Source organism: Psittacula echo (genome assembly GCF_963264785.1).
Source record: "Psittacula echo genome assembly, chromosome: 3".
NCBI lineage: Eukaryota > Metazoa > Chordata > Aves > Psittaciformes > Psittacidae > Psittacula > Psittacula echo.
In genome coordinates this window covers 12118282-12190370 of record NC_137736.1, presented here as the reverse complement: position 1 = coordinate 12190370, position 72089 = coordinate 12118282, and the positions used below count along the sequence as shown (strand labels likewise).

Below are 72089 nucleotides of genomic sequence, written 5' to 3'. Positions count from 1 at the left end.
AGGGACCCCTGACAGAGGAAAGGCTGTTGCAGGGCTGCCATTACCTCTGTCCCTCCTTCCTGCCTTGGAAAATGAACCTGTCTGGTCTGTGATGGCCTATGTTGCTGAGGGTCTCACCTCTCTCTTTCTTATGAGGCACAGACTTGTAGTAGCTGGGGTCAAGTCATTTATTGAAGCAGCCCATAATCTCAGGCAGGCTGGTTATTGCTGAGCATCTGCCACAGCCATGTCTGGAGACAGGGAGGGGTGTGTGGGTCTTCCTTGGGTAGCGTGACTGTCGCTCCTGCACAGGACAGCTCTCTGATCATAGAATCATAGAATAGTTAGGGTTGGAAAGGACCTTAAGATCATCTAGTTCCAATCCCCCTGAATGCTGGAAGGGAGCAAAACCCTGCCGAGAGCAGCATCTCAGTCTGAACTGGACAGGGGTTCTAAGAGCCAAACAAAATGCTAAAGCTATACTTGCTTCTCAAGTCCATGTTCCTTCCTTCTCTCATGCCTCTCCTCCACCTCAGCCTGAGGATCCTCAGCAAACAGGTCCCTTAGCAAAGGTTTGCTGCAACAGCAGCTCTTTCCGTGGTGTCTCTCCTTCCCTCACACCTCCTCTGCCCTAAAGGGCTTTTGGGGTCTTGGCATTATCAGTAACAGTACTGATGCTTTTTGTCCTACACCTGGGATCCTTGCTCAAACCCGTCTGTCTGGCGCCCATGGCCCTGGGGTGTTTGTGCTGGTTCTCTGACCTCTCGGTTTCTCCCACCGCTGCTCACAGCTAGCAGGAATCTTTAATCCTCTTATCTGTTCTAGGTAAGAGGCTGTGTGCACGCAGGCTTACATGCAGGCGAGATGAAAGGGGTGTTTATGGCTCTCTCCTGTCACTAATCAACCAACGGCCCCAGTGTCTACCCAGGGTTACCTCTGTCTTTGGGTGGCACAGCGCTACCACCCCACAGGGTTTTTTCACTGGGCAGTGGCTCTGACCTCTCCTCTCCAGACTGTGGTGTGACTGACTGGTGGACATCATCCGTGTCACTGGAGAGGATGTGGGGAGATACCATGCCTCCTGCATGGACCTGGAGCGTCCTAAATCGCTGCTGGCTGAGATGCCCATATAGCCCACAACACACACCAGTCACTTACTCCTGTGTGAGGCTTGTTGCATCTGCCAAATTTTGACTTTCTAGCCCTGAGATATGACCCAAGAATGCCCCAGGAGATTTAGCTTCCAGTTTAAAAAGAGAAGATCCCATTTCCACTTTCCTCAGAAGTGAGTCGTTCCAGGAGCAGTGGGAGGAGCAGGGTCTGCCCTCCCATAGGCTTGAGACCTCTGTCTTCCTTATAACACCGTAACCATGGCTGCTTCTCCTCCTCCTTGAGCAGGAGGCTTGTCTCAAGCAAGCACAGTAGCACACCGGAGACAGCAGGCAGCAGCAGAGCCTGGCCTGCTGCCTTTCTCCTCCCTCTGCTCCTAGTTTGCACAGGGTTTGGAATAGTGTCATCCTCTTTAGGTTTGCTGCTACTCCGTCTGTCAGGCTTGTGTCACTGGGCTCAAAAGCTTTGCTAAGGACCAGAGAGGTGGTAGGACTGCGTGAGCCATGTGTCCTTAGAAGAGCGATGAAGCTAAAAGCATCTGAACTGTTTTTACTTTAAAGAACTGAGAAAATTGAGCTGAGGCAAGACCGACGAAATTATAGCCCAAACAGCGAGCCAAGAAATTAGACTGCGTTCTGGTTCTCTTCATTATAGCTTTCAGAGGTACTTCAGCTGCTATATACAGACACACCATGAAATGATCTGAAGTGAAAATTGCTTGGGTGAATGTAGCATTTACGCATTTCCCTGGCTGCAAACTGAAGTCTCTCCCTGCTTTCCATCTGCCTTGAAGTCAAACCTCCTCACAGACCCCCCATTCCTTTCTCTCCTGCATCCCTTCCAATTCCTGCCCTGAGACTTACTCACCTACCTGCCTCAGTGAACTCTGCTTTACCTATGGTTTCTTGTGGGTTTTTCAATGTAAACCTCTATTCTGGGCCAGAAAATGGCGAGACCTGCTGCTGCCTCCCTGGTTTTCTACTCTGTATCCCTGAAGTGCACTAGGAGACAGGGAGCATTTTAAGGTGTCATTCAGAACTGCATCTTCCTATCTCAGTGCCATTCACATGCTGCTTGGGTTTTAAAACCCTGCGCTAAGTGCTTTTCATAAAGAAGCAAATAGCAGTTCCATCAGAGTCATCTGCAGGGTACTTGCAGCTTCACAAGCGTCATGGAGCTTCAGGCTGGTTTATTTATTTCTATTAGGCGAAGCCTCTGAGAGCCAGAGATCAGGAGTTTTGGTGTGCACTTGTGTTTGAGTCTGGGGCTGTTTTCTCCCAGGACACAGTTGTAGAGCAGAGCTGTGAGCGTGGTGGGATCAGAAGCCAGAAGCCCATAGCATTTAGTTTGGTAGATCTGACGAGCAGCAGGTATTCTGCTTAAGCCTGTAATACTTTCACTGTACTCCTGCAGCAGTGCTTACCAATCACTTGCCCACCACTGCCTGTTACATGGCCTTCTTCTTCACTTCTGTGCTGCACATAGCCCCTTCCCATGCCAGTGGCCTGGTTCATGCTGAATACTTTCAAGAATGTTAAGCTAGAGCTAGAACACAGGGGAAGAAAAACGTTCTTTTGCCTTTGTTGAAACCCTACCTCTTAAAATGGAAATCCCATGTGTTTTAGAGCTCAGACTTGAAATTTGACATGGAATCGCTGCAGGGCTGTAGAGGAGCCATCTCCTGCTCATGAAGCGGTCTGTCTGATGTGCCCCAGCCCAGAGCTGAGGTTGCGCATCCAGGTAACATCTGAATAGGTTTGGGGGCTGAGTGCTTTGACCTGCTCTGAGGGCATGTGGGCTCCTTAGCTCCCGTGCAGTAGTAGGACTGATTACTTTTATTACTACAGCATCTAGGAGGCCTGGCTGAGATAAAGACCCTCCTGAGCTGGGCACTGAGCATACCTGTAGTAAGAGGAGGCTGTTTCCCTCTCTGCAGGCAAGACCTACAGCACAGAACAGTTGTAACTGGAGCTGCAGAAGCTTGAGTCCCACCAGTGGAAGGGCTTTTGAGGGAGGTGTGGAGCAAAGACAGTTACTACAGGGCACATGGAGCGTCAGTGGCAGAGCAGTGCCATCAGTGCTGGCAGCCTGCCTTGTGGGACACAAGGGGACAAGGTGTTGGTGCCCGGCTGAAGAATGGATGCACAATGACTCTGGAAATGTATTTTACAAGTGGCTTTTCAGGTAGTAGGTGCTCTGTGGTGTTTGACCTATACCACTGTCTCCATCCCTTCTGAAACCTTCCACTGGACCAGGTTGCTCCAAGCCCTGTCCAACCTGGCCTTGAATACTGCCAGGGATGGGGCAGCCACAGCTCCTCTGGACAACATATTCCAGTATCTCACATGGCCAATGCTCTAAAGAAAGAAAGAGAGGTTTCCTGCACTGGTTTCCCTGTTTAACACAGGTGCATACTGTTTCCTGACTCATGTAAACACCATGTTTTGGGTTTTTTTTATTCTACCTAACCTCTTGGTAACAGTGATACAGTGTGGCAGTGAGTCACACCGGATAATGATGGTGTTTAAAACACAGTCTTTGTCAGTACCAAATGTTTTCTCTTTTAATTTCACCAACTATCTTCTTATGAGGGAAGATTAATGACATCTAATATCCTTGAACAGAGGCTTTCTAGGGAATGGGTTCTGTACGCATATCTCTTAAGAGATCCTCACTGGATTACAGAATGCGAGGCCTTTCTTTACTGCCATAATGCATATTCCTGCATTGTTTTGTCTGCTTACAAACTTTCACTGTGCTTAGGCTCTGCTGTTGGTTACTTTAGCTTTCTTGGTGCCTGCAGAACCAGCTCACTCTGTAACGTGAGGTGCCTGAAGAGCACCCCATGTGCACATCATCCCACCTTCCCCAGCCGTCTGTAGATTAGCCAGCCCTGCCTGATCATGAGCTTTTTGAAGGGAAGCTCCAAATTGCCCTTCACCTTTTTGCTTAGCTCAGCTTAGTCAGTTCACCTCAATCCTGCGCTTTGCATCGGAGGGACACTGTCCCCTCTGTCCTGTGTGAGAAGGCGGCAGTTGCTAACCCCATCTGCAGAGCCACTGCGGCACATTTTGGTCCATGTGCCAGGGAGCAGTGGGAGCAGGGGAGAGCTGTCCCTGTGCCAGCATCTTCCCTGCGGGGCCTCCAGGGAGCTCACAGCTGGGGGAAGGTGCTCTGCCCTCTTGGAGTAGCTCCAGAGACAGTCCCACGTCCAATTTCAATTCCTCCTCCAGAGCAGGGTGATGATGGTCTCACTCCAAAAGACAGAAATAAGGGATTAAAGATGCTGGTTCTCTGTGTTTTCACCTCCAGCCTAGGAGAAACACAAAATTGTATTAAGTCAAGTGCTGTTTGTTAAACTGATCAGTAAAAAGTTGTTCTCTAGCAGGTCTGACCAGCATAGGAGCGCAGCAGTGAAACTAGTCATACTTTTATCACCGACCTGTCTCTGTTCTTGGCCCTGATTATGCTGTTACTGGGTTATAAGATGGTACTACCCAAAGCAAAGACCTGCTGTTGTGAGGCTCATCTCCCATCTGTGACCAGAAAGATTCAAACATGAGCACCCAAGGGGGATTACTGATCTTCTCTCTTAGGTCTAGAAAGAAGTCCACAAAAGGGACTTTTTTACAAGTGCATGTAGTGATAGGACAAGGGAGAATGGCTTCAAACTTAAAAAGAGGAGATTTACCTTAGATATTAGGAAGAAATTCTTCGCTATGAGGGTGCTGAGGCGCTGGCACAGGGTGCCCAGGGAAGCTGTGGCTGCCCCATCCCTGGCAGTGTTTAAGGCCAGGTTGGACAGGGCTTGGAGCAACCTGCTCTAGTGCAAGGTGTCCCTGCCCGTGGCAAGGGTTGAAGCTGGATGAGCTTTAAGGTTCCTTCCATCCCAAACCATTTTATGGTTCTATGATGACTCTATGAAATAAATCACATTTTGCTATTAAATGACACTATGAAATAAATTGCATTTTTGGTTGTTACAAAGTCCGTAGTTGCTGGTTCACTACTGAAATTTTAGCCTGGAGGTCCTCCCATGAAAGCTTTTGGTTATACATTGATGCCCAGGAGAGCAAGCGAGGTCTCTGCACTGAATCCAGATTCATGCCCAGGCATCTCCAGTCTGGCCCCAGACCACGCCTGGGGCAGCCCCCAGTGCCACAGTGTGCTCTCCCCTTGAGTCACCAGCTCCCATAATGCTGTCACCTTGCAGGTGGTATGGTCCCAGTGGTTCTTCTTTCCCCCAGGGCTACCTCTGATCAGCTGAGTCAGCTGTCTCAAGGTTTCCTCTGCCAGTGCAAAAAGTGGGGTGTTTTGCTTTGGAAGGTAATCTTCACTTTAATAGCAATCAATCCGTAACTACAGGAAAGTTTGAGAGCCCATTCTTTCTCCGAGTTAACATGTGCATGTAATAGTTCTGGTATCTAAAGACAGAAAATGACTGTGTTGCTGCTATTAATGTTTCTGAGGCAAACTCAGCAGCAAAGCTCAACAAATTCCTCCTGCTGCTGACATGAGAGCAGCCCTGTGGGCTGTCCACTTGCCTAGTGCATATATTACCATCCCAGGTAATATGTGGACTAGCTATAGTGTGTTTGCATTGAGGAGCTTCACATTTACAGGATGACAGTGTTAGTCAAAGTAAGGAAACTTTCAAGTATGCAGAAATAAGCTTTCGCATTGATTAATTATAAATATCTCCAAAAAAATAAGACCAGACACCAAACGCAGTGAGAGAACTACTTGTTATTTCTAACCATTTCTCTTTCAGTGCGGAACATTAATCTTTTCAGTCCCTCATTAGAGATGTCTGTGCTATCAATGCAGGATACCTGGGGTGCAGCAGCCCAGACAGGGGTTGTCTCACCAGAGCTAAAACAAGGGTCCCTACACTGAACCAGAAGTAAAAGGCTGGCTGCATCCTCACAGATTTATTTCTTGGGTAGGGTTTTATTTCTTATTGGCTGAATGTTTCTTCTTCCTGAATGGGAATTGCACCTGAGCTGTTCCTTCACTAAAACATAAAGCTATGAAACTTTTAAGTGCCCGGAGGTTATTGCAGCACTGTGCAAGACTTGCCCTCACTCTGGGAGGGACTGGAGGGAACTAAACTGCTGTTACTCACCTTGCTGTCCAGCTGCTGTTGCCTTAATGGTTCAGTGCTCACCGGTGCTGGCCAACCCTAGTACAATATTTGGGTAATTAATTCCTTGCCTCAACCTTCCTTGGGGTACTAAATATTTCCATAAAAGTTCTTGCTGGCTGTATGCTTCCCTCTGGATTCTGAAAGCAGAGAGAAAGTTAAAGTATTTCTAGGACCTGCAACAGTAAGGACGTTTGCAATTAAGGAAATACATGCTTCAGTGCGTAGGACTGAAGGATGGTTCCAAGTCATTTCCTGACGTGGATTCGTAATGACAAGAAAGGAGAGACATTGTGTTGTAGACTTTACCATGAACTTCTAGAAACCCTAGGAGTTGTGTTTGATAAAGGTATCAAATATAAGAACAGAAGGCAGTAACCTATTCTTATCTATTGCAGGCAGGTACTACTCCATTTTAATGATTTTCTTCTCTTTTGGAAAACCAGTACCAGGTGAGGTGGGTTAGCAGGTTGTTCTTTCTAGTTAAGGCTTGTGGATTTATATCTTCTTTTCAGTTAAAAGCTTCAACACGGTGCTGTGTTTGAGCAGTTTGTAGGAAGAACATTTCAGTATCAGCGCTACACAGACTACTAGGGAACAGAAATGACAAAAATACCCTTTTACTTCTATCTTTCAGTAGAAACTTCTCTATGCATGTAGATGTTTATTTAGTTTAAACAGTGTATTTCTGATCCGTAGGATTTCACCGGTAGCAAACGAGCAAATATTGATGAACCTGTGTGTTTTAGGGGCTTGGTAACAAATTCAAAAGATAATAAGAATGTAGGGAAGAAATATAACAAAACTCTGCATGGGATCTTATGGAAAGGGAAGGGAATTTTTGTACCAAATCTCTGGAAGGTTGTAGCGAGGTGGGTTTCTTTTCCCAAGCAGCAAGCGACAGGACAAGAGGATGCCAGCACAGACATTGCTTTGGCATTTTTTCAAACATCTCCTGAGGCTGGTGCAGGATGGTCTGCTAATGTTTTTCTGTCTCGCATACATTTTAACATGCTATTGGTCTTGTTAAGATCCTTGGGTTTATGATCTGCTTTTCTCCTAAGCAGCTGTTTATACACTTTATTAATGGTGACTAATTAAGTCCCTTGAATAAAGTCCTTTGGAGGCTGTCCAAAGACACAAACCCAAATAAGCCTGGGCGCTGCGATGAAACACAGTCATTAAAATCTCTTTCCAAAAGCCTTGTAAGCAGATTGCAAATGGACCAAAGAAAGGTCTGATGAAGAGAGATGGGTGTGAAGGTATATAAATCCAGGTAGGCGTCATCCAAAACCTAGGGGATGAGGGCGAAGGAAACAGGATTAAAATGCCTTGAAGTTCCCTTTGCGCCTATCTTACACTCAGCAGCTTGTATTTATGGTCAGCTCAGGTCACTAATGCAGTTCTGAGCCAAGGGGCAGTGAGAAGACCTGCAGCCCTGAGCTGTTCCACTGCCATGCTTGCAAAGGCCACAAAGTATTCTGAAGCCATGAGCAGCTGTGAAGCCAATCTATCGACCTTGCTGTGCTGGACAGTAAATCCCCATGGAGGCAGCCTGCTTGGCTTCAGAAGGCGTCTGGGCAGGCAAGAGAAAAACAGTTAAGCGCAGGTGAAGTTTTGGTGCACTGTTAAGCAGGGGAATGGGGCAGTGAGCAGTGTGAGGGGCTCAGGCTGTGCGTGCTGAGGGCACCATGGTGACCTAAATCAACCCATGCTTCGCTCTGCCTGTCCTGCAGCTCGTGGGGCAGGATAGGGGGTGTGTGTGGAGGGGTGTTAGTCATAATATCATAGAATGGTTTAGGTTGGAAGGAACCTTCAAAAGTCATCTAGTCTACACCCCCACCCCCCCAATGGGCAGGGACATCTTCAACTAGATCAGGTTCAAGGCCAGGTTGGACAGAGCCTTGGGTGCCATGGTCTAGTGTGAGGTGTCCCTGCCCATGGCAGGGGGGTTGGAACTGGCTGATCTTAAGGTCCTTTCCAACCCAAACCATTCTATGGTTCTATGGCACATCCACCACCCCTTTAGGCAAACGCATCAGAGGGTACATAGGTTGAGAGGTGAAGTGAGGAAGAAACCTAACTTGACCCATTTGGAGAGCTGGCAGCTGGCAAACCCTTCCTCCAAGGCAGTGGACACTTGCTGAAAGTTTGGGCAAAGCTGTCGTTGAGCAGCAGCGGGTGCAGGCTTAGCAAGCCTCTCCTGGCAGGACTTAAGGACAGGTCTTGGGCACGTGCTGCCAGAAGTGATCAGGGGTCAGTTGCATGCCTGAATTAGCAGAGATGTGGTGACAGCTTTTCTGTGGGAGGCTTCAAGGGAGTTTCAAGACCTAGGAAAGCACAAGTTGTGCTGCAAACTCTGAAGGCTCCTTGCCAGCTTGCTCTGTATCTTAAGGCTGTGACTTAGGTGAAGGCAAAGCAACCACTGCCCAAATCCCTGGGGCAGGCTTGGTTCCCATGGGCACAGGTTTGCTGGTGGAGCAGCTGGGATGCAGCTCCGTACTCTGCTGGTGGCCAAGGTGTAGAGGTGCGACGCTGCAAAGCCCCAGCACTCTGTGCAATGGGATGTGCATGTCCTAAATTGTAGAAGATGAGGATGTCTTGGGCTGAGAAGCTTTCCTTCTCCTCACATCACTATAGACATGAGCTTGCAGATGCTTCTCCTCTCTTCCCTCCTCCCAGAACCTGTGTAGAGGTCTCCTTATGGCGTATTTCCACCGTGGGGGATGCAGGAGTTGTCCCGCACATTGCAGATGCTACGCTGGGAACTAGAAATGCATTTGCAGGCAGAAGCAGCTGACTGCAGCTCAGTGGTATGCTCATTTACGCTTCTTTCAGAGGATAGCTTTTAATGTAATCTCTTCAATTTTCTTCGTAACAGCAGTGCCTGCTGCAGTGGGAATTGCAAGAACTATTGCCTGTTAGCTTACACGGCTTGGTGGCAGCATGGCCAAGGGGGCTGCTCTGGTGCGTGGTCAGCATCTTCATGCTCTCTGGTCCAAGTATGGTCCTAGGAGAGCTCTGGGTTATGATGGGTTTCCAGGGGTGAAGGCAGGGAAGGAGAAACCTTGGGCTTTGTCTGAAATGCTGCTATTCATTTGCAGTGGGGGCGAGTTGCTTTTAGCACTCAGTGCTTCCCTTGGTGCTGCAGGCCTCCAGAATGATGCAAGAAGCAAACCAAGAGGGTTATGCTGTTGTCTGGGGAAGCTGAGCTCCTGTTGTTTGCGTATTTGTTTGTTTTCTTTCTTTCCTTCCTTTAATTGCTTTGTTTTTACTCTCTTCCAGACAGCTGGCTCTGTCTCATTCATCAGGCTAATTGATGACGGGCAATGTGGCTATATGGAAAATAGAACTTGTCTGAATAGCTGAATTCTTCTTCGCTTGCATATTTTAATGAGATGAGATGAGATAGATGCGGTTGCGGTCAGTAATACTGCCAGTTCCGTTATCAGGCACTTCTTCTGGCTTGGGCAGAAAAGCCAGGCGTGAAATCCCTGCAGCACACAGGGATTTAAAACTGGCTCTCAGCCATGATGTTGGTGTGAGGTTCATCAGTGATGTGCTATGGGGACAGTGTCTGCGTGAAATAAACGCTAAGAAGTCGTTGTTGCCTACAATCTGCTGATTGGCACAAGGGCTACCACCAACTGGCACGTGTGAAGCAAGTACTTTTCTGGGACTAATGTAGGCAACGAGACCATTGTCTGCTGGTTTGTAGGCACACAGAGATTTTTTGGCAGAATGAGTTTCCACAGACACTTCTAATTCCTTGGATTGATGATATTTATGCCTTTCCTCCATCCTAATATAATGACTTGGTCTGCAAGATGTATTGCGCAGCGCCTGCGCAAGTGTCACAGAGATGTCATTGATGATAAGGATTACTAAAGCACCTATGTCAAGGCCTTGAAGCACAGTTGGCTCCACTTCACCAGGGCCATGAGGAACATCTCTGATACTCAGAAAGATGTGCAATGATGGCAGTATTCATCTGGTCTGTATCCATAGAGTTGTGTAAGGGCATCCTCCTGTGTCTCATGAAGGAAATCACATTTTTTATTCCTTAGGGGAAATGGTATTTCAATCTCCTGCTGTGCTTCAGACCTGGGTTCTGTGCACAGACCCACCAGTGAATGAGGCAGCCAAGGAAAACTGCAGGAAAGCAGGCTCTATGCAAATGAGGCAGTGTTCCAAAAGCAGCTGCATCCTGCTTTCTAAAGGCATTGGGGTTCAGCTCTGAGGATCTTCGTGGATGCTTTGCCTCCTTTGAAACAGAGCCGTGTTAAACACACAGAACTGCCCCCATGGACCTGGCCTTAAAGCATTTAATAAATCTGTTCGGGCCTCCAAACTCACAGAACTACTGTTCCAAACTGCATCCCATGGGTATCCATTGGGAACATTAGGACTGCAGCCCTTTGGGAAAAAAACCAAGCTATTTTTAATGAAATCTGATTATAATTTAATTTTTTATCAGCACTTAGCAAAAGCCACAGTTTTGCTAAAAATTGCTTGAACTTTGCACATTTTCATTGGAAATGGGGATTATTCATCTTGGTTTTGGCACAAGGAAGCATTTTCAGTTGTATGAGAAAGTGGCCTGAAAAAACTTTGAGGTTCCTGATTGATTTTTTTAGTTTTTCCTAAAATTCTGTTCCATTTCCCATGCTGTAAAATATGCAAACGTGAATCTTGGAGCATGCATTTCTGTAAACCCTGATCTGCGAGTTGTGCTGTAACCTGAGCATTGGGCCACAGATCTTGTATTTCTTTATTAATGCTGTAAATAACTGTGCATTAAGAGGATATTTTTCTTCCTGTGGGGGCAATTTAGGCATTGACCCTTGCAGTGAAGGGTCTTTAGAACAAAACCACACGCAACTTAAGGCGCACCATGTGTGTGTGCCAGCCAGCAATGAAGCTGCAGCTCCCTGCAAATGGGCTAGGAAAGGCTGTTGGCTGTTTATGGTGACTCTGGAGGGGCTTGCTTGCTGCTGTGGCCCCTGCCTTATTGTATGGTTTGATGTACATCCCTTTCGTGGTCATTTATCTGTTTTGTTGTGTGTCTCGGCATACAGACCTGGATGGAGATGCTTGAGCAGTCAAGCAATGTCTGGTCCCAGTTAGAGGAGGTGATGGAGGTGTTCAGAATGAAGGCTACCAGGTGGCTGTGCTGGTGGTGAGCTGCAAATACTTCCACTGCTCAGTTCCATGGCTGTAAGGAGCCTGAGGGCTGGGGGAAAGGCCTCCAAGGAGAGCTCTTGGACCATGTTTAGCTCAGGGGCCTGACGCTGCACTTCCTTTGCTAGTCTTGCAGTTTGGACATGAGGCACATGCACCACTGGTAGGTTTAGGCTTCTACTTCATCCCAGCAGGTAAGAGAGAGCCTTGGCCATGGCCAAGCCTATCTGTGATTATTATAAGGCAGGGCTCACTAATACTTGTCACCTTCTTCTGACTAGAGTTGGACCCATGAATGGGGAGGTGAAGGGACTGTGCAGCCACATGGCTCTTGCCATACTGGGGGGCCACTGGTGTGCATCCAGCACCCTGTGTTGGGCCAAGGAACCTGCCCAGACCCTGGATGAACACAGAGGCGTCCTAGCTGCTGTTTCTGGGGTGGCACCTCGCCAGCCCTGCTCTTGGCAGCAGTGTTTTGGCTGAGCATTTCAAACCAACACAAATGTCTCCTAGCCAACAGCTTCTGATCTTGGAAAACCTGAAGGAGGGTCTTGAATCCACCTTAACTCTGTGCTTTTGTGTTCAACTGCATCTTGTGATCTGTTCTGAGGCCTGGGGACCCAGTCCCCAAGAGGACTGAGCTGTGGCCATGACTCAAGGTCCCCTGGCGTTCCAGGGTGAGGAAACTTGTCTGAGCTGGGTGGCATTAGGAATGGACTTCTGTACCTGTACACCCGTGTGTGTATCTGTGAGACGTCCCCATGTACTTCTAAGTGCTTTCTGAGGACATGCAGCGGCTCCCCAGAAGCCTATTTCTAGGCATTCTTGCAGTTTTCCCACTCTCAGCTACTGCAGGTGCAATTCTGAGGAGAGGTTCATGTCAGGATCCTCATTTTAGGCTTATCTATCTTGTGTGTCTAGACGTGCCAGCATATCTTACAGCTGCTCCCCCACTCCACTGAGAAGCCACAGCCTCTCCTCTCCCTTCAGACCAAAGGTGAGGGTACAGCTCGACAGCCTTCATCTCTTCTCTGATTGAGGACAGGTTTGCTGCAGGAGTTTCTCCCTCATCAACTGAGTGTGTGACACCTCTCAGAAGCACTCCAACCTACAGGGCTGGTATAGGGACACATCCCAAATCACCTCTATTCCCTGGATCCTCCTCACTCCTCCACTAAGCTCCACCCTCGTGCCCTTGGTTGGGTCATAGCAATGAATCACCCAAACTTGCTGACACCCTGGTACCAGTCTTGCCTGGGGGAAACGTGGTGGTTTCAGTGGTTTCTGTGTGTGTGTGTTTGTGTGCCTTCTCTGGTGTGGAGCAGTTCGGTTTAGTTTGGTTTGCCTTGCAAAAATATAACCACAAACATGCTGCCAAATATACCACGGAGGTGCTTTTGAGGGATGCCAGGGGACCAGGCACCATGGCAGAGGAAGAGGCAGTGTCAGCCCCGAGTACCAGTGTGCAGAAGGGGACTGATAATGAACCCGAGCATTTAATGTCTTGAACTACAAAAGCCACACCAGTAGCGTGAGCATTGCAATAGAAATGGGCTGATTTGGTGGAGAGAGAGGAAGATGGGACTGTGAGGGTTGGGCTTTTGGACACGAGATCAGCCTTGTTCTTGCATCAGTTGTATCATCACAGGTCTGTAAAAGCGGGTCTGGAGGTTGGGAAGAAGGATGTGGTAGACGCAGGAAAGCTTGGGCCACCCATGACCCAGCAAACCTCAGTGTCCAGAGCTATCCCTGCATAGTTCTCCTCCTGACTCCAAGGGAAGTATGAGGGGTTAGACAGGAGATAGCTTGGCATGTCTGCTGATGGTGGCTGAGAAGTAGAGGTTTAGTTCCATGCTAAAATTCCCCTCGGAACTGTTCATGGAGCAGCTTACCCAACATGGTTTTTCCCAGTTGTCCTTCATCCCATTATGGAAAATGAAGCCAATTCTTTTGCATGCAGTTCATGCAGCAGAATGCAAAGGGAGAAAATGGTCCCGATTTTCACAAGGAGAAAGTTAAGATAGGGTATGGGTCTTACCCTGGGGCTCTTGCTCTGCTCCAAGCAGAAAGCTGCTTATCCTATGGTAAACCTTACTGTTTGTTTGTAATATGATGACCTGAAACAAAATTAGGGGCTTTTCTAGATCCAACATGGTTTTGGTTAAGTGGGAGCAGTGTTTGGGCAGTGAACAGGCGCTCAGTTTAGGTCTGCATTTCCAGTTCTGGTTTCTACAGTAATTCTAATTCTCAGCCTTAGCAGCCCCAGCTTGGCCATGTCTGTGCCCTGGTTTTTACATCACTTCTGCTGTTACTTGCAGCAAGCTTATCTCTGTTTTTATGCCACTGGCTTAAGTGCGACCTGGGAGTGAGTTTGGTGGGGTTTGACTAGTCTGGGTTTTTAATGAAATTCATCAAACTTAGGATATTGCAACTCAATGGTTAATTGGTACTGAAGGGGAAACCTTAGATTAGGTATGGAAAGTTAAGAGTGACACTACGAAAATGGCAGGGCTGCAAGGAGACAGCTGAAAGGTAGAACTGCTTAGATCTTCAGTAACTTTGAAAATACCATAAACTTTAAAACTTTTAAACTTTATAAACTTTTAGAATGGAGCAGATTTTGTTGCTTTTAAAAGTTAACTTAAATGTAGCTTTCATTCAGCCGCATCTCTGCCGCGCACACACAGTGCCTGTGGGATTTTGACCATTTCAACCTTGGATCTGCAGGAAAAATCATTAGTGAACAGCACGAACCTATATGAACCATCAGCTGGTGTTCTTTGCCACCATTCAACATAGTCATTAGTAGCTTTTAGAGCTGTCTTTTTAATGTGCTGCTTGTAATGATTGAGGAAAAACTTCTCATTGAAACTATAGGACTGAGGACTAGTCATCGTCAAGAAGGAGATTTCCAGGGGAAATAAGACCCTTCAGAGGGAGTGTGGATCCCACTGATCCCAAGGAGCTCTTCACTCTTTCAGAGCCAGAACCAACAGGCAGAGCATGTTTCTGATACTTGGAGGGACTGACAGGGGCTCATGAATGTCTTGCTTTCACAGACTTAGCACAGTGTTGCTTAAAACTTGGAGAATGAGAAGTCATTCCTTTTATCTCCAAGATTTCCAGGCATAGAATCATAGAATAGTTAGGGTTGGAAAGGACCTTAAGATCATCCAGTTACAACCCCCCTGCCATGGGCAAGGACACCTCACACTAAACCATGGCACCCAAGCCTCTGTCCAACCTGGCCTTGAACACCGCCAAGGATGGAGCATTCACAACCTCCCTGGGCAACCCATTGCAGTGCCTCACCACCCTCACAGTAAAGAATTTCTTCCTTATATCCAATCTAAACTTCTCCTGTTTAAGTTTGAACCCCTTACCCCTTGTCCTGTCACTACAGTCCCTAATGAAGAGTCCAGTCCCAGCATCCTTGTAGGGCCCCTTCAGATACTAGAAGGCTGCTATGAGGTCTCCACACAGCCTTCTCTTCTCCAGGCTGAACAGCCCCAACTTTCTCAGCCTGTCTTCATAAGGGAGGTGCTCCAGGCGCCTGATCATCCTTATGGCCTTGTCCTGAATTTGGCAGCAGCAGTCATTTTTCTCCTTAGTACCTGGTGCAGTGCTGTGTTTTTGATTCTGGTCTAGGAACAATGCTGATAACACCGATGTTTTTAGTTGTTGCTCAGTAATGTTCACCCTGATCAAAGACTTTTCAGTCTCATGCTCTGCAGTGGGGAGGGGCACGGGAAGCTGGGAGGAAGCAGGGACAGGACACCTGACCCAAACTAGCCAAAGGGGTATTCCATACCACAGCACATCATGCCCAGTATAGAAACTGGTTGACAATCCCAACAAGATAAAGGTTCTGCTCTGGCAGCAGGGCCTCACGCCACGCTGCACCAGCGCTAAGAGGGGGTCCTGGGGCCATCCCCCTCCCACATCCTCCAGAGACAAAGCAACGCACAAAGACACCCGCCACGTTCTTTTTGTCTTTTTTTTTTTCTCTTTTTTTTCTTTTTTAATTATTCCTTCATATTCAAACTTCACAAACAGTGTGAACTTGTACAATACCTCAGAAAGTGAAACTTACAAAAAAAGTGCTGGTAACATTAAAAAAAAGAAAAAAAAAAAAAAAAAAAGAAACCAAAAAACCCAAGAAAAACAAACATCATTCTTAGCAACATCAATTACTCTTCCACACAAAACAGAAACCTTGTAAAATTTATTTCCGTATTTTTTTTTCTTTAAGGCGTAATACTTCCGTATAAAGTATATGCAAGAGATAAAACTTCACAGTATTCCAAAATGTCACAATAATAATAATAATAATAATATAGTATAATGAAGCGCTACAGTTAATTTTCTTTTTTTTTGTTTGTTTTTTTTTTGTTTGGTTTTTTTTTTTTTAGGATTTTTTTTTTTTTTTTTTTTTTTTTCCTGTTTTAAATAACAAATACAAGTCACAGGTAAATATACGTGAGAAAAATACGAGGCTAATATTAAATGGCAGGTAAGGATACTCTCACTGTAAGAAAAAACTGGCAGGATGTGTGTATTTATTCTATATTTTAAAGCACTTGATAGAAAAGGCGTATGCAAGGTAATTTTTATTTTCTTTTTTTAATCAATTTTTCTATTTGCTTGTTGTTTTCTTTTCATAACTGACATACCATTTACAGAGTATAATGAGAGAAAAAAAAGGAACTCACTTAACCCCTCAAAACTTTTGACCTGCTCTTCACATCGTCACAAACTGTGTTTCTCAAGAGATGCCTGTACAGCGGGTGTGGGTGTGGGTGTGCGGATGGGAGGGCGCCTGACGACACTTAGGACCACAGCAACAAGCATCAGTACCGGCCGAGCCCCGTCTCCTGTGGAGTATCTCTGCCACTCTGGGGCCAAATCCTGAAGTCTTTGTGCTGGCAAGACAGCCCCTGAGGTCGTAACTGTTGGTTGCCTGCATAAAGACCCCAGGATTTAGGCCCGGGTGCAGTTTCCCATTCACTCAGCATCAAATGACTGTTGGGAGTTTTTGTCCCCAAGAAGAAAATGTCCCATTCAGGTGTTTTTCACATCTGCACACACTTGTGCGTGCTCTCCAATCCATCATTTAGCTTCCCCTCCACGCCACAAAGACTGACCAAGAAATGTTCATCCGGGTTCAAGCCACGAGGAATGGGACCATGGCTGGACACTCAGGCGCGCGTGTTGCAGAAAGGCCGCGTACGTGTGCCAGGCCCCCCCATCACGCGTGCGCGTCCGTGCTAACAGCCAGCCACTCGGCCCACGGGTAACAAAAAGACAGCAGATAGCATTAACACATCAGTAAGGTGCTCAAAGAAAAAAAGGTGGCTCCCACTCCTGGAATGGGAAGCCACGTAAGGTGCTTCAAAAAGTTGGTTTTTTTTTTTTTTTATTATTTTTTTCTTTTTTTTTATTTTTCAGTTTCAGACATTTAAAAAAAAAGGACTGATTGAGCATGTGGTACGTGAGAGCAAGGCCGAGAGTTTTGAGACTTCTGACATCCTCCAGAGACAAGAGCTTCCTCAGGGCAGGATGCGTTTTTGTTTGTTGGCTTCTTTTTGCCGTTGGCGGTGGTGTTGCGATGGATCAGTTTAGATGCACATATTTTTTTTTCATATAAAACAACAAAAAATAAAAGGTAACAAACCAACCCAATGTGAGACTAGAAGTCAAACTGCGTTATTGGGCTGAGTTTCCGTTTTTGTCTTTTTTTTGTTTTTTGCCCATTCATTCAATTAGCACCGTTCCTTTTTATTCTGGTGACAACCCAATTCCTTCTGTAATTATTGAACGTACAGAAAGGACCAAGTAGTTGTTTTTATTTTTTGTGATCTGTTTCAAGAGCCCAACCGTAATTCCTCTGCTGCTGCTGTGTTTGTGTAGCATCTGGTTTCATGAGCTTAAGGAGAAAGGTTAGTCTGCTGATATTTAAGGTTGATGTGTGTGTGTTTGTACGCATACACATTGTTCTATACATACACACTGCATGGAGTAGATTTGAACTGGAGATAAAGTGAACTGGGTTCAAACACATATGCACTGTCTTCCCCTATGTATTTGAAACAGTCTGGAGCTTTGATTTTGATTTTTTATTTAAAGTGCATTTAAAGCAAAATAACTGGCATTCACATACCCCATGGAAAAACACAATAGCAGTGGAAAGCTTGACTATGCTAAACTCCTTGGACTTGACAACGCCAAAAGCAAATGGGGCAGTGACAGGCCTCGGTGTAGGCAGCTATTCTTGGGCAGCACCATTGGCAAGGAGGGAAGGCAGGAGGTGATGGAAGGGGAATTGCTTTAGAGGTTGAATATTTGAACTATTTTCAATTCTGACATAGCTGTGTCATTCCCAATACAGCTTCCTTTACAATGATTAATGACCTCTGTCTTAAGGATGTACATGTCTGACTCTCCCTAGTTCTGTCTTTCATCGTGTGTGTCCCAAGTGCCAGCATCTATTAGGAATAAGGCACTGCTGAAGTTACAGTTTTACAAAAGATGCAAAGTAATCCAACCCTAACAATCCAACTACCCACACTGCTCTCCTCTCCCTCCTTCCCTTTCTTTTGGGGGAAATACTGCATGTGCTAGAGCTTATTCTTATGTTCTCTGTGTGTGTCAAAAGTAAGCCTTGGACAAATGTCTTTAAGTAAGTCCATCAGCACCAAAGATGGGTAGGAATATACCCCTTCTCTTGTATATACATGCACACACGCAGACTGTTAATTGGGAGGCAGGAATAACTACACCATTCCCCTGCTGCTCCTTCCTGGCTCTAGAGCCCAGCCTAAAGGAAAAAAATTAAGCCCCCCCATTTTAATTTACCGGATCATTTATGGAAGTGATAGAGAGATTTTTTTTCATTCTCATCACACAGGTGCTACAGGTTTTACAGGTGGGTTTCTCAAAAGGTAAGCTCCTGGAAAGCCTGCATGGAGCTTCCTGCTGTGCAGACGAACAGCACACACCTTTGTGCTTGCCTGGCAGAGGGACACTACTCAGGGGCTGCTTCATGCTGACTTTTACGTCCAGATAACCCTCTAGAGCTCAGCTGGCTCCTCCACGGAGACGGGGACACTGTGCAGGGTAGCGGTTGGGTCCCTGTCTTTGCCCATGAGCAGCTGTGGATTGCAAGCCCCTTTTCCCTTGTGCCAATGCATTCTTTTATCTCTCCGTGGTTTTGACCTGGGAACAAGCCCTGTTCCAGTAACTCGGTGGGGTTAATTGACCCTAAAAATACTGCAGTCAGCCCATCATAATATGCATTTGCTGTGGCAGCTGGTATATCCTTCTCCTGCTAAAAGGCTGAAAACAGTCTATCAATCAACTACCTCCTCTGAGCCAGGATCCCACTGGCTCCTCTCACCCTTCACCAAAGGCTAGGGCTGCCTCATAAAGCAGAGAGAATATAGTAGAAAGAAAGAAAAGCAAGCAGACAGTAGGGGTTATAGCAAAGAAAGCGTGAGACCAGGCAGTCTAGCACTTAAGCTCTAGGCTAGTCAGTTTAGCCACCATCAGTAAAACGGACTGAGATTAAAGGATTAAACTGCTGTGGACTGTTTTCAGAAATGACACAAACCTTGGGTGGGAAATGAGTTGCCTTTTTTTTTATCTTTTAGTGGTTTAAAAGTCATCTTGATTAAGGCCACAAACTGCATTTGTCTTGTCAATGTAACTGCCTGCAAACGGCATGAACTGAAATTGAGTGCTTCACTCATCTAGGATAGCAATGAGAGAGAAAAGCCGCCCCATGCCCACTATGACTACTCTGTAGGAGAGGAGCATCTGAGGAGGTGGTGGTGGAGGGTGTCTCCTTGGGAAGACCTGCTACGTGTGGAAGGGGAAAGGAGCTAATAACATCTCTTCGATTCCCTTCCTCTCACCACCACCTTACTGTTTTGCTGGACACGTATACACAAGTAGCACTTCTAAAGAGCCTCCTCCTGCGTCTCTTACTTTTAAGTTGGGGAAGGGCAGGAGGTTGGTATAATTACAAAAGGGAAAAAGAAGGCACATGATTTTACTCAGTCCTGACTGAACCCACATTTTGAAAGCAAGGACAGTTTAGGTGGAGGGCAGAAAAGTGCTCAGTGGAGCGGGTGCTCACTGAGAAAAAATCTCAGGGCAAAGGAAGAATAAAAAGGAAAGGCAGGAGAAATGAAGGCCACATTCAGCTTTCTGTCCGCTTGACAGTCTCAAGATTTGGCTGCATTATTGTCCAGGAAGGAAAAGAGTCTGGTTGGTCTCAAATATAGCCCAGTTACATATCTCCAGTTTTTTGTTATGGCTGTTGGCGTCTTCCTTCTTCCCTTTTCTCTGATCCCGTGAGTGCCTGGAGCACTGCTTTAGTCTTTTTAAGCTTGTTCATCAAAAATTGAGAACATGGCACACCTTTTTTTGTTGCCCTCAGCGTCTACTTCTCCTTAAATCAAACTGAGTAGTGCTCCCCACTGGTCAGTCCCACTGCCGGAGTGCCAAAAAGGCTCAATTAGAGACTGAAAATGTAAACCATCCTCACGATTTCAGTTGGGTTGGTGAGATGGTCACAAGAGTCACTGGCTGGATAAGGGCAAGCAAAGGGGGCTGTTGACTGAGAAACTGGGATGTCATTTACAGAGGTGGTTATGAGCATCACGGCTCTCAGTCACTTAACCCCTTGCACACTGCCACATCTAGGTACCACGAGTTTTCCTTCTCTGCCAGTAACTGTAAGCCTTTCTCATTCCTGTGGTAGATGGTAGAAGAAGTAGAGCCAAAGGCCTGGCTTTGGGATTCCAAAAGACTGCTTTGCATTTTCCCCTTGAGTCTCTGCCTCAAAAATGCATTTAGTTTCTCTCCCACCCTCCCAATGTCCGCCCCAACTTGCTCAGGAAATCATAAGGCAGAGTAATGAGAAGAAGGATCACCAACAGCTCTGTGAAGACACAGGGTGGTAAAATGTTTCCACACAAATTCACAGTCCAGTGTTTGTGACATTTCATAAATAACTTTTTTTTTTGTATTTTTTTTAAAAAAAGAAGAATAACACAAGAACAATCCCTTTACTTACTCATCTGAAACAAAATAAACAGCAGTGGCTACAAACTTCTTCTTGTAACAATTACAAAAAAACTCCCAACAATACAATCCCCCGACTTTTAACACGCGCCTTGAATGTGTATTTATTTTAAACCTCAAAACTGCAGCATATCCTTAAGGGCAAACTTTTCAATTAGTTTTTTTTCTTTCTTTTCTTTTTTTTTTTTTTTTTTTTAAATAATGTGTTCACCAAAAAAGAAAAAAAAAATTCCACAAAACAGTCTTGTACCAAGAAAATGCATTCAAAAATAGAAAATACTACACAACAAAAATATGTACCCTTCCTTTCCAAAAGAGTCTTCACAAAAATGTAGAAAAATGCCAACCTTTTAGTTTTTTTTTCTTCCTTTCCTGAACACTTAACTTTCAACCTAGGGCACAATTATTTCTTGACTTATAATGTCTGTTTTTGCATAAAATATGGAAGATAAAAACCAACTATCAGGACTGTGAAGTTACAAACAACACCTCATTATCCTCCCCCACCCCACATTCCCTCCTTTAGAAAACAAAACAGAGAAAGCCAATGTTTCAACAACTGATTGAAAGCCATCAGGCTAGGAAAAACCATCAGCTGATATAGGGATTCAAAGATGCTGGCATAACAGGAAAATCATCTGCCTTTTAAAATGTATGCTCTTTGCATTTATCTCGACATGAGTCTCTGCCCCGCTGTACTCAAATGACCAGGCACTATGCAGACAGGACACTGCCGGGCAGAGAAAGATCCAGGAAGGATTTGGGGCGATGAGCCCAAGGACCACATATGGGTGCGTGCACACTTGTGCACATGTAGTATTTTAGTTGTGAAAGAACTGTTGCCATTTTGAAAGACAGAGAGGATGTTTCCATATGCCTTAAAAGTGCAAGGGCCATTTCTGGATCATAGTAGTTAAATACGCAGAAGTTTTACTATGCTTAATAGTCAAGTCCATTTTTTCTGGCAAAGGCAGGGTCTTCAGAGTTAGATCATATCAGTTCACAGCTGGGAGTGAGAGGGTAACAGCTGAAAGCTGGTAGACAAAAAGTGTCACACCAAGGTGCATCCAGAACTGATTTATTCGGTGGGAAAGTGTTTTGCCTACCCTGAACAATGTTCAAGGGGCATTATGCAATTAACACAGCCAAAAGACCAACAGTTTTGACAGCAATAAGATCTAGCAGTGGGGACTTAGGTACTACAGGGAAGGCAGCTGTGTCTCGCATACATGTGGCTAAATCCATCCTTTGTGTACCTCCTTTGACTTCATTGCAATTACATCTGCTTGCACCAGGAATGAATTTGCCACATGTGGTTCTGGATTTTATGACTGTTGGCCACTTAGGAGCCCAACCCTGCAAAACACTCTGCTAGAATACTTCAGATTGCAGAGCTAGGATCAAAATCTTCTTTTGTTTGAGATTGGTTTCTTTCTAGCATATCTTTTAGAGGATGCTTCCATAATAAGGAAGAAGAGGGGAGCTTTTTCTTAGCCTTTTCCACTGTGTGGCTGTGTATTTTCCTTTTTTTTTTTTTTTTTTTTTTCAAATGGCAAAATGTGTTTGTGTTTACTTCCAGTGCATTTTTTTTTCTCAAAAATTCAAAACAAAAAGGAAACGTTACTTTTCTCATCCTTCAAAAGGAAAACAGAACCAAAACAGACCGATAAAGTACAATACAATAAAAATCAGGCATTATAAAAGACAACATGATGTGCAACAGCAATACCAAAGAAACAAAAATAAAAAATATATATATATTAGGATACAAGGATGAATGAGCCAAGAAAGCTATCTAACCCCACTACCAGATGATTGGTAAGCATTGGTTAAGAAATAGGTAAGGCTATTCTGAGATTTCTAACTTAACAGAGTTAACCACTGCTTCTTTCACACCTTCACTTTCTAAATTTTTCACCTTTCACTCACTGGTCTTTTATGTCTTGAAACTGATTTTTATTCCTTTTTGTATTTTTTGGTCTACAGTAGAATTACATGTTAACAACAACAGCAAAACAAAACTCAAGCTTGTGTGATTAAGTTGGTGCCACATCCGTGACGCAGAAGAAAGAGGACAGACAACAGAACAACTGCATTCATTTTCTTCACACATAAAGCGTATTTGAGGGCAACAGCATAGTTGACTAAAACAAGTCTGGAGGGGCGAGCAGCAGAAGCTATAGGTTTACAACTACATCAGCAACCAGAACCTGGTCTTTTGCCTTTACTGGTGTCCTTGAGGACAACAGTAGCTCAGCTGCCACGTGGCTTTGCCATTCTTGTCATCTGGAGCAACAGCTGACCTGCCATCCACTCACCACTAACTGCACTCCTGGTTCGATGGAAAACCAAAAGGAAAAGGAAAGGTAAAAGGCTTTTGGCTGAGGCTATCTCTTGGTCACCTTGGGTAATGTGATAAATCACCAGCCACTGTGATACTACAATCAATGAGGGAGGTCATTTGGCTGGCACGCTGTTTGGGAGCAGTCTTGAAGCAAATTCAGATTAAGGTGACGTGACAGATTGTTTAGCCTCTTCTATTAGGGAAAAAGTAAAATATTTCCTGTTAGTATAAATTCTCTTAGTTAAGTAGGGATGATAAAGCATATGCTATTACTTTTGAATTGCCTTTGTAAATGTCAGCATTACCAGCCACCAGAAGTGTGTTCCCTACAAACTAGGCTATAGCACTGTGACTGAAGCTCCATCGTGATTCCTGGCATTTTCTTTTTTCTGTGGAACTTTTGAAACGTAACGTTTTCCTCAAGGGTAAGCTTTAAAATTACCGTAATGTTGAAAATATCACTAGCATCTTATTGAACCATAGCTATGCCACACAGTCCCAGCAAAAACTCAAGCTGATCCTCAGTAGTGCTTGTCAATGTAGAGGAAAGGAGCACACAGAAACAACACAATCAAACAGTACAGAGAAGTTCTGTTTTGGATCTAGCCCACTGGCCAAAGTGATTTTCATTCAAGAGAAAAGGTGCAACAATGAAGCAGGATGACAAATGGAGAATTATGGAAGTTAGTGTTTCTCCATCTGGAGAAAAATATAGGGGATTAAGTTATGCGGCATCTCTGGTCAACAACATATGTTTTGGCTTCTTAAAATAAACCTCAAGTTATCCTTGGTTTCTCAGTCAAGCACTGTCTACGTGAGGCTTTAGTACCATGCTGAAAAAAACATGAGTTTGTGCTATATTTAAATGCAGTTCCAGTTAAACTAGCTTCAAGCTGACCATTTGAAAAGGAACAACTTATTTAAAAGCCATTAAAACTATACAATCACACGCTCAGGGACTGGTCTAGTCAAACACTGCAACTGAGTGAGAACATAGCCTGGAATTTGGCTTTTAAAAAATGGTTTAGTTCCTGTTTACACGTACTAGACCAGCTTTGTTGAAACTAAGTCAGCTGGAATCAGGTTTAAACACACTGAATTCAAACCTGGGTTTGGAGCATGGCTCAAAGCCCACTTCTTCAGGTTGCAGTACTTTTTAAAAACTAGTGCAAATGGCATCTTATCACAGCATTGCAAGCATGCAGTGTTCCTCTCCTTGTCCAAATATGGTTGCCATCAGGTCACACCACAAGGGAGGAATATGCAGCAATCAATCAGTCAGCCAGAACAGCTCAAACTACACAAGTTCTTTCACAGCAGGAAAGGCACTCTGGACACAGCAGGCTCAGTAAACCCTCAGCTTCACTTTTTTTCTGGAGCAGTCCACCACTCCTCTTTGACAATGCAAATCTACTCTGACAGTAGCACTATATGCAGTTGCCTTAAACAACAAAACAAAACAAAACCTCACCTAAACAAAAAAGGGGAGTATTGGCTCATAATGTGAATTAACTTCAGCAGACAGACTTCATTTCTTCCCATATCATGACTCTGTAGTGCTCACTACTCTAAGAGAAGCAAATGCCACTTTACAAATTAAAAGTGCTCTCCTGCCACTGTATTATGCTGGCTCTCAAGTGAACTGTGCTTTTGCTGGGCATCCACTGCCTCATTACTGGAAGATGACCCTCCAGTGGTTTTCATCTTATAGGATTCCTGCAGATGGCTCAGAAAGAGACTGCATGTTCTTCTGTCCTGTTGCTTTCAAGGGAAGAGTCATTCAGTAGTTCATCTAACAGTACATCAGGGGATAGCTCCAATTCTTCTCTTCCAGTCCTTTCAAACTAGGATGGATGAAATCTAAGAGTGGAAGTTTCAGAGCTTGCCAGAAAGACACATCCGTAACTCTGACGTCTCACCTGGTTCCAGACAGACCTATTCCTTCCCACCTTAACTCTTGTGTATTATTCCTTCTCTAGTTCTTGATTTTTCTCGAGGCAGCCCAACAGACTGACCAGCAGCAGTCTGATTTGCGTTGTGCAGCCCTGGGTAAGGTCTGTACTACCCATTCCTTAGTACTAACGAGGCCAAAATGTCTTGGCTTCAAGTCAAAGGAGAAATTCAGGGCATGAATAGATTTCTGGCCATTCAATTACTCTAGAATTCCCTTAGCAGCTGGATGACTACCTCCCCTGTTTTGTCCATGAAACCTCTGTGTACATTAGTCAGGTTGTTCCTCCCCTACTGGACCAAAGCAGATGCACTCATGATTTAACATTCGTCTCCCAGTTGCTTTGCACAGCATTTTTCATGATCCTGTTTTACCTTCTGGCTGAAGTCGTAATTATAGTCTTACTGAAGAGATCCAACACAAACTTTTGAGAGTTTATAGACCACAAAGAGCTATAGAAGAGATGGATCTTGCTGCACATTGTTGCTGTTTTCTTTTTTCTCACATTATGCTTGTTACAAAGTCAGTGACCATAGGCCATAGGCATAGGCCAACATCCATCTTGACTGTAAAAATCCTTTCCAACTTGAGACTCCATTTGGCTCCAGCTGAAACTCTTCACAATGCTTAATTATCTGTTTGACGATAGAAATCAGACTGAAGATTTTAAAACGGCAGACAGCATCTTTGCCTAAGCAAGGATATTCCTTACTGTACTGAACTTTACATCATCTTTCTTGTCCAAATGTTCCTCCTGCTCCCTCTGCCCCAAACGCTGGACTGGAACACCTTTAACTGAGTGTTCAGGATGACTGTTTATTGCACTGTTCCCATAACAGCCTTGGAAAGAAGTGCTTTTTTTCAGTGACCTTCCCCTTTGGTAAGCCTGCTTTGTGCCTTCACTTCTTGAGCTGACAGATCATGTTTATACTGAAGGGATGCTAATCACAGTTGGACCTCTCTGAAGAGACCCTATCTGACAATGCAAGTTTTGACATCTGAACTAGGAATTGGTATCTTTATGTTGAAGCCTTACACTGGTTTTCATGCTGAGCAGTTCTCTTAACTCTTCACAGCTCCAAAGAACACTCTCTGGGAAAAAAGGGGAAAAGATCCGTAGCACCCTGAAACCTGTGATGTCTCTTCAGTTTCTATTATAGTGCTTCATTTATTTATTTAACAGAAGCTATCCAATACAGCTATCTCAGTGTCTGACTAGTTGCTTAAAGTAAAGGTAACCCAAATTCTCGTTCAACCTGGTCAGGTTTACATCCCATTTTCTGTGCCTATCCCTTTCTCTTCTCCCTTCCTGCTTAATTGGCCCCTTCCAATCCCACCACATGTAAATACGTTTCAGTAGTGCAATGCAGTGCAGTGCAGTCATACTTAGTGCAAAAATAAAAAGCCTTATCCAGACCAAAAAAGCACAAACTCCCTCCCCACCCCACCCAGCCCCCAAGAAATCAGCTCTCAGTAAAAGTATATGAATGCCCCAAAACAAAGGGGGATTTGCAGTCTCCCAGCTACACTTTCACGTGCCTCTTTTTCTTTCCTCCCACTTGATGCAGAGATCTCATTAGCAGATAGGACATTTATCAAAAACATAGCAAGTCAAATGACAGGAATTGGAAAGGAGACAAGCCATTGTCTGGGGGCTGCAGAAAGAAGGGAGAACTAAATGGATACAGCAAAAAGGTCAGTAGTGGTTTTACACAAAGTTGTCAGATGCAAACTTTGCAAGGGCACACCTTACAAAGGGCATGCGTAAGTGTGGATAAAAAAAACCCCTAAAAAGCTTCCCTGTTCCCAGTATACAGTCCTTATTTTAACAGTGCCCAAGCTAAAGTTCTGTAGTGCAATCAACTCTTCAAAGTGGCAGCTCTCTGCGGCCACCCTAAAACAAACGGACAGATCAACACTAACTTTAGTTTTCTCCCTCTCACGAGACACGCACATGCATGGACAACTCCCCCCATCCTGCAAATACACAAATACATATACTATATAAAAGGTTTTTTTTCATGGCCCTTCTAGGGCAATGGTGGGAAAACCAGGAATTTTAATGACAGGCATATAAGCTCTTAAGTACCTCAAAATGAAAACACATAAGAAAAACAAAATAAAGCTCACTAATAACAAAGGCAAGCAGGTTACCAAATCCCAATCAGCGCATACCTCCCCTAGCCTATCTATCTATCTCTTGAACAAAATAAATACAACATCTGCCACGGCTTGCCACTCATTAAGATATCACTTGGGAAAACACAACAAAGACTTTGGGGTACTCATTGGTTTGGAGATTAATTTCAGTTTGGACAGCCACAAGAACCTCCATCTAACCCTTATAACTACTAGAAAGGAGTGTGGGCAACCACTAAAACAGCGTAAGAGGCCACAACAGGGAAGGAGAAGCAAGAAAGGGAAATGTAAAGGAAAAGGAACACATTAGGGCAATACTACTGCTGCTATACTAACGTCATTGTAATTGCTCAGTATATAGAGGAATATTGCATGCTGCTTCACTTAGGCTCGGGCACATGCTTCCTCATGCCTTCTGCTTCTTCTCTCACTCCCATTCCCTTGTTGAAGATGGCAGCCCACCACAGAATGTGAACGAAAGCAAATTCCAGCAACTAAACCAAATGATAATAGAGAAGCAGGTTCTTTCCCTTGCAAATACAGATGAGCTGTGCCCTTGCCTCCAGCACACAGATATGCCGCTTCATCCTAGTGCAAAAAAGCATTTTACATGCACAGAAATAAGGAAAGATCCCAAGAGAAAGAATCTAAGCACGGGTGCAGGGATGCTGAATATCTGCCTCAAAATCAGAAAAATACCAGGACTTTCTCTGTTTATTACCACTAAATCTACTATGAAAAATAAAGAGAGCACAATGCAATCACTAGCCATGGCAAGGGGCCAGCACCTAAACCCAGTCTGGGCACTGAGCTACAGTGGTGTGTCCATGCCAGAGCATACACAAGTCACAAAACAGATAATGCTTGCTAGCTCTTCTGTAAAGCCTATAAAGACCATTTTAGCCAGTATAACCAGGTAACCATCAGCACTGAATTTTCTTGCTGTGTATACTTTGAGGGTGTCCTACCTGTTTGCTGAACTGATAAGTTCACACTAGACTATGTGGGTTCCCATCCAGTCTCCTGCATACCCAATGCAGTAGCACTTTAAAAAAGAAATCCACAGAAAGGCTTGATGTACAATATGAATTTGGGGTTCTATAATCAGATATTACAAAGAAACATCTTTATTTCACCCACAGAAATAAGTGATCACCATTACAAAAAAGTATGGCCAGAGCGCTTCTGGGTAAACCAGTTGGAAACCTAGAATTGAGTAACTCCAAATATCCAAATACAGGAATGCTTTTACATTGTTCAACACAGCAAAGGTGTAAATTAGAGAAAAGTGATTGCTGTGCGTCATATATCTACAGTGGCTCACTATATAAGATAAATACACCATCACCAATCAAACCCAAAGAGGCTACATACTTGTGGAACGGAGGACTCAAGCCTTGACTCTGGACAAAAGAAGTCCCATGCCTTGTTGAAAGGGAAGCAGCTGTCTTGCCCTGTACAGTTCGTTTGAATTAAGCCTCCCAGCAAGTAGAGACTATTTAATCATGGATCCCTTAACACAGGCATAATATGCCCAGTGGAGTGAAATCAAATCTCGAGTAAGTTTTATGAAGCATAGAAACTTCAGGCAGGAACATGCTAAATTATGGGAAATGTCCTGTAGCGTCTCCAAGGGGGTATATGAAACTAGCTTTTAGGACTGCAGCTTCCTACAGGACTAGGTATGTTTTTTCTGTCAATGAACACACACTGAAGTCAACAAAAGAGCATGTGGGTCCTGCCTGAAGAGTTTGGCCTGCTGAGTATTACTCCAATCTGTTTTCAGGATTAAGTATAGGCCTCACTGATGCTGGCAAGAAAGGTCATGCAGTATGCCCTCCCTGAACTGAGCAGCCTATTTATTTATCTTCTGTTTGACAACAAAAGCTCATTATGGGTGGAGTTTATGGGAAACCACCAATTTTCTACTTCATTTCATGGTAAGAATTTCTTTGACTGAACTTTGGAGCAAGGATCTAGGGGACTGAATGTTCAGTACATATGAAACTGAGAATGAATTCCAGATTTAAAAGGATCCCTATGAGTTTCACAGCAGTCCAAGCTACATCCTGGCATTAGGACAAAGGAAACAGGGCACCCGAAAGACAATATAACTTGCTGAAGAACTTGTGAACAAGTAGTTCCGACTCGAATAAATGAGTGATGCCTCTTCCACCAATAAATAGGAACTATAATGTTTTTTAAAAATATTCATACATTTAACAAAAGAGCAGCAGCAGATACTGGAGATTCAGTCTTTAAGTGGCATGGGCGAAGAGCAAGTCCCTTGTATGGAGTTCAAGCATTCCTCTCTCCTGGGAGGCCCCCCAAGTCTTTGGTGCAAGCACCCCCAAGGTGGGGGACTCTCCTCATTCAACCTTGCAGCAAAAAGCTTTAAAATCCCTTTCTGTCCGTGCACAGTAGCATAGAGCAACATTCTCTAAGTACAAAGTTCTCCCTCTCGTGGTGACAGTGTTACCTACTTCAACTGTTGTGTTCCTCAAAAGCTGTGTCATACAGAAAAGAAGTGCAAATAGGAGCTGAACGTAAATGCTGTTGACCACAGAAAAGTGAGACCACAGCTTGCATTAGCCATGGAGGTCCACTTGGTCAACAAGGAGATTGAAAACAAAAGCAATAATGAAAACCATATACTAGAATAAAGCTAATATTTGGCCAGAGCCTTCCCTTGATGTTTGTATCAGTCAAGGAAAGCCTTCAATGGAAGAATCTATAAACTGTAAAGCCAGTATCACCTTCTGTTTTGTCTCTCCTTAGAAAAGCAGAAAATATGCACATATGAAACAAGTTTCTTAGAACATCACAATTCTCAAGATTAGTATTTCTTCAGAGAACGAAAAAGGATACATGTTCAAAAAAAAGCAAGATTTCTGGATTCAAAAATGACTGACTGTGTTTTATGTAAAAGATATGTTAAAATAGTGTTCACCAGCTGATTATTTTGTTAGTTTCACTTTCCCTTAGGCAATCGTATCTGTACACACCGCATTCTAAAAGTACAATCTCTAGTGTGGATAATCTACCTGTTTGGTACCATCCTGTTTGTAAAACCACTTCTTAGCCTAAAAATATAAACTGTAAACTGTATAACATGCAAAATGAACTGAGGTGTTTAAAAAAGCATTAGGAAAAATAAAAGGCAACAAAGAAGTTAAATCAAGAAACACATTAAACTAGTAATTATCCTAAATGAATTACTGAACCTTACAAAGGATTAGCAGGGAAACCTGGAATGGGTATGCAGCCATTTAAATGATCAGGTATTCTCAGTGAAATGAGAACACTCTCTGTGAAGATATGTATGATTCAGCATTCAGTCAAAGAAAAAGGCAAAGACCATGGTCAGAAAATGTGGACCACTGAATCAGCACTCTATTGCAGTAGCTAACTGGAATTAATCTGCGAAATGGCACCAGTTTGGCTTAATGGGACAAAGTCCATCTTTTATGTAATAGGGCAATCTAGTTTTGTTACCTGCATAATGAATACTGAGAGGATAGTTTCATCTTTCCCTTACAAATGGGTATACACAGAATAAAGAAAAGCCAGACTTAGAAACCACTGCTGGAAGACCATAACTTTTAAACTGCAAGTAGAAAGAAAAAGGATTTGGTAGTGGCCTCCACGTAAGTGCAAATGGCAGATGACAGGAGTCTGTAAGGAAAGCCAGCACTTGATTATTCCTATGCTTGAAGTTCTAATTTTATTATCCCAAGATGCAGCACAAGTAACTCTTTCCCTCTCTTCCCAGTCCAAAATAACTTTTATGTAAGTTTACTGACTTGCAGTGACAGGGATTTCCTCATTCTCAGTGAAAGCACAGTTTGTAACTGATGTGACCAATCTCTCATTTCCTCCAGTCTTCACAGTTAGGAGAAATGAGACATGAGTACCTCCTCCACAACCCTTATCCACTTGATTTTGCACATTTTCATTCAGGATTGATATGTTATCAACCAAAGCAATGAATGTCAGCTGAGATGTATCTGAATTAGAAAAGCAAACAAATTTCCATGCTCCTGCAAGTTTGCACTCCTATGAAGTTTGGATCTAGCCTTGCTGCCCGGGCCAGCTATTGCAAGATGACAATACAGAAGGGACTTGGGTGTCCATTTGCTTCCCCTGAGCTATTTGGATCTAGATGTTGACACCACTCTAGCGACATTTTTTTTCAGCAGCTCTGTGGTGACAATTAAAATCTAGTGGGATTGACTCAAAATTCAGAACCAACAGCAATGAGGCGTGAAGACGGTAAAGGCAACACTCACCTTGGAAAACTTCTGAACTGAAACTCGAAAGAGGTTGTTTTCACTTTAAAAAGTGGGGATCAAGTGGATAAGTTAAGATGCAATTGGAATATATTAATAGTGGTGGATGGAGGTATTTTTAATCCAATTCCTGGAAAAATCACTGGCCGCATTTAGCATAACTGCACAGAGAATAATACTTGTTCTACCCCATGTTCGCGTGGGGAATAATTTTAGGAAACCTTCAAGCTTTAAAGAAACAGAACTTGGAAAGAGTGAAAGACCACTTGTGGCATCTTCTTCCAAGGCTAGGAATGGAAGAGGTAAGTCTGACATACGCTTTTACAAATGAAATAACAGGGTATCTTAGAAGAGATTTAATAGATAACCCTAATTGCCTTGATTAATTGTTCTGATATGAAAGGGTAGCAGGAAACAATCTCTAACTTTCTGTAGAGCCTAATACTGTTTTAACTTCTCTTAAAAAAATTTACTTTCTTACATCTTGCTACACAGAGATTTAAAAAAGCTGAAAAAAACCCCAACTTGTAAAGACAATAAAGAAGCCAATAATATGAAAAAGCACACTAGAGCTGTAATAATTACTGTTAAATGATTCAAATAGCTGCAGCAGTTGATTGGGTTGTGAATGATACATGTGAAAAAATTATTTTTCTATGATCATAGGCAGATGCAAAAGTTAAATGATTATACTATGTATATATATTGATATAGAATTGCTATATATATTGTGTACTGTATGTTCTAGCTTTCAGAAATACTGTATTGTAGTGTACTGTACTTAACTAAGCAGATCTAAATAGCAACTTGTCATTTTCCACAAAGTCACTAGTACTGTTAACGAAAACCAAAAAGTCTATTTTCTCCAGTAAAAGAAATACATACCATTACAGTCACAGACATTTTGACTATAGAGAGACAATGTACATTGAAGCAAAGAAAAACCCCAAACCAAAATAAAAATCTCACCCCAAAATCAACCAGCCAAAACTGTTGCGTTCATCATCATATTCAAAAGGGGAAGGTATATGCCACCAGTCTAAGAAGAGGAGTAACATTTACTCAACTTTGTATGAATGAAAGAAAAAAATCCCCCTCGAATCTCCAATTATTCTTTATGGGACAAGGAGAACCCCCCCAATTGGGCAAAAGAGTCAGAAGAATAAAATGCTACTTTTAGGGCCAACGCAATACCAAAATAGGCAGCTGTAGCAAAACGTACTTACTCATCCCATTAATTAAATGGGCACAAAGTGAGTTCTAGAAACCCTGCAGTTCTCATGGATTCCATACTGAATACTCTCACTGATGAGTTTCTCCTCCTCCTGACAATCCATTAGTTTTTCAGACACACTAACCATGTTCCTGAAAAGATTTTGGCGAAGACCAAGGGAGAGAAAGTTAAATGCTAATTATTAGTGACTTCACATTTGGAATGCATTACTCAGATTACTTGTAAAGATATTAATAGTCAACATATTTCAGAGTATGTGAGGTGGGGAAAGAGCTGTTTGTGCTTTGGATACTAGAGATTCCAGATCTAGAGTATTTTAGAGCTTATCCATACACTGCATTGCTAACTGTTTAAAGACTTGATAATTTTTTGCAGTTCTTTTTAAGGAGCAGTTAGAGAAGTGAGATTATTTTGTTTAGATTTTATCCCTTTGTCAGGTGAACATGTTGAAGTTCAATGAAGTACATGACTGACCTCATTCCAGAGCTGGAATGGATGCCCATCTCTGCTAGTGAAGCCTGCTGAGTTGGACTGTTCCATTTATTTTGTAGCTGAAAGACCACACAAGGCTCTGAGAGGCATGATTCAGCCTTGACTTCAGAATGGGTACTCAAAAAAATATACTGGACCAAATCTGGGTGTCACATTTTGAATGAGAGCAGACATCCTATTTGGGCAAACATCAAGTTAAGAGCATTTGACTGACAGAATGTGTTTTATGAATATATGTGTGCATATATACTGCATGAGTAGTATAGTTATTTTTCATTAGATTCATATAGATTCATGCCAATGCTCCATGGTTAATGTTGTAATAGTTACTTCATCTAAAGACTTTCCTGAGCCATGAATGTCCACACAATTAGCAACCTGTCAAAAGTAAAAGTAAAAAAGTAAAAAGTAAAAAGTCAAAAAGTAAAGTCAAAAAGAGATAGCTAGCTACCTACCTACACATGCACACATACACATGCATACTCATACATACATTTGCATTCACACACACACAGAGGCCATGTAATTTGGTCTTATTCAAAGATACCATAAGTACCAACAGACTATGTGACAAATGAAAGTAAAGGACTTAATGGGAAAAGCGAGAGGAAGAAAGTTGCGGTGTATTTCAAGGAAGCTGGGTGAAGGTAATCCCACTTCCTGAATGTGATGGTCCTCTCTAGTCAAACAGTATATATTCAACACGGGGGGTGAACTTTCAGGAGACTTTATAAGGTTCAACAAAGAACATGGTAATATCCAGGTGGCAAAAAGAAAAGGAGCAAAGTGAAACAGAAAAGGTGCCTAATTAAATATATAGATCTCAGAGATACCTGTCTGTTTTGTAAGAACAGGACACTGTAGAATCGGACACTTGAGCACAACAATAAGCATCTAATCAAGCTCTGCTCTATTCTCAAGTGTCATAGGACTGCGAACTTGGCAACAAATCAGCAATAAGTCAACTATATGAAGTATGCACACTGTAGAAGTCTGCAGTTCTGCCTGAAAAACACCTAAAGCAAGAAATGCTTTGCTACACTGGTACCAGATTTTTCCAGCAGGGAAAGTCCCAGTAGGGACATTATGAAAGCATATGGGTTACAGTAATACCTAAGCCTAACCTGACACAGAGCACTTACGAGGGATCCTTGGGGCACAGCTGCATGACTGTGCATGAAATTTTGCAGCACAAAAAGGCCTCAAGTGCTAATAAAGTTTGCATGAGGTATAGAAACAAGAATGTCCCTATGGGCTGAACTGGATAGAAGGAAGTTCTTACACATGGTGGGATATTGATGGGTCTTTTCTTTGTATAATGACTTTGCTGCAGCAAAAGGATACTGTTAGGATACCTCTTTCTTAAAATAAATCACAGCCAAGCCAATCAAAGCACCTACATTTATCTCCAGTGACATGCATACAATCCCAAAAGTGCCAATACAGGTTGCACTGATAAAAATTAAGAACAGAATTTGTCACTGGATTTCTACCTTATGAATTCCACTGGTATTGGTGGAATTCATAAGAGGAGGAGGCTGGAGTCAGTAGTCAAATCACACAGCCTTACCCCCATATTACTTGGTTTAGGAAGAGGATTAACCCTCCAGTATTTTACAGAGAGCTGATGCCAACCAACCCAATCAAAAGGAGATCGCTTTGGAAAAGGACCAAAACTGGAGCTGTGACTGAAAAAACAGCTGAGAAGCACCATCCAATATGAAGAGCCCACTATGCCTCACTAATACTTCTTTACCTGTTTTCTACCCTTAAACAGGGAAGTATAACACATTTTGTACGAAGGGAATGTTTTAGATGAAACTCTGCTGTAGATACAAAACACAAGTACACTCCATACTGCTCAGACATATTTGTTTTAATGCAGCAATTGTATATGAGGCTGTAGTGTATTCAAGGCTGTAGTGTATTTGCTTCCCAAAGAAGCATCTTACTGATCTTTGCTTTTTGAAAAATAGTTGAGGACAAACGTTTAAATTAGGGTTTTAAAATACAGTTAACAGAATGTCTGGAAGACCTTCTTGGTGTGCTTACCTCAGTGTTAACACTCCTTTTCCTAGGGGAAACATGAATAGTTTTCCTTGGGCCTATGTAGTTGTGAACAAAAATCTCAGTTCACTGACTGCAGGGAAAAGAAGTCAGTTAGTGAAGTAGACTTAGTTCTGGTGGTGGAAACTGTGATTATGTATAACATCAAGAGTCATATTAATGTAGCAGAGTTCTGCATATCTTCAGTTGGCCTCTTATTATTTCAAAAGCTTTTAATGAAGCACTCTTGGGGAAACTGGCATTTAAACCCCACAACTAATGCTTCTCCTTATGCGACTTTGATAGAAATAAGTTGAGAATATTTGACTCCTTGCATTTTAGCATAAACCTAGAAGCTCTTGATTAAAGTTATCAGTTGCAACATGAATACTGATTTAAAGCACATTATGGGTCCAATTTACTTTTTCACTTTATTCACTCAACTCTGCTTCTCCTACACTTGGACTCCTTCATAATGCCTGGGGATCAAGTGCTACCTCAGAGGCTAAAATGCAAAAAAGAAGGCAGCACCATTGCTAAATATATAATGACAAAATATCTATTAATATTTAACTTTGTATTTATCTCACTAAACCACGGATTTTAAACCAAGATTATCTAAGTGTCCTATTAATTATAAACATTAATTCAGAATGGATATTTGTCCCGATACTGGCAGACATACACACGGAAACATCTATTTCATTGTAAATTTTGTATTTGTATAACTACTGCTTTCATCTTAGTTACTCCTGCTCTATAGCAGAAGGGGATCAGAAATAGAAACATTGAATGCGTAACATTTTGTCTGTTCCTAGAGGCACTAATCTAGTTGATTAGTTATCAGCACTGGGAATAATTAAATGGATTTACACTATTAGCTAACACATCTTGTTTCTCATTTACATATTTTCTTAGAAATACTAAACAAAGATTCCTCCTTGTGCTTCACAAAAATAGGTCTAAGAGAGTAAAGCATTCTTATTTTTCAGACAGGTTGTCTCTCTGTCAGTGTCTCCCTTGTGGATCAAATCTCTCTGTTCTACGCCAAAGAAAGCACAACCTACCTTTTTGTTTTGTCTGAGTTAGTTTGAAGAATATCTAAAATTCATTCCAAATTTCCCAGGTTAGTCATCTGTCAAAATACGTGGAATCCTTTGCTCCTGCTGAAATGAACTGGATCACTGAGTAATTTTAAATGAAGTTAGCTGAGAGCTTGTTACTTCTAGCAGGTCAAATAAAAAGATTAGCAGATGCAAGAACATTGATTTGGCATGGCCAAAACAAGCCCCTATGAATGTAGCATTAAGCCACCTGCACATTTGGCTCTTACTGGACATGCTGCAGAAACTTGGTGCTTCCAGTATCTACCTCTCTGCGTGGCCTTCCTACCTGATTTTGATTTCTGTCAGCAGGACACTCAAGTGCTGGAAAAGGTTTTCATTGCATTTACAAACTCAAGACTTCACATTTAATGTAGTATCTGTTGTTCCTCTCATGAGCCTTTCTTCAGCAGAGTTGTAATGACTTAGGAGACAGATCCTACTAAGTGACAAGCCCCCTGGGAGCAGACGAGGCTCAGACCCTGTCAGAGCCGATCTCTCATTACATTACACCTCCTCCACAAATTTTCACAGCCAGCATAAAAACAAATCAGGGAATGTGAAAAGAAGCTATTTGCTTTAGGCTGATCAGATGCTGCTTCAACTAGGCCACCTGCTGATTCATTTCTATCAGGTTTATTTCAATAGCTCAGAGGAGCTGGATGCTGAATTGAAACAGCTGGATTACCAAGGTCCAGTTTTCCTTGACAGAACAACCACTAGGTGCTAATTTGGTATTATATTTCTTTTTGAGTAGCAAGTAATCTTCAGCAGTGACAGCTGGAGGATTTCCTTCGTGTAAGGCTGTCAGAAGAGTCACAGATCCACAGTCTTAGGCATACTGAAGGTCTGTTTGTGTTCCAAATAGTTTGGGTGCTTCTGATTTTGGATTGGACTCAACACTCCTGCAAATAATATGTTTTGTACCCTCTCCCTATGGGATTTGTTTTCATTACTAAGAAAGAGAGGCAGGACTTGCTAGCAAAATACTTGGTAAAGGCAAGAGATCATAGATGCGTTCCTCCACCATGTGAATGATCCAGCATTAATCCAGTAGCTCACAATCGACTGAAATCAGTCAGTTTGGGGTCGGAAAGAAGGGAGGGGGCGGATGACATCTGGGTTATTACACAACTCTCCTTTGGATGAAAAAGAAATTAAAAGAAGAAAAATAGGTACCATTTGGCCTCTTGGATTTTAGAGCAAAGGGAAATCTCATTCTCTTAGAAAGCCAATTAAATGCCACTCTTCCCATTCCACTTACTGTGGATATGAGCTGCTTTTGAAAATAACTAACAGCATGGGTCAGAAGTGGGCCTACTGGGAGCATGACAGTTGCTGAGGAAGTGCCCCCAAAGCAGCTCCTGTAAAATATCTATACTTATTTCCCTTATGAGAGGCTATTAATAGGGGTTTTGTGAAAGGAGAGACAGATTGAAATATCAAATTACAATTTCTAGTCTGGTTTACTCTACTGGCATGTTCCCATTGTTTATGAGTTGTACTTGCAAGTCCTCTGTAAGAGGTCACTGTAGGAGAACCTCACTAATGCACACACCCCAGACATGCACACGCACACACTCGCTAGCTGTTCTCTCCTTACTGACCAGCAGACATTGATGTTGTGGTCCTGCATTCCTTGTGGATTCAGGTTTCCCAAAGAGAGGCAGACTTTAGCAGGATGGGCAAGAGAAGTTAAATTTTGGTTCTCTGATTTATGATTTCACATAATTCAAGAACAAGGGTGTTTCGATGAACAGCAACAAAATTAACCTGAAAAGGAATCATTTCAACAACGTTGTAATTAACCTGAGGAACTCACTTCCAGAGGATAGCACTGAGGCCACCTAGGAATTAATAAGCTAGATCTTTAAAGGATAATGAGACTCATCTGCCACAATATATATGGGATGAAAAGTTAAGGCCATAAATTATTATGTCTTTAGGTTATAAGCAGATACATAGCTAATAAGGAATTATAATAAATCTCTCTTAGGATTATTACTTTGTAATTATCCAGCATGGGTCCTTCATCTTCATCCAAACCATCTATAACTGGCCACGTCATAGACGGAATACTGGGCAAGGTGAACCACAGGGTAGATCTGCTCTGGACAATCCTACATTTTCAATTGACTTCATCAGCCTCAGCAGCAGTAAGAGAAGGCACTCACCTCTCATCTACTCTAAGGCTTACCTTATTGCACTTTGGCCTTGCAGAGAGGTCTTGATTTGTATGCTTGAATTAACATTCTATCCTTCTCCATTGCAGAAGCAATATAAAGAGAGCTTAGGGAAAGTGAGAATCAGGTTCAAGGAATGCAGGATGTTGCATGCTCTGTCAGAAGGATGTGTGCTACAGTCTGCTTTTTCTCATCTGTATCATTTTATCAGGTGTTTTGAAGGAAGCCTTTCAAGCATGGATGTGTTAAAACACTGACACACCAGTCTGTAGATCATTGTGACTGCTAGTGTAGCACAGGTATTCTTTCTGCTAAGGAATACTGTATCAATACATGAAGCTTGAAGATACCTGTAACATTCAGATACTGTAGTTTCAAAGTAGTAAATAAATATTTAAACATTTATAGATGGGAGGAAGCATTATTAAAAAGAATTTCACATTTCAAAAGATAAAGGGTCTATGTTTGAGCTCCTAAGTTCACAGAAGGGCATTTAAATAAGTGATCTGATAAGCACTTTCAGATACATTCGCAGTCATTTTGCAAGCTGCTCCACGTTTCACAAAATCGAGCCACTAATTTTTGAGCCTGGAAGTTCAACAAAATCAGTTTACATTTCAGGCTGCCATTTGTGAAGACCTTGGCCTAAATTCTTCGAGAAGTCATTTAGAATTCAATCTAATATGCCTTTGCTTTAATTTAATAAGTTTATTTTTTTTAATTGGCCCCCTTCATTCATTTATTCACAACTGATCCTTAATTCACTTCAAATTTGTTAGGCCCCATGATAAATTTGCATTTCAAAAAAGATGCTTCTTTGATTTAGGGAAGGTTGGAAATTGAGAAATTAAAATTTAGACAGTTTTTTTCTCTCTAAACACCACAGTGTTTGGATTTTGTTGGATGTAAACCCTGATTCTTATTTCCTGTGTATTGGCATATCTCTTCTGGTATCAGAACCATATTCCAGAATATGCTACATCTTGACTATAGTTCACCAGATTCAACAATGGTGAATTAAACAGCTTTTTCCCAGACCTCAGATGACAAATGAGCAGCTACAGATACTTAAGCTGGGTAAAATTCTTCATTAATTCCTTATACGGGAGAACACCAAACTCTTCAGTCATAAAGATCTCAGGAAAAAACTCATTTCCCCAGAGAAAGACCTTCAATCCTTTAGTACAGGTTGACCTTCCCCATTTTCTTCTACACCCTTGTCTCTAGAACCTTTATTTTCTGTACAGATTTAGTGTGTCTTTACATCTCAGATGTCAGCTCTCCATCTATGTGTCTTTGGCTTTGTCTTTTCACCTCTTCATTTACATCCCAGCATTGTTTTTACCAAACAGGGTTATGAAACAACATTTGTTAACTAACTTGTGCTCCTTCTCCAGCCCCCTTGAACTACCCAAACAAACTGGTAACAAAAACCAGATGTTATCATATAAGAGACTTATTTATTTGCTCTGGCACTCACCTCAAAGTCTCCTTATGCTGCCTACTGCAGCTGAGAATCAGGGCTTCCTCATTAAAGATCTGCTGAAAAATACATTGCAGAGTACAGAAATATTCTAACACTAAACCACCTGTCAGGGGTTTTTTCTCCCCAAGATAAATCAGTAATGGAACAGGCGCAGAACATAGCATGAGGTTATCTGTGTTGAATCACAGACATCCGATACAGAAGCCGCAGGTGTAAAGAACACACAAAGTTGTGTGTGGAAATCTATCAAGTCAAGAGTTAGAAAGTTGTCCAGCATAAAAGAATGTCTCACGTGAAATGCTCAGTGTTCACAAGCAAAAGTTTTGTAAACTTAAGAAAGCTTAATTTAAATATAGACACAAGTAAGAGCTAAACTAGCAATTCTTTTTTTTCTTTTTGCATATTTTTGTTAGGTGCTTCTTCTCTGCCTAAAATATAAAGTCCAGAGTGCAGCTGGTGCAAGTCCTAGCTAGATTTCAAGCAAGACAAAGATGACAGTGTCAGACACTGATCCAACTGAACTAAGGACCCACGTACTTTGGGAGTTGGCTTTGGGGGGAAAATTCTTACACAGATACACAGAAGACGACCAGGGAGAACACCAGCCCAAACACAATAAAACAAAATACAAACCACGAACATATATATGCAGATCAGGAATCAATCTTTCACACTGATCCTACATTCCTTGCATAGCTTTGCATATGCAGAGAATGTGGGATGTGGCCCTTCAGTTACATGTTTTTGCAAATGAAGAAGGGAAGATTATTTGCAATGGTAACATTTGAAGTTATTTTGGCATCAGCACAAATTACCAGGGGCAGGATCAGATTCCCACACAAATATGGAAGCTCTCTAGCGAGCAAGGCAGGGATGAGAAAACAATACAGCAGATTAATTCTTGTCCAGTGACCAAAAAGAAGGGAATTCCTCGTTATTACACACCTTCAAAACCTTCATTACTTTTTCAAAGAAGAAGAAAGAAAAGACAACAGATTCTACCATCCCTAAAACCATAGGAACATTGCTAGAAAAATCTCTTTCTCAAAAGGAACTGCCCTTCAGCAGAAATAAATTCTGAGATGGAACCAAAGGAAGAAACAACAGAACCTTGGTAAGAGCCAAAAAGAGAACCAGGTAATTCAAAAACAAAGTAGCAGTTCAAATGACACTGCAGGATGCACAAACTCTAGTAGATAATCTCACAGATGACTTCACAGAGCCCCTCATCGACCCAGGTAATTCTTGATTCCATTAGAAAAGAGAGAGAGAGAACAATACTAGAAAAAAAAATTAAAATTAAGAAACAACCTTCCTCTTTTTTTTAAAATAAAAATCAAGATCATCTCCCCTCCCCCCTTCTATCTGGAAGCAGGTTAGCTAACCTTAACAGTCTCAATTTAAAATAAAATATATATTTATATATAGATTCATATATATAATAAAAGAGAAGATATTAGTGGCAGTGTACGCAAAACAAAAAAAAAAAGAAAACAAAGAAAAATTACTTTTAACAATCTCACTTTTTTTTGCTTTTTTTTTTACACAAATACTGTTGTAAATATATTAAAAAAATCAGCATTCTATCTGGTAAACGTCACTTTTGCCCCTCTATAAAATTTTGAATTAAAAAAGTCCCAAGAACTCTTTTTTTTTTTCATTATTATTCCCCTCCCCACCCACCCTCTATTCCTCTTTCTTCCACAAGAATAAATCCTGATGCAACTTTTGTTTTTTTTTTTTTTTTGCAAAGATTGTGGGAACTAACCCTTCTCTTGTACCTAGATCCATAGGTTGCAACCTCTGATATCTTTGATTTTCCTCTGTGTTTCTCTTTGCCTTCTGTGAAAGTCCCTCTTGATTGTGCTGAGGCCCTGGGCTCAGCGAAGACACTGAATAAATTACATAAAAGCCACCGTTGCTCGTTGTCTGAATCTTCTTGGTTTCTGCTATAAGGTGGTGGTGGTGGTACGGGAAAAGCAGCGGGGAGGGTGCGCCAGACAGCATGGGATGGAGCAGAATCGCGGGGAGGAACCTCTGATTCTTTTTCCTCACCCTGCAGGGACTCGACACTATCCAAGCCACGCTGCCTTGCACTCCCCTCAGCCCTTTCGTGTGTTTGTGGATGCGTGTGTGTGAGAAAGCAGACACGTGGTGGAAACCAGCAGGGCCTTGTTTCCTCTGGTTGCTGCTCAACCAGAAGCAAAATATTCCACAGTTCTAACTGGATACTGTGAAGTCCAAAAGCGGTCAGCATTGTGAATTATGTCCATTGAAACACTGCGAGCGGTGTACTTATAGCGACAGTAGGCCTTGTAGATTTGTAATATATTTGTTTTGTTTCTTCTTTTTTTTTTTTGTAGTGCTCTTCACAAGTGAGAAAAAAGAATTTTTTTTTTTTTATTTTTCTGTCTGTTTTTTGATTTTTTTGTGGGTTTTTTTGTTTGTTTGTTTGTTTTTTTGTAGTAAAGAAGGGTTGTATTTAGAGGCCAGTAGCTAGAGATCCAACCAGTGGAGCTCATGAAGCACTACCTGGCCTTAAGGCCACCATCCAAGGGAGGTTGGGAAAATTCTTACTCTCCCAGCCTCCGGAAATGTAATGTACCAGCAGGCAAAAAACAGTTCTTCATGTAGTACAAAAACAACAAATCGAAACGAACCCCAAAAAAAAAAAAAAGGAGGAAAATAAAGGTAAAAATGAAACAAAAATAATTTCTTAAATTCTAGTGCCATAGCTTTTTGTTGTTGTTTCTACTTTTTTTTTTTGTTCATAACAAAGAGAGAGAGAGAGATTCTACTTATCCGTCTGACACATGCATCCTCATGTGGTCGTTGAAATGCTCGATTTGGTCAAACTTAGCTGGACAGACAGAGCAGACGTACGTGGTCCCCTCCGTGCAGGCCACCACCCCGGCAGGGACAGCCCTTGCGCCGGTGCCGGTGGCTCCAGGTGTGCCATTGGTGGCACTGTGCAGAGCCACATGCCTCTCCAGCAGGGTCTTGTGGGAGAACTTCTTCTTGCAGATGTAGCACTCGTAGGACTTCTCCCCACGGTGGAGGCGCATGTGCACATTAAGGGAGCTCTTCTGGGTGAAGCGCTTGTTGCAGATACTGCACTGGTACGCCCTCACACCAGTGTGCGTCACCATGTGTTTGATTAGGTAATCCTTTAAAGAGAAGGAGCGCCAACAGATGCTGCATTGGTGGGGTTTCTCACCTGCTCATTACCAACAAGAGAGAGAAACAAAAAAAAACAGACAAAGGGAGACAATAAAATTAAACCAGCTTGGTACAACTCTTCGCAATAAGCTAACGGCAAGTCTCACAGGGGTATTTGGAGAGGTGCTCTGAATAAGGAAGAGTAAGTGTTAATAAGTGTGTTCTGATGCACAACATTTTTTTTGCAATCAGAGGTTTCAAAATGCTTTACAAAGCATGGTAAGGTATTTCCAATCCACATACAGTTAAAAGGAGCTCAGGTGATTTCTTCAAGTTCACATAGTAGACACTGACAAAGACAAGACCACAGTTAAAATGTCCTGGCGTCTACTCCCAGCTTCAGTGGCACAGCCTCTCCTGCCTATGATCTTGCGTTGCTCCTCCTCATGCACATTTCTAGGAAAGTCTTAGTCATAGAATCATAGCAGGGTTTGGGTTGGAAAGGACCTTAAGATCATCCAGTTCCAAACCCCATGCCATTGGCAGCGACACCTCACCCTAGACCATGTTGCCCAAGGCTCTGTCCAACCTGGCCTTCAGTGTCTCCATCTCCCTACCTGCACGAAATAAAAACATGGACAAAGCTAGTGATTACTGAACTGTAACACAACCGTTTTTGTCGAATTGCTTTACATTTCTCAGGAGAGAAATGCTAGACATTGCCAAAGGAATTCAGTGTGTTACGAGAGGTTCATTTTTGTTTCCCCTTTTTCTGGTCAACTCTCATAGCTGACGCATGCATAAGAGTAACTGAAAAGGCAACCTCAGTACATAGAATTGCCTAGGCCAGCCAGTACCATGCAAAGGGCAACTTAATAGACAAACTTCCAGGGTAACAGACACGAAACTTACATGATTTGACTGCCAATGAAATAAAACACCTTGTCAGATAAATCAGAGATATAAAATACTTATATTATCTACCACCTGTGTGCCCAGGGCTGTTGTAAAACTGATTCTGGCAACTTCTGTAAGTGAACTCTGATCACATCCAGACAAACCAGTGGCTACAAGGATGAACCGAAAAAAATCCTTAGCTGAGCTGATGCAATTGGTTTGTCCAGACTACTCTTAACTCCTCCTTATGCTGAGAGCACTGCTTCTGCCTCATGGTTCATGGTATTAGGCAACATTTTGATATGCTGCTGTACTGATAATGTAGACAATACCCAACACCCTGAGTGCCCCACCAAAACCTGCTTTTTAGTTTGATTTCTGATTCACTTGTGGTATATTTCAGGTGTGGCAATTCATGATCCCCAAAGCTGTCAGGGAAAGAGATGGTACCACAGCTCTGCAACAATCAAAATGAGCCTGTTTCACTGACTGAAAAATGATTTTAATTTGGTCATTCTGCGATTTTCCCTCTAGCAGATCCTTTCTTTATTTTTGCCCCCAGACATCCTGCTTCCTCCTTTTTTACAATCTGACACTGTTTTAAATCCTGAAGAGTTATCTTCAAGGACTGTTACACGCCTGTGGTAATGTACCATTTACTCTTTATATAGTGAGATTACAATACATTACTTATATTCAATTTTAAGAGGAGATCATTAATATGTATTGGATGATAAAGACCTACTTTTTTATCTCCCCTGAGTCTCTGTTTCTTTTGATTTCACAGTTTGCACATATGATGGTGACATCTGTGAATGAAATCCACATGCTGCTCTTCCTTGTACCAGTGATGAGTTTGTCCCTACTTGGTGAAAGACACTTGGTCAAAACACATTAAGTCTTTACTTTCCTGCTGGCTTTGCTGAACATAGTAGTGTGTTGAGTGTAGACAGGCCAATATGCTTGATGCATGTTATATGGAAAATGATCATGTGTCAGTTATAATAACATCTGATTAACTTACAGGAGACTGATTATATTTACAATGCTTATTTTTGCCTGAGGCAATATATTTCCCAGAGTTTACAATAAGTTGGTCTCCTCTGCTCCAGACCCTGTTAAGACTATGCTATAAAAACACCCCAATTTTGCCTGCACATGTTTCTAAGATACACTGGGTTCCGGCTTTCTAATCTTAGCCTCCAAACCTTTCTGGGATTTCTTCTCTCCTAAGAATCTCAAAACTTTTTAGGTTTTCTTTTTCTTCTTTTTGTATGCAAATACATGTGCTTCCCAAGTGAGCACTGTAGGTTATTTATTCCCATGATTCTTCATGTTGAAGTCAGCAAAAACTGCTCAGTGAATTAAATGTGCATATCCCTCCTTTTGGTTCTTTATTTCCTATTTGGCTGGCTTTAGACAGCAATGTGGGACAGTTATTGGATATTAACCACAGCATGATATGTAAGAGAAGGCAATGATGGCTTATATGGTACACAGGCACTGCATGCATTCTAGCACTAGTACTCCCACAGCACTGCATGTCTTGCAGAACAACACTGTGAGATATGTTAAAGCCATTCTGCAGGCCACGTGGAAAAATATCCATTTCTAGTATGTTTGTGTCTGTGTAAAAGAAAGGGAGGTAGGTTTCCATTGCATGGCAACCTACATCAGAATGTAGGTTTGGGAAGCATAAAGACATATAGAGATGAGGAGGACTTTAGGTTGTTGAATTCTGGTTTACGATTAGGCTTTGCCATGTCTTCTCGTATGAGACCTCCAAACAGCAAGACTAATTCAAACATTTGCATCTCCCATATCTTTCCCTTTTCCCATGGGATCATCTTCAGAGCCACTTTGCCAGGCTTCTTTTAAGAGGACTGAGGAAAGTCACCCTGACAGTGGGGACAGCTGCCTCCTCTCAGTTTTCATGATGAACCCGTTCAGCACTAGCCAAGGTAGCAGACATCCTTTCTCTGAGGGCGTACATAATAAAGGTCATTTTACAAAGAGTTTTCTGAAGCCCTGCTCTCTGTTGGTTATGGTGCAATTATTCTCCCAGCTACTCCAGAAGCCAGTCTATTCCTAAATGAACTTCGCAATCATTTGTTTACCTGAATCTCTCCTTGCCACTACAATTCATTATTTTGGGAATTCTCAGACCCACACAAATAAGGTATCATTTAATGATTAGAGGTGCCTATCAATTTCCTTGGTTGACTTTATGTGCAGCAGCTAGGACTATTTATGCCAGGTCTTCCAATATTACTTTTATCTGACTCCAAATATCAAATGCAGTGCACAGTTGGGGTGGGTGAAATAAAGCACCAAATCTTAGTGAAGTGTTTTGTGAAGAAGCCTTTCTAGCTTTTACAACAAGCGTGCAGGCAGATATATTTGACTGCGTTCAGAAGAGGTATTTTTTTTCTGAATAACACAACACTATCTAGTATTTTAGCTACTCATCCACAACAGAAAAATAGAGAACATAAATAGACACAATGGGTAATCTTGGGATTCAGCATTCTTGATCCTTGCAGTCATAAATTTTGTACCAGTGCTGAGAGGCTGACCTTTCTGCATATATGTATATGTACAAGTCTGCCTTAGATGCCTAGGGGAATTTTTCATTTAAGTGGTAATTACAGGTGAATAGAAGTTAAAAGTTTACATATGCATATGGAAGTGAAATCTACTGGATACAATGGGGACTCATGACTTACATTCCTCCCATACCTTGGGCAATTTCTTCAGGCTCTACTTCATGTATCACAAACCCAGCATTTATTTTAGGATCTGACGTTAACAAAACCACCGCTTGGTGAGAGAAATATTTACTCTTTCTCTAAACTAGAATTTCTCTCCAACATCAGAATAAGCTGAGGGCTAAAGCAAGCAAAATTTAGTCCTGAACCCAGAATAGCTTCTCCATGTAAGATAGATCTATCTCACTGTTTTGAAGTCTCGTAACTTGACAAAACTAGAAAAGGCAGTTTTGGCTTCATAGTAAACATGGCTACCCACATCATCTCAAAAGACCATATACCAAAGCAGTTGCATTTTTAAACAAAAAGGGTCCTGATGTTGTGTTCTACATTTATTATTTAAAATTCTTCTTACATTTTTAAATGTTTCAGTATGCACAGCTAGTGAAGCATCTGACTTACCACAGGGGATTACAGCAGCCAGCTTCAGTGAAGTACAGAGGAACTTCCTGAAAAAACTCCTAATTTACTTTCTTATAGGAACATAGAAGATACAGAAAATATCTGGCAGTGTGTCTAACACTCAGGCCTGGAACTACTGCTGCCATTCCATGAGGAATGAACTTGCCCTGAACTCATGCCAATGACCATCACTTGAACTCCTGTAACTAAAACTTACAGGGGGGTGCCCGTTTTTAGCAGATACAGTTTTTCTTGAATGACTTGTAATTACCTTTTCCTCATGCCATTTCTACTTAATGCTGCCTGGTCAGCTTACAAGGGACAACAAATCTCTACCATTTCCTCGGATGGGTGCAGGACACATTTCACTCCAAGTAAAATGAGCTTGTTTCTGTACCATGCACAGTTAGGCCCCATAAGGGACCTATATGTTTCTGCAGGGGCTCAACTTCAATGCAACAAGCTGGGAAAGTGTTCAGTGATACCAGCTCCCTCCTGTTTGTGCAGGGGCTGTTGGGAAACAGAAACTAAGCCCATGTTTGTCAAGGACTTTCTCTGGCTTCATGTATAAGCCAAAGGGACGTACTCTTACCTGTGTGTACAAACATGTGCTTGACGTAGTTCTGTTTGGCGGTGAAAGTCTTGTTACAGAGAGTGCACTCGTAAGGCTTTTTTTCGCCTTGCCCACCTGCTGTGCTGTGGCCCGCAGATGGGGCCAAGGGCTGTGGGGCTGGCAGCTGGGCAGTAAAGGTTGACAGGCCAGGCTGGGACACTGTTACGAACTGTGCCTGTTGGCCAGCTAAAGGCTGGGGCAGGCTGAAGAGAAAAGGCTTAGGTCCACTGCCAGCAGACTGTGTGGTGAAAAGGGCAGGCAGGTAGGTGTTGCCAGCTGTGCCAATGACCTGAGTGTTGCTGGTCAGAGTCAGTGGCATCCTCAGATTGCTGGTGAGGGTTTCTGTCTGGCGTAAGTAGATCTGTGTGGTTGGCAATGGCTGGGCAACAGTTGTGTTGACAGAAGGCTGCAAAGCCCCCTTTTCGGTGCTGTTATTGACTGTGAGCACTTTGTTGTCCATTTCAACGTCATTGCTTCTCTCTGGCGAGGAAGAGTTGGCATCTACATGCTGCTGCTGCTGCTGCGGCTGAGTGCCATCAGCAGGGACGTCATTTTGATCTGCTTGAGAAGGTTCTTGCTGCCCATCCCGGCCTAGACCAGCCATAAACTGCTGCTCCATGGAATCAGGCTCAGTGCCAATGGAGGAACTGACTCCCGAGTCAAAGCTCTCCCCTTTGGGCTCACTCTCAGTGCCTTCTGCTTGGTCAGTGTCCTCAGTGCATTCCTCAGACTCATTGCGCTCAAGGATCTGCACCCTCTGTTGGCCATAGTAGTCATAGTCATCCTCCATCTCCTGCTTAATATGGATGTTGCCCATCAGGGTTTGAATTCGGACAGGCCGTGGTTGCTTGCGGCAGTGTGTGGTCTCCGGAGTGGTGGAGAGGTACCGCTCCATCTGTTGCGATCGTTCATGGATCCGGGTTATCCAGCTGGGGTCTTCCATGTGATGGTCCCTGGGGAGCCCCAGGGCTGTTTCATGGTGGCTGACCACAGCTCCACTGTAAAAGGAGCGCTCCCCACTCCCATTTTGCATGGAACAGGCATAAAGGGCTGAATAGATCCTGTCCACACTGTGCTGTGAATGGCTCTGCAGGTAGCCAGACTCTGTGTCGGTGCTCTGCCCCGAGGTGCCTGATTCGGGTGTTCCCCTCGGTGTCTCCTGGCCAGAATCTTGAATGACCGGGTAAACCTCTCCCACATTTTGCGAGACAATCCTTGTGCACTCATCAATCACAGTCTTGATCTGCAGGATGCTGGCAGCTGTGAGGATTTGGAGGGCCTCTGACTGTGAGACCCGCAGCACCCCGCTGTACATGAAGTCAATGAGCTTTTGCACAGACTGGACTGACACCACTGAGGGGATTTCGATGTCGCTGTAGCCCAGAAGCAGCTTATCCTGGAAGAAGGGGCTGCCAGCCGCCAGCACACAACGGTGGGCGCGTAGCATGCTCCCGTGGATGCGGACCGTCACGTCACAGAAGTGGCCACGGTTGCGTTGCTCGTTGAGGGTCTCGAGCACAGAATTGCTGAAGTTGTGAAGGTTGATGCTATGAATGCGCTCTGTCATCCCCTTGCAACTGATGTTACCTGGAGCAAAGCAGTTGACAAAAAACAAAAACAAAACAGACTGAGTCTTGTCCTCTGCAGAGCCACCGTCAGGGCACTGGAGAAGGTGACTGCCCACCGGGTACACAAAACAGATTATACTGTAAAAATCACATACAAAAGCACTGATAAGAAGACAGCATCTTTGTAAGGCTGGAAGTAAGCTCTGCTACACATCTGCAGAAGCTCAAGTCCTAAATTAATAGGAAAAAGTTTTAAAGCCAGTTTATCTGGTTTTAAAAAGCCTAGAGACAGCCTGAGCTCACAGATTAAAAGCGGATTTTAGGTTGTTCAGATGTGGACCCATGCCAGAAAAGATCAGATTCTTACTTTAATGACCCTTTAGATCAAGCTGTTAATGCAGAGTGTGTATGAAAATGTGATTTCTATCTAGATTGGTATTTCAAGGAATTTGGAGCCTGTGTTTTATAGTACAGTTACTTGTATCTAAAAAACTGGCAGTCACTTTGTAAAATCCAAATCTGGTTAAAGATTTAGGCTGCAAATGTTCCTAAAATCCCACGCACAGTTTTGTCTGGGGTTGTGGTTTAGAACATTTGCTACCCAGTAGTGACAAACAGTCCGCTGTAAGAACCCAAAGCAAAAAGTTAACATGAGTTGTCCGCTTCGGTTTTAGCATATCCCCAGTTCTGACTGGCACCAGAATGCCATCACATAAAAACAAATGTTCTCCTGCTGTTATTTACTTGACAGAAACTGGAAAATTACAGACATCTACTCTAAGGAAGACTTTGTCTTCGTTTGCCTGAATAATTTAAATAGAGAACAGTTTAGAAAAGCACCTAACCAATTCACGTACAGAGCCAACATAACCTTCACAACTGACTTTTACAAGTGACTAAAAAGTAACTTCTTAATCTCTCAGTCCGCTCTTCCCTATCTCCATCTTGCTTGCTTCGGTTTTAATGCTTTTTTATTTCCTTTCATGTTCTCTACTTATTTTTTGTCTCTTTAGATTCTGATGGGCAGAAACTATGGTTTGACCTTTCAACTATGAAAAACCAAGTGCCCTCTAAGTGGTAAACAAATAAAACATTACTAATAATTTCTTTCTCTTAGCATTTGTAGTGCACGCATCACCTTGGTTCCTAGAAAAGCATGCAGAGAAAAGTAATGCAAAATCATCACTAGTATTACAGTCTTCCTGTTTTGAATGTTCCTACTAAAGCTATAACCCCTCTGCCACAACTACTTGCTCATGTGTGAGAGTCCAAAAGTAAAATTTGGTAGAGAAGCATGAGTAAATTAAACCAGCTTACTGTTACCATCTGCTTTAACAGAAATACACAGAGCAAATACATGACATTTAAAGTGGTCTAATCTAGACGCCTTTTAGCCCAACAGTGTCCCTCTGCTCCAGTCTAAGGGGTGCTTCACATCTCATACGCAGATATACTCTCTGCAATTTGCAGGAAAATGTGGCATCCTCCCTGCTCTGCCTTTTCCTTCTCATTTATCCATTCCTGACATCTCAAGTACCCTCTATTCTGGTGGTTCAAAGACAAACCACCTTGGACACAGATGGTTATTTTAATCCTCTGAAACAGCTGAATGATAAAAGGGAAGCACAAAGGTCAGGAACTGCAAATCCTGATGGGACCAAGCTATCTGAAGAAGTCTGATGTTAAAAAATGTAAACCAGCCAGTATCAGAAGGGTACTAATTTCCATGTGAGATTAGAGCACTAGGGGGAAGCTCACATAGCAGGAACAAGGACGAAACTACTAATAGTATCATGGAGGTTGTGCATTACATCTGTCTTGTCCATAAGCTCTGCTGGTTTCCTCTGATGTGACTGATCATAGCACTAGAAAATATCTTAGAACCTGGGAGACTTTCCTTCAAGGGCACTGCAACTATTATTACACAAAATAATGTACAGAAGAGATGTATTCCCCTCTTTCCAGAGTCATTCTCCAGAGGCTTCTAGGGCAGTTCCAGATTCTTGCCTTCCCAACATGTCAGATCACATGAGGCTTCAAAACGTATTTACATAGAAAGTCAGAACCCTTGTTCTGAAAGGAAGAAAACTTGGTAAAAGCTTTGTACTGGTGGGGAAACAGAAGGATTGAAGACTAATGATAAATAGATGACCCCTCTTTTCAAGACCTCTTGTAGGCCATGGCAAATGACTGCATAGCTACCCATTTATCTCCATCTCCCTTTCAGTAGTTGCCTATGAGTATGCTGGAAATCTTTCCATCAGAAAGTATTGATCATTACTTGGTTTGACTCTAGGGCTCCCCTTCCACACAAACTTGTCTCTAACATGTCTTCTCATTTCTTTATTTCTTCAAATTAAATTGGAACAACTACCACTTCTTTAACTGAGAAACAACTAAAGTTCACTCCTTAAGGATAAAACAAGAAGGGTGGCGGGAAGAGACACGTAACAGTAAAAAAGCTAGTACAGATTTTGAGGATATTTCTTCTAGACCACCTTCCTTGACAGTCGACACTGAAAACTATGCCTACCCAAAGTCCAGGAACCCAAATAATCCACAACTGCGTCTGAGATGCTACTACACAAACCACAGCAGCAGAAGAGAGCAACTTTAACAAATTCCAGGGATTGGTCAGTAGCAAAACCTGCTATTCCATGCAGCTCCTCTCCCTTTCTCCAGGAAACTGTCCAGATCCAAGTTTTGTGGTTGTCCCTTACTGTATACTGATCTAAGCTGCTGAAAGTCCCAGGGGGATGCTCCCCACAAAAGGCGGACTTGCCAATGCAGGTTTGATTCTAAAGTAAACGCTACATTCCTACAAAGACTGTTAGAGCCTTGGACAAGTCAGAAAGTGTGTCAGCTCTTCACGAGACCCTGCTACATACACGCACACTCACCTACTCGTCACTGCACAGAATGCCTGGCTCAGGAAAAAGACTGCTGTCTCAGGCTCTTCTCAGGCCTGCCACTCTTTTAAATTCAAGACAGTGGGAACCTTTTTATGAAAATCAAGTGGTCTTTGTTAAGTACCCCCCCCTTTTTTTGTCCAGTAAACATGATGTAGAGATCCCAATGGACTTAATTCTGGGAAACTCCTGTAAAATGGTTTTGTCCCTTTTCTGTGAAGCAAGTTCTGATTGGAGGGGTATTCACAAACCATATAGGAAAGAATGGGTGTGAAAATGCAAAGGCCATTCTTACCCAGATGGGCAATGAATAGGTGTTTGCCAGTTCAGGAAAAAAAAAAAAAAAAAAGAAGAAAAAAGCACGAAAAAAAGAAAATAAAAAAAAAAGCTCAGACAACTGCACAGATTATGCACATTTGCAATCCTCCTGGGATGCAATTTGAAGCTGGCATGGCATAAAGGTGAAACATATTACTGTGCAACTCTGAAAAAAGCTCCGCTTGCCCATATGCAAATGTACCGATTAAACTGTCAGCCTATTCACGGAAACATGCATGGAATTCATCTTCGATTGGTAAGAAGGAGCACAACGTGGATGGGAAAGGAACAAACTTTTGTGTGTAATACATGACTGAGTGCTTAGATTAGTGTTTCCCTGAATCTCATCCACCCCTCCTGCTGACTTTTATGCTATGGGCATTCAAAAGAAAGTAGATTTTTCCATGACAATAACAATGACAACCTCTCCAAATACAGTACCAAAAGGGAAAACAATAGGAGAAGGAAACAGCAGGCAGTGGATGCTTGGAAGATACTATAGAAAATGTGGAAGTGTAGCAGTGAAGTACGTCAAGCATGGCTTGAAGGCAGTTTTCTATTTGCCAAGCTACCATACATAGACCTACATAAAACTAGAAAGGTGATTTTTCGTTTTGCCAGAAACATAAAGAACGATCCCAGCAAAAAACATGATGTAGAGCTACAAAGATGTATGAAATAGTGAAGACAGCAGGTCATACACAAGTAGATATGACATACAGTAGTCACACATGTATGACTTATTTAGTTAGACATGTAAGTATTTGATAAGGCTTTATTAAAAGTATTTAGTAAGGTTTTTTTTTTGTACAGCCACTAGATGTCCCTTTCTGCAAAGCCAATGCTTACAGTTTTAATGCTCATAAAGGAAAGATATCGCAGAATTTGATTTCCTCTAGTGTCCTTTAAAATCACAGTATCTCAAAGCTCATTGCACAATAATGACTACCATTTCTAGAAACACAGTGGTGATGAAACCACCACAGTTACTGAAACTCGGCAGTAGCTCAGTGCATAGACTTCACCTGAAGCAAAACTGCCTAGGACGCTGGAATCCAAGCTCTTTTTGGAAACTTACTGTGTGGTCTTTCACATGAACAACTAGTCTCACTTTCATACTTATGAGGCAAAGAGAATAATTGTCCTCTATCTTCTATCCTTGAGAATTGGTAGGCTTGCCAAGAGTGAGAGAGATTGCATTTTTGCCTCAATTTTCTGCAGTAGCATTTAGAAAACTGTTTGGCAACCTATCTCTCTGATACTTGGGACAAGATTATCTAGAACTAGCTTGATATTGTTGCCTAGTTTGTCTTCCTGTCAAGATTCTCAAGCCTCACATTGAGAGGAATACACACTTTGAGAGACAGCACAAAAGTCGGAAGCCTTACATTTTGTATAATGTGGTATTCTCCTCACCAAACGACAAGCACTTTCTTAGGTAGACGAACACCCTGGGCTAAGACAGAGATGTGGAAGTTAGGATTGGTAGGCTTTCTTCCCACTGGTGTTTTTCCATGCATCTATAATCCAGCCATTAGCATCTGGGAGCACCACAAAAGCCAAGTAACCTGCTGCTGCTGCTGGAGACAAGCATTATCATCTACTTATTCTCTTCCTCTACTATGTGCAATTTTGGACGTCTCTAATATTTAGTCTCTGCACCAAATGTTGGATGACCAGTCTCCTGACTGCATCACAAGGATGCATTAGGTTCTTTAGACAGTCATCTAGTGGAAAAGGAGTACCTTTTCCTTACAGTGAAACCAATTTACCTACACTACCTCTTCAGAAATTTGTTAAATATGTTTGCAAAACCCAGCAAAAACCAACACTGTGGGAGGTTTCCACTCTCTCTCCAGACAGTCTAAGATCTTTATAGCAAGAAAGTTTTCATAGTATTTAACTTTGAAACTGATTACTCGTCCTTTCCTCCAGCAGAGACAGAGAACTATTAACCACTTCATCTTATATATCAGAAACTGCCTCACTTTTCTTCTTTAGACCTTAGTTTTCCTAGAAAATATAGACTCAGGTCTCTCACTCTCCCTCACTGGTTGTATGCACTCTTCTCATTCTTATCTCCTTCTGTCTTCTATCCAGTTTGTCCTTTTTTCATTTAAAATGCAGTGCCCTAAAGTGGATAAGTACTCTAGCTGAGTGAGGTGAATTAAACAGTTGCCCGAGACACTTCATATATGTTACTTTCTAAAGAACCTACAGAATAAATAAAACCAAGCAAATAAAGTACTGTTATCAAAACAAAATCCTACAGATTCTCCTTAAGAAAGGCACATCTCAGTAAAGAATCCTCAACTTGGAATGAAAATCTCAACTCTTGTATAAATATGACACTGGAGTGAAAATACAGCATTTCCATCACAACATATGAAAGCTACTATAGCCCCACAATTTCCACACCGTTTTCTCATTCCACACATTACTGTCTCCTGTTCCAAGCTTAGTACCATAACCATTGGAGATGCTTTCTTCAGCTGTGACAACCTGATTCATCCCAACTGCTGAAGTTTTATTTTCTGTTGTTCTCAAGTTAGTTACTCTAAAATAAAATTTGGATTAACAGAGCAAAAATTCTTATCTAGTGTTTCGACACACAAAATTAGTTCTGCATCAGGTTCCAACTCTCTGAGACCAAATTTAGTGGAGCAACATTTTTTCCACTGACGGAACTGACTTGAATTAAAATCCTGAAACCCTGGTAGAGGCTGACTTCTCAGTATATCTCTATGATGCTAGAAAGGCTGATATAGCAAATCCTGCTCAGACTGATTCTCCTGTATATTTGGCCTCATTCTGAGCAGAGGCCTGCAAGAGAAAATGTTTGTATGGAGTTTCAGGAACACAGAAGAACATTTGTATCCTCAGCAGGAGATCTGACCAGGAGCAGCCCTTGCTTTCTGTTGCTTTAAAGGTTTGCTGGAGTTTTCACCCAATCATCTGCTTGAACATCTTGAAAATCAGTATCTTCTTCTATAATATCTATCCAAAACAAACACCAGATGACACTACACAAATTGCCCTAACCCTACCAGATTGTTGTTAGAATCAAAATATGTAGCAGTCTACATTTAACAGGAAGTACTGTATTTTTACCAGCACAACGTCTATTAATGTGTCAGTACTATACTCTATGGAAGTTGCGTTCTGAAAGCTGTCAAACTTCTCTACATTTCATAGTCTAATAACTACATTCATTTGAAAGACAGAAATGCATGCACATATAAACACAACCTTACTCTCAAAGGAACAAACATACTGAGTAGATGCCTAAGAAGAAACTTTGTTCAGGAGACAGGCTTCCTCTGTCCTTTTTAGCATCTACCTAATGATGACATAAAGCTGAGGACTAAACCAAAGGTGTCTGTACATAAAATTGCTTCTATATCCAGTGGACATTAATTCCCAACGTCAAGCATAAAAGCCTCTTAAGCCTACACACTTGGGGAGCAGTCAGTGAATCACTTTTCTCTGTTTCACCTGAAAGACTGCGAGAGGTGTCCATCAGCACTAATCCTGCTTGCTCTACAACCTGCAGGCAGCAATGTCTGTGCCTTAGTTTGCTGCATTTGTAGAACAAGGAGAGCATCACGCACCCAAGTCAGCAGCAAGACTGCACACGTTAATTTTCACAAGTTGTTCTGTGTTGCCTGGATATAGAACACTATAGAAAGATCAAGAATTAACTCCACAGGTATTTTGAAATTTTGTTCTCCAGGATTACAAAAATGAAGCTTTCCTCTCAAACTACTCTAGTGACTTATTCCTTTATACCTCTTTATGGTGAACATCCTACTTACAACTGTGAAATACTAAGTATAAAAAAATTCCAGTTCATAGCAGTCTGGTGACCATGGGCTTCGAAGTGTTACAGCACATGCAGTTATTTTTAAGTTAAAGAAATACTCCATTTTTAGCCAGGGCATTTACTTTTCCCACTTTCACTCCAGTTTGTATTCTTGCTATTCTAGGAACTCCAAAAATACTTTAGAGTAAAGAAGGTATACTCAAAAGCCATTTTTATGCCCAGACACATATTTGGGGTACGGTCCAATGTACCTCCACTGTAAACACTGGCACTTACGTATACACACTGTTTCTCTCAGTTCTCTCTCAGCCCTTGTCTGCAGACCCTCTGCTGCTACAGCCATGCCATCAGATCCCCCTGGTATAAACGTGGACTACTGCGTTGATGGAAGGATGCTTCTCCTGTAGGTATCTACAACATCTCTAAGCAACATATACTGCATTAGCAGAAGAACAGCCAAAGCTGTTGTCACACCTGTATTAAGAGAGATATCAACAGGCTTGTCATATCATCACAAGGGTGTTAATTCCTGTGCCCTAGCCAGCTTTAACCTATTTACATTGGCAAAAGGCAGGCTCACCAGACAGCATTTTAATGTAATGAAGAAAACTTTGTACAACTGCCCTCTTGTAATCTGAAACAGAGAAAACAAAGTAGCCACATGATGGCACTATTTCCTAGGAAAAGAAACGAGGCTGTGCTAATTCCCTTCTTCAGCAGGGAACAATTTTCATGTTCTACATGAAAACCGTTTCAACCGTGTTCGCTTGTTCCCAGGGAGCTCACACACAATCCTTCCAAGCCCCAGCATGGCCCAACTGTTTTAACTGGCTGTAAGTTTAAGGCAGTTTGGGTCTTTAAAAATCTAGGTGCATCTATTGCTAGTTTTTCTTCACAGTGCCAGGTTTGTTACTCAGCGAGCATACAGCACTTGACAGACCTGCAACAGGAGAGCCACTGGACAGGGAAGAGGTGAGATGGGCCAGTGATGCTGGTGAAGTTACAGTGTGCACACTTCCCAACTCATAGAATAGGGGGATGCTTCTTGGAGAAAAAAAGAACAAACATTTTGGAAAATACAGGCAAATAAGGTGATTTATCTTGCTATTCTATGGTTCTGATCAAAAGCTTGCCATAGTCATTAAGAATACCTTTACTTGCTTGAAGGGCTTTTGTTTAAAACTAGTAACGCATTTCAGACTGAATATCCAAAAGTGAACAGGGATTGCATTTGGTTATCTCTCTGTGGTAGGCTGTACGAACTTATATCCTCTCTCAGAAGTGTTGTTTAGGGAGGAGAAGGGGCTGGGGTTGGAGGTGGGAGCAGAGTCTGGAAGGGGAATGAATTAGAAGGATAATAGGTGAAAATATATTAAAACATGTCTTCAAAAGAGACAATTGCTATTCCATGAACTCTTTCACATTTGCCCTGTATTGTCACGTATTTCCCCCCCGGCTGAAAGACAAGGAGGAAAAGCTTATCAGTTTGAGTGTGGTTAAATACAGTAAGCCTGAAAGCCTGTGGGCTTTGGTTAAAAGGAAAATATAGATTAAGCCTCTTAAAGTAATTACCTGTTTAGAAGGTTTCTATTCAAGCCAGAATCCTCTGCAGGGAGTGTTTGCAGCAGTCTGTTAGGAAAAGGGTGCATCAGAAATGGTTGATGTTTGTGGGAGACCTACTGCCTGTGGAAGACCACTGCTTACACCCTCCATATTTCCAGAGAAAGGCCTTTTAATGGTCATCCAGAACTACTGGATGATGGGAGCAACAAGGAATGGACGAAACCCTGTAAATGCCAGTCCTCAGGGCTGAGAAAAGGATTCTTTTATCTCTTCCAGTGGCTGTGTCTCAGCCTTGAGAAGAGGAAAGCTATCACATGAAAATGCTAGATTTTATTTGGTTATTTTTTCCATTCATCTTCATTATGTATTAGTGAAAGGGTAATTGTTAACTAGTACAACTGGGTGCTTTGATGAGTATTTCAAGTTAGAAATATCCTGAGACAGATATTCATACTGGTTTGGACTGTGGCTTCTTTATTTTGAGTTTATGGGATGTGTTCAGGCCTGCTTATAAGTCAAGTTTAAATATCAGTGGGAAACAGCACACGCTCATGTCAATGATGCTGAAGGCCACAGGGAAAATTTCTGTCCTTAGTGAGACCTCCACAATCCCTGGGAGCAGACTTACTTCCAAAATCACCTACTTAGTTCTGATAGGAAGAGAAACGTACGGAAGAATGCTTTAAACTAATAAATTAAAGCTATAAACAGGAACATAGCATTCATGTGTAGCATGACATCCTCAGATGGATCTGCAGCATTAAATATACATTGTCAGTTCCAATTTCAAGGCTTTTTCCTTGAAAAAAGGCCCTGGGATCAGATGTATACACAAGCACACAGACACCAACAGGTGATACCAATACAGTGCAGGAGAGATATTTCTCAGGTCTGCCTTCAGGCACATTCTACCTTCAACTCGGCCAAAAACATTAGACAGAATATCTGGGCATTTTACTTTTGAATACAGAGAATATGCCCTTGTTTTTGTTCAAGTTGACATGGTTGCCCACACAGGCATGAAGCTGCGGGGAGAAGTCCCTTGCTCTGTTTTTATTTCCTCTATCATACCCCCTTTTCACACAAAAATTGCTGCTTTGTGGTTTCTCCTCTATCCGTGTAACATCAATAAATTACACGTTATCACTCCTATCATCTAGTTATAAAGAGCCTTTCAAGATTTTTAATAGATGCACAATATTGCTACACTTAGATTTTCACTGGTTAAGAACTCAAAAATAGCTGTTGTGAGATTACTCTTAATTTATACTACTTCTCTCTTGTGGGCTTTCAAGAAGAAGCATTTCACCACATGTCACACATTGATAGAGTATATATTGCGCATCCCAGCCAGGCAGAGATCCTTCCAGTGTTTAACACAACAAAGCTGGAATGAGTAGGGGTTCTAGGATTTGCTTATCCTTTTTTTCCTGGGCACAGTTAATTCCTCAAGGAGCTATTCGTGCTGACAGATTAACTAGAGATCTTGCATACTCTTAGTATTCTGGTTCCTGAGTGATAGTTGTGTAAGACTCAATCTCATGTTATTTTAGCCTTGTAAATGACTCCATGGACAATGAAAACAGTCACAGAAAACGTAAATGAAAAGATGGTGCAATGGCATTGCCTCTAGAAACAATAATAATTGGTGTCCTCCGGAACCCAAACGCACAGTGCCAGCCAGGACGTGTTGCTGTGGTCCACCATGCACCAGGCTGTGAGGCAAATACCCTGATGGAGATGAAGGAGTTTAGCAGTACTCTGATGGTGTACAACCGACTTTCACCTATGGAGTAGATCGAACACCACATTTCTTGTAGAAACATAATTATTTCCCCTCACACAACATCCCCTAGCACAGTTTATAAATATTAGTTGGTGGTATTAAACAGTACCTTGGTTTTACCTTTCAATTTCTGTTCCAGTACCACGTTAAGGCTTCACTTCAAAAATGTTTTGAATGAGAAAGCCCTCTTTGCTCAGCCAAGAACAATTCAAGAATTGCTTTGTATTTTCCTCATTGTAATACTGCTCTGCCCTGAAGTGACTGAGTAGGATCACAGCACAAACATTACATGGCTACTCTACCACAGGTAAATGACAGAAAAGAGGAGAAAGTGACTATGAAAGCTTAGATGAAAAGAGCATAAAGCTCCAATGCTAGACAGGTCACAGTGGTGAAAAGGAACAGAAAGTGAACAAGTCTATTTTTACAGCTGTAACTCTGGAGTTGTGTAGTTGCAACAAACCAGGCAACTAATGCACCAGTCAATGTTTCTCAAAGCATGGAAGGTGTCTTGCTGTAACACAAAGGACTAACCACTGGGTTATACAGGGTTTTAACAACACACAGTAGGCCAAAAGGAGATGTAGGTGCAGCTGTTTAGTTTCCCTCAAGTATGAGTCACCTGTCAAGCACTGGAAATCTGTTATGTTTGACTGCTCCATGAAGTGTCTCTCTGCAGACCACATTAGGGAAATGGTACATTTTATTTAGTTTTCTCACCCAGTTAGGACAGAGGAGATGACAGCAGTAGCATGCATGGTCAAGACATGAAATAACAATGACTGGCATGATTATGTTTGACATCCTTCAAGCAGATCATGTAAAGTGGCAGTTTTCATACGAGTGACTTCAGGAGGAGCAACTATTATAAGTCCAAAGAAAAAAAAAAAAAAAGAGGAGGAAGTTAGTCAGAAAGGGTCTGAAAGGAAAAGATAAAGAATTAAAATCCATACGATCAGCAGGGAGGTGGCCCTAATACATGGAGTCCCTATGTATATCCAACGACAACATCAAAAGAATTATGAAATAGAAAGTGCTACAATGGTTAAATACAAGGTATAAGAGTTCATTAAAGCTGAAAATGTATCCTTCTAAAGATAGAAATCATATTCAAGTGACACTAATAGAAGTGAGCATAAACTGTAGCAGGCTAGATGTAAAACAAAGATTTGGTAGGATGAAGGGGAAATTTAAAGAAAAAAAAAAAAACCACTAAAGGCATAAAGACAAATAATAAGACAATAAGAACTGCAATAAAACATTATTTAAACATGACAGAGAAAGCTTACAGGGCAATGACCGGTACCTAAGAATGCTGTAGGTTATCTGGATTGATGGATTAAGTAGGGAAGGAGTAGATTCAGTGGTTAGACAGACTACTGATCTGTGAAAGGTAAAGGTAGTCAACGAGGTTACACAAATTCTGCAGAGGAATTGACATTATTGCTTTAATTTTCAGAATGGACAATGATGGAAGCAAGTAAGTTACTTCAGGTGAGAGGAAAGGAAAGCACTGTTCTGGAGACTGTTATTAAAAAAAACCCAAAACACCACATACAAAACCAAACAAACAAATCCCAAACAACAAAAGAGTACTAGAACACCTTAATATGTTGAACAGTGACAGACAGTATATAGTATTCATCAGTCACTCATTTCATGAGTGAGGCAGTTGAAACACTCATGCAGATATAGAAAGGAAGGATTTACTAAAAGACTCACAATTTGAAGAATGGTAATAAAAATCTATGGGGGGAAAGACTCTGAAGCTGGAAACAGGTAAACTCAGAAACAAACTGCAGATACCTTACTGGACAGTTAAAATATGTCTCAGTGGCTGCAGCATGACTTACAAACAGAAATATCAGAGTATTCTCAGCTCAGCCACCTCAGAATCTTCAGAATGGAAGCTATGGAATTTTAAAGAGCAGTAAGACCTTTTTATCCTTTCCCCTGGTACTGAGAAAGAATAGATACACTGGGGACCTACCCAAGTTCTCCCCTGAAATCGTAAAAGCTAGAAATTTGCATGGCTGTTTTAAACTGAAGCTGAAATTATGCATGTTATTGCTCTCTAAATGGAGAGCAGTAAGAAAAGCACTGAACACCACAAGAATTGACAACGTAGCATCAAGCCAGTACTGCAAGGCCATCAAATAAGAGAATCAACATTTAGGATAATTAGATAAATTTTCAAAAGAATCTACACATTATAAATGTAACTGATTTATGCATCAGTGAAACTTAAGCTCCAAAGTCACACAATTGCTTCTGAAAACATAGTCACTGACTTCATAACTGAAGTACCATATGCTATTAGTCATTTCTCATGAGAAGAAAAGCCCGAGAGACCAACCTGACAAAACTCACTTAGTGTACTGATTAGGAATATGGAGACCAGTTCCTATCAGTAGTAAAACATTTTACACCACCAATTCTTTAGTCTATTGTGATGGCTTTTTCAACAGAGGCAGGGTGAGCTCAGCATAACAGTTTTACCTACCTGTACTTGTACTTACTCCTGTTTCTACACGAATCAAGAAACATTTATTTGCTTCTATGAAAACACAAGTCATTGCTGGCTAATATTTCTTTGATAATGCTGCAAACAGAAATATAAACCTACAGGACATAGAAACCACTTATAACTGATAAAAAGAGAAACACTTACTAAACAAGATTTCAAATGTTCTGCAAGATGAAAGTATAACTAAGTGTTGTGACATCAGTATTTGAGAACTATGGATGTCCTCGTTTTCAGTTTAGTTTGCTACAGAAAAGGCCTGCATCATTATTATTATATCATCTAAAATAGATATCTAAACATACACCATTTCTTAGGTCACCAAAAAACAACCTAAAAATATTCAGCATTACCTAACACATGCCATACATAGATCAGCAAAAATACAGATTTAATTATTATTGACATACTGCCTGCCTCTGAAAACAAGGGGTCTGGAAGAATCAACATCCCCCCCTGCTCCCATCCTCTCTGAGAGTGGAGATCATTTGAAAGCTCCAGAGCACTTCCTAGGGAATCACAGCCACAAATGTCCAGAGGCAGAGGGAAAACAATAAGCACATGTTCTCTTCCTGACACAGAACCTCTAAGAGAAACACAAGAAACCTACAACGTAAAGATGAGGCCAAACCACCTTCGGATCCATCTAGCCTCTATTTGCACCCCCAGGTAAATCAAACTTGTTGATCCATGGGAAGAGAATGGTAGTTTCCTCTATCTGCTCAAGAAAACGAAAACCTGGAGTTCCCACATCATCCACTTTCAATGCTTTGTGGGGTTCAGGAATCTTGTGAGGTTCCCTCTCTGCCTTTCTCCATTATGCTGGAAGGCTAGCGAGCTACAAAAATCAGAACGTAGGAGGAGAAAAAGAAAACATACTGCCTCAAAGTTCCCGTCCTGTTAGAGCTAAAAAATGCTGGAATTGGCCCACGTCAGCCATGTCACTTGAGCATGTATGGACAAAGGCTTCAGATGTGGCCCGTCACCGACAGTGTTTATAAAATGCATTCTATTTAATACACAAAAACTCCCTGGTCTTATGCTAAAACTTAACTTTAGAAAGTCCTCCCCCATCTCAACGTCTTGCCAATGATTATTTCACGGATTTTTCAGAAATTATCCATGCCCCACTTTCCTTCTCAGCTTTTATTCCCTACCAGAATCTCAGGTCTTTGCAAGAACTGTGTTCTCTAAAATCTTTGAAATTGCTTCAGCAGTTTTCACAATGATAGTCCAACCTGCCTCTCAGTCCCATGGAAACTCTTCACAAAGATGTTGCTTTTCCCTTGTCTGGAACAAATTCCTTCACAGATGGACCATCCAATGTCTAAGAATAACTCTTTCAACTATCAATAGAGACAAAGAAATTCAGTTGTACTGTTCCCATGGGATTCCTTTGAGTTTGGACACATCTGTTAAGATGCATACATCAGAGCCTGAATTAAGTTTTTGTCTGACTGTATCTCTGAGAACTGGTGAAAGTTTCTGCCAAAATGATATTATCTCTTGGCACTTGCAAAATGTATATAGTTACAGATGCTTTATGAAGGGCTCCTGAAGTGAGTGGCCTATACAGACCAAATCAATTTAAATAAAGCCAAGTCCTGATGACTTCCTTCCCTTCCCTCTCAGTAAAATCTTTAGAAGCTTTACCTAAGGCAGTTCAGCCTTCAAAGTAGGACCCCACCAACTATATACATTCTCTATCCATAAGCAAGAAAGTATGTGGAAAACTGCAAACAGCACCAATCTCATAAGCTTTCCTTTGCTTCACTGTAACCTTTCCAGAACTTGTGCCTGCAAGCTTGTCCTTGCAGCTTTTTCCACAAACACCCTTTTTCTGGGTAAGCAGCTACATCTGTTTATGACAGCTGAGTAGCTAGAGGTATAACTCATTTGGAGCTCTATCAGCTCACTCTATGACTTAATTCCAAATTAATTCAAAGTGGTGTTTTTTGGCTGCCAAGCCCTACATGAAAACAGTTACCTCAAGAAGACTTCTTCCTCTAACTTGTTTCTCCAATTGCATTGCATGAGCTAGCATTTCCCAAAACTGAAAGAGATGGAAACTGGACACAATGCACCCTAGGTTCTGGATTTTGCTTGCAGGATTCATCTGCACTGGAAATCATAAGATCATAAAATCACAGAATGGTTAGGGTTGGAAAGGACCTTAAGATCACCTAGTTCCAAGTCCCCCTGCCATGGGCAGGGACACCTCACACTAGACCGTGTCACCCAAGGAAATATATCATAATGCTCAAATCCAGAAATCTAGGGCCCAGTCCTACAAAGGTCAGAAGTAATGCCATTTCATTGGGAATAAGTGGCACCAAAGCCAGTACGTAGAATGTACTACACTACAGAATTAAGCTCTAATTTGTGTGTTACGTATGACTTTGCCCAGATTTTTTTGCTAAGTACTTGTTTCAGTAAGACTGGCATTCAGACTATTGCTTCAGCTTTCTTCACCTCTGCCTTTTACAGCTGAGGAGCAGATGGCTATCAGAGAGTTTTTATTTCCAATGCTTGGAAAAAGAATTTTGATCTGAATCATTCCAAAAGCACCCTGACTTTTTAAAGTAGACTGGCTTCTGAGTATTTCTCATAATAAATCTGCGGTACTGTTTTCTGCCAAGCACTAGTGACTGTGCATGCAAAATGGTCAGTAAAGATTTCAAACTGATTTGAATAGGTGGGCTGTAAATTCTAAGTCATTTTTCCAGATACATGAATGAGGGCTTATGGAACCATCTGTACATCAGTGCATTTTTCCAAGAATTGATACAGCCTACCACACTGACTCTTTCGGGTGTTCCTAATATTTTCCATGAAAACTCTTCTCCTGAAACTTCCCATCTAATCTTAGTTTTTAAGTATTTTTAAATTATTCACTATCCACTAGAAAACTTCCCACCAGAATGAAGAATGTCCTCTTGTAAATGAAATATAACCTGCCCAGTTGTGGGGGTAGAGGCAGTATGGTGGTCTGGTCAAAGGACGAGAAGCAATGTTGTAGTGTCTAGAAGGTAAAGAGAAGGACCTAAAAAGGTAAAGAATCATCACAGGTTCAAAAGTTGAGAGGAAAGAAGATGTGGCAATGTAGCTCTGACAGGAGAGGAGAAAGACAAATGGAGGAATTCTAAGGTGAGGGCAAAAAGCAAGTCTAAAAGGCAGGGAAGGCAAGAGGTAAGGAGAAGGAGTTTGTAACGATGGGTAAGCCCATTTTCAAACGTTGGGAGCAACAAATACTCATCTTTTGGGTCAGTGAAGGTATTCCAGCACTAATGATTGAGGTAATATTAAATAAACCCCACATAACACAGGAGGTAGCTACAGTAAATATGCAGTAAATATTCACCATGAATCAATTTTTAGTTCATGTAAGAAACTGGCATTGCTATTTTGCAAGTGCATTCCAAACACTAACCATATGCATACTGCCCCGAACTAATACAGCCTGATAAAGCTTATGACCCATCATAAATAAAGGGAGCTTTTTCATCAGTTTCAAAGCACATGGAATCGACTAACAGAGATCAACGCCACAAGAGTCGATCTCGAGAAGAGAAAAGGTCTTACCATTTCTTAAACTTTCGCAAGACTCTAGCTGTATTTTGGGAACTAAATTTCAACCATTCCTGGGATAGCACAATATTAATGGTGAAATTATTATTAAATCTTCTTTTCTGAAAAAAACACCACCAATTTCACTGTGAAAGGAGCATCTAACCTGGGTTTGCAGTTTATTCATATTGGTACTGTGAATTTAGTAGGAATGAAAGGTGATTTGGTAATATCAAAAACTCTGGGGTCTAAAAGACTGTTGTTCCACAGAACAGGTAGAGCATAAAGAGCTGGAGGCTCCACTTCCCCCCTACTGCCCTCTGCCAATATTCCTCACCCTTGAACTTGGCCACCTCAAAAAGCAAAAGCAGGAGTTCATTCTCCAAGTTCCCTACAATCCCTGCTGGCCTCTGTCCTAAGGTTGCTTTCATGGGTTTCCATTTGTACTGTCAAAAAACATCAGTGTGAGGTTTCAAATCCCATTTACTAATGAACTCTTTCATCTTTGTGAATGGGATAAAGAGATTCTTTGTCTGAAATTAAGGATTATTTTTTCTTGTTGTTCTGCTCATTTTTTGCATCTTTTCACAAGCTTTTTGTTTTCAGAAAACATTACAAGACAAAACTGTACCACGGTTTTAACAAAGAGCCTGACATCTCCAATTTGAAGAGAATTCTTGTATATACTAAATTGCATGCTGCCTGCTGCTCAATTGTTTCACATCTCTTTCTTCTCCCCAGATCTCCAGGTGAGATTTAGGAAAGTCTCCCCAATGTTTACCAGCTCTATTAAAATCAAGATCTCTAGAAGAAGCTCATAATGAATAAAGTCAGAAGCCAATACGAATGAATTGCAGCTAAAGTGATTTTGATAGTGATGATCCCTATAACCCGGCTGCTTCCAAGCTTGGCCCTGAGGCAGAATTTTTAAATTAAAAAAGAAAAGGATATACATCCCTTTTAATCTGATTTTTTATTGTCATGCCCTGATTTTTTTTATAGGTCTTTGCAAAGTCTCGTTGGCTTCTGAGCTCTTGAAACCTGGTGTCATCATCTTTCTTTCTCCTTTTTTTCCCCTCGTAAATTTTACAACATCCTAAAACCACTGCAGAAGAGGTAAACCATCTATTCTGAAACTAGTGAGTGCTGAGGCTCACATCACACTGCACATTCCTGCCCAACAGACTTCCAGGCAGGGACCACTGTGAAATGAGTGTTTTGAAAAGCTGACAGAGTAAGTTCTGACTTTCCAAAATCCCGTTTTAATCATTCCCTCCCTTATTTTTGTATGTTTTGCCAAATGGAAAAGAACATTTTTAAAAGGCCAATTAACCCATGCTGAGTAATCTGAAAGTGAACGCACTCAAAACAAGGGCCTTAAACTGGTACAACCACACAGGTCTACAGAGATTTTCCAGACTCTCAGAGACTGATCCTCTCCACAAAATACTCCCCTCTTTCTTCATGGAAATCCTTTACAATCCTGGGTATCAGAGGCAGACACCTGTTTTTTCCCATTGCAATACAGCCCAGGCTGAAGATCCCCAGTCAGCAGATACACTTGGGTAACAAGAACCATGACCTGAAGAGGAATAACTATAGCTCTAGATGGAAAGAGACATGTTTGAGGGGTCTTCCCTTTTTAATCTTTAAGAAGCAGCAACCTGACCCAACAACAAGCTGTCTGCTTCCTCTGGCTGATTGCATTATCACAGCGTTAACTCAAACTGCTATGTTTATGTTTCAGTGGTAATTCCCAAAGAAGGGAAAAGGTAAGCCTTGAGGAAGTCCTGCTCATACCATTATGGAAAGAGCATCCAACTGGAAAACCTGTTCCACAGTAAGCAGCGTGCTTTCATGAACCCCATTGCAACCCAGCAGCACGTTGGTGTACTCACAATCAGATGACCCTGTGTGTGCGTGCAGGTTTGTTGGTGAATGTGGTGAGTGATGAGGGCCGGGCTCAGAGACAGAACAGCTTCAAGGTTCAAGCAGGGAAGGCCCGGCTTGGCGCTGCATGCACCCGTCTGAGTAATCTCATTCTCCTCAGACGCCTTCTGGTTTTCAGCTGTCTTGGGTTTCTTCCTGAAAATAAACAAAGAGACCTTTGAAGGCACTGACTGCATATTTGGGAAAAGGCATTTTTAGAATCTGTTAAAGATAACTTTCTTTCACCCCCACTACCTCCCTCTCTCCTTGATTTTTCCTTACAGGGAAGGAGGCAGAGAAGACTTTCCTCCATGCTTCTTGTTTGGAAACAAGCTGCTCCTTGTTTTGACTCTGATGCAATGGCCCTGAGACTGTGTTACAGCAAATAGGCCAAGCACGAAGCTCCTCATTCTGCCCCTACTGATGACATATAAAATGAAACTCGTCCCAGCAGTTTAGACAGTCGGAGCTCCATTTGACAAATATTAACTAAGGCTGTAGCATTCTGAATACAGAGAGTTATACAGAAATGTAACAGAAATGTCTGAAAAGCAAACAAATATGCAAGTTTCCAGTTCAAAATAAATCAGTGCAGAGACTGATTTAGTAGGGAAAACCACTGAAGTAATTCTGAGATGCAGAGGTCATCAAAGTAAAGCATTAAGATTTGGAGCCTGAAACAACAACAAGCTATGAATACAGTGTATGCGAGCTCTCAATGCCTCACTCCATCCAGAACCTCCAAGCATCTTGTAAACACAAGGAATTAAGCCTCAGAGGAACATGAGGCACGGAGTTAATCACCACTTTTGTTTCACAAGTGGTGAAACTGAGGCAGAAAGGGAAGTGGTGAGCACTCTATAGGGGGGAGAAGCACCCACATCTCACTGTTTCCTCTCAGTTTTACAGGTGAAAGCACTTCCTCTTCTGCTCCCCAAGGTAGGTAGCCTCCTAGCCAGCTCGGGCCTCATGCTCCAGCTGGGAAAACCACTGCCCTGACCCAGCACAAGGACATGGCAGCTGGGTAAACATCCAAATAGGATAAGAGGAAACGGCCTCAGGCTGCACTAGGGGAGGTTTAGGCTGGATATTAGGAAAAATTGCTTCACCAAAAGGATAGTCAGGCATTGGAACAGGCTGCCCAGGGAAGTGGTGGAGTCACCATTCCTGGAAGTGTTTAAAACCTGTGTACAAAAGCCCTTAGAGACATGGCTTAGTGGTGGACTTGGTAGTCCAGCGGTAAAGGACTTCATGATGTTAAAGGTCTATTCCAACATGGTTGATTCTATGATGCTATGACTCTATGAAATTAAACGCCATTATCTCCTGCTGACACCTGAGGCACAAGCAGTGGCGGGTCACCCTGAGAGCAGGCCCTTCTCAGGGTGGCATCTCTCACCATCTGGAGAGCTTGGTTTTGGGGTAGTGTCCCAGAGCACGGAGGTGCCATTGGACCAGAGGCAGCCCTGCTCTGTGCCCAACCAGCCCTTCCTACCTCCCCATCTGCAGTCAAAGCCTCTCTTGGCAGAGACAGACTCTGCTGAAGGGCTGAGGTGGCAGCCCATTCTCGCACATGCCCTACTCTCCCTTGTCCCACCTAGGCCGGCATGCAGCTGACATGTGAAAAACACGAGTTTTTAAACAACTCGATCTTACAGCAAGGAAAGCCCTATTCCCGAGGGGTTGGGGGTGGGGGGGACACAAGGAGAAGCAGAGCCCCGGCCAGTTACATAAAGGCATTACATAAGGGCGGCAGGGCCGGGACCTGACACCATTTCCCGGCGGCCGCCGTCGGGGGGCAGCAGCCGGCCGGGGCCTGGCCTGGTCCGGCCCGGCACCCCCATACGCGCCCCAGCGAGGTGCCTCCTCGACAGGAGCCTGAAAAGCTCCGGGAGAGAAGGGAGGAAAAACTGTAATTATAATACAAAATTAAGTTAAACAGGCCAAAAAAGAAATAAAGCAAATCTTCTCCTCCACCTCCTGACAGGGTGCTGAGCTTTGCAGGTGAACCACTGCCATCAGAGGGTCATGCTCATAACCCTGCAGATGTTGGCAGCAGCATACACATCAGTGTGTCTTGGATTACATGGGCTCAACACCCCCATGCCACAGGACAGGCAGATGGTACTGCTGCTCCATCCTCCATGTATATAATCAATATACTCAAAATGTACCAGGCTATCTAATCTGATCCAAATCGATAGCAGATGACTAAATTGACCTTACTTAAACTTGTAGAGGTAGAGCAAAGGGATGAACTGATTTGCTCCATTTTAAATGGAAGGAAAATCAAACCATTGAAAAACACATTCTTTTTCCTGAATAGTAAACCACTCATCTTGTCACTCCAAGCTTGGGCATCCTTCTGTCTGTTACCCATTCTGTCACTGGGATCCATCTCGTGCTATGTGGCTGAGGATGCATGAGACACAGAACTTCTACGTGGACACATACACTTTAAAGTGCATGGACTGCACGTTTTGTTCGTAACAATCTGCAGTGATCCTTGATGTATGAACTCCAACACATCTTCACACACCTTGTTTTCAGATCCCATGACTTTCTCATGTGCAGCCAACACACATCAGGGGCTGCAGGGAATATGTGTATAAAACAGTTATTTCATCGCATTGCTGCCAAAGAAGCTTTCAGATGGCACTGCTTTTTGTCCAGGCAGCCAAGGATGTATGTAGGATTAGCCTGTAGATGCACAGAAGCCTGGAAGCTGAACTGCTGTACTGAAGGTCTGTTTTCAGCTCAGGGTTAACCCAAGTTACACACTCAGAATATAGCCTCTGACTCCAGCTCTATCCACACGCAAAGTCACCTCCTCTGGGCAGGATGCTGTTGTTATTTGCAGGGTAGTTGCTCAGCCTGAGGAAGTTAGACCAAGCACTGACAGATGCTTCATCATCTGGCTGATGTGCATGGGCCTTCCAGGCCTTTGAAACTCATTAGAAGGACAGGTTAAAAAATACTTCAGCAACAGGCAGTGACACCAGGGAGGCTCTGCACAGCACTCCCTGCTTCTTCCTTCCCAAAACTGTTCGTTTTATACTTTGCTTTTAAGGCTGACACTATGTTATCAAGATGCTCCTGTGTCATCACTTTTCTTCATCAGAGCCCTCCATTTTGGTGACTTGTGCTCAACAGGAAGAGAAGAGAAGCAATGGTGTTGACTGGCACTAGAGGTGATACCTCTCCATAGTTCATTTCTCTTACACTGTTCACACATGCCCTGCATCTCAGTACCACCTTAGAAGAATGCAGGCTTCCACATGAGGAAGGCTTAGTAAGGGAAACAGCCAAGTCAGCTAAGGATCTGAAGAAAGCTTTTCAGAAAAGAAAAATCTGGGGACACTGTGATCAAAACTACCTACAAAGAAACACAAACAAGGTTCTTCTCCAGTCTGCAATATCCAACTGCTGTTGCCAGCAAAGGACAATGGGCAAAGCCGGAAAAATCCTGCCGTTGCTGTAAGTATATTGCTATCCTTTCATTCTAACTTGTGGCCCACATAGAAAGCTCCTATTGCTATGATCTTCACCTATATATTCTAATTAAATATTCTACATCCACTTACATAGTCCACTTCTATTGCTATCCTATTGCTAAAGTCTTCACAGGCAGAGCTGTTAAATGCTGATCAGGTTGTGGCATCTCCATCCTTGGAGATTTTCAAAACTTAATTGAACAAGGCCCTAAGTAACCTAATCCAACTTGGAAGTCAGCCCTGCTCTGAGTAGGGAATTGGACTAGAGATCTCCAGAGGACCCTTCCAACCTAATTTTTTTCTGATTGCACACTTGTTCTATGAGCACTCCCATCAGCAAGCTCTCTAGTATATCTCCATGTTACAGAAGGTAAAATGGCACGCTAACTGTGGAAAAGTATGATCTGTCATAGCTGTATCAAAGAGCCTGAAAGCACAGGGGTAGGAGGAGTGAGAATGAAACAGCCAATAAATAACTTTTTGTGGAACCTTCCCAAATTACACCTGTTTATGTACCATCCCTGGACTTCAGTGATTGGCAGCCCTGTGTGATTATTTCAGTAGTATGGGTCTGTCTACCTTGCTACTTTAGTTCACGTCATTATGTTCTCTACAGACTAATCCTGGAAAGAAGTAGTTTGCTATTTACTTGTTAGTAAGGGCAACAGAAGTTGCAACTTACTTGCAAAAAACTTGGGCATGTCCCCTTGGAGCAAGGGGCTCCATTCTGATCTCCAGTTACCTCTAAGCTCCTTCTCTGCACACATTTCTGGTGCATTACAGGTCCTTTCAAAAACTGCATTCTTAAAATTATCAGAGGGCCATCATCATCTTTGCTTCTCAAGAAGGATGGCAGAAGGCCAATATAGCAAAGGGGTGGCACTTCTGTATATAGACATGATGCACAGACTTCCAGAAGCTGGAGACAGAAAAGATGCTGACTTTTCTAAGCTAATTTGAGTCTTGCAGAATACCTGCAGAATTCATGTTTGCTACTGATTT

At 42.3% G+C, this 72089-nt stretch overlaps 1 protein-coding gene across 1 annotated transcript; it reads right to left on the bottom strand.

Moving 5' to 3' along the window:
- Positions 1-40646: 40646 nt before the first annotated feature.
- ZBTB20 (zinc finger and BTB domain containing 20) lies at positions 40647-49173 on the bottom strand (the record flags this gene model as incomplete). The annotated part of the gene is made up of 2 exons (XM_080614220.1): positions 40647-42984; positions 47586-49173. 2 exons carry the CDS (start codon positions 49171-49173, stop codon positions 42566-42568), a joined length of 2007 nt encoding a protein of 668 aa, XP_080470346.1. The 3' UTR covers positions 40647-42565.
- Between the last annotated feature and the right edge of the window lie 22916 nt (positions 49174-72089).